The sequence below is a fragment of the Ascidiella aspersa genome, chromosome 5 (genome assembly GCF_963924565.1).
Source record: "Ascidiella aspersa chromosome 5, kaAscAspe10.2, whole genome shotgun sequence".
Taxonomy (NCBI): Eukaryota; Metazoa; Chordata; class Ascidiacea; order Phlebobranchia; family Ascidiidae; genus Ascidiella; species Ascidiella aspersa.
In genome coordinates, this window is record NC_139451.1 from 22,061,623 (window position 1) to 22,133,711 (window position 72,089).

The following is a 72,089-nucleotide window of genomic DNA, read 5'->3' on the forward strand; positions in this document are numbered from 1 at the left end:
ATTTATTTTGGAGCAATAATTTTAAACTATATAATTTGTTTTCTATAACTTCTTAATTTTGTTTTTAAAACTATAAAGTCGAGGTCTCTCTTTTTTAGTTCAAGTTTCAGTCAAGTCATTGCTTTTACAAGTGAATTACAAGTCTTTACTCATTATCAGTTAATTAAATGCTATAAGCTAAAACCAGAATTTTCTATTTAACGTGTCTGCAAAAGGCAATTATAAACAAACTCTTGAAATTGCGGTAATAACAACGCAACCTATCAGAATATCGGAATCAGGTGGTACCGTATAAAGACGTACTTAACTTGACAAGCTTTCTCACAAGTGACTTCACAAGTACGGTTTTGCGAAAGCTTGTCGAGAAATAAATACAATTTGTCTTTATACAGTGCCGCCTGATTCCTCTTTTTAGAATTAGACAAATACGACCATAATTATACAAAGATAGCAAAATACCGTTGCGTTTGGGGCAAGAAGGGTCGCGGTCATGGCGGAGAGAATGTGCAGAGTCTTGTTTGTGTCTGTGGTGCTGAGTGAGCCTGACGATGTGTACAGCTGAAGCGTGGCGGCCGCAGCGCTGACGTTTTTCACCTGCGCAAACAAATAAAGTAAGTAAAAAAACAGCTACTCTGGAAAACATATTTCTTCTTTAACGTTTGGATAACCTAATCACGCTACAAACACCTAATTAAAGACTATAGAGCAGCGATTCTTAAACTGGGGTCCATGGACTCTTTGGGGGTCCGTGAACTAGTTTTATAGGCGATCCGTTAAGCCCGAATTGAAATATTAGTGTATATTTAAGAAGTAATCAATTTCTTCAAGGAAAGAGTTTAATTAAAAATAAAACGTTTTTCACTGAATGTATTTAGACTCTATTTTCCTTTCACATTTTGTTGACCGAAACTGCTGATTTCTAAAGTCTATTTGCGTTGTGACGTCAATTTATGACGTCATTTTTGAAAATTTCTTGATTACCGTGGTCCACGCGAAGCAAAAAATATTTAAAGGTCCGCGGTAGAAAAAGTTTAGGAACCCCTGCGGCTACAGCTATTTTTAATCGCAATTGTTTGTATAGCGTTGTTGCTTGCGTTTTCCCCTTATTTGCTTTTCCTATGTATTTGACATAAATTGTACTATATGTTACCCTAAAGAAAGCGATTTAAATAAGTTGCCGAAACCTTAGATAAGAAATAGGCGACAATTATCATATTATCTGTTTTGATTAATATTATGCCTGCCAACTACATAAACAACTTTAGTATGAAGTTCACGTTTTAAGCATGTGGTTTATGTTGGTTCGCGTCATACGCTTACCGCTGGTGGTGCGCTAGGAAAACAACTTTTGTACGGGTGGAAAAAAACTTTTGAAAAATATTGGTACTGTTGCTGACGTTGGTTATATATCATTTTCTGCCATGGTAAATCAACCTATAATAAAAGGTCTGCCGCTAGAGCTGGAAAGAGTGTTTAACCTTTGTGAAAACACAAGTTTGATTTAAGCCAAATTGTTTTACTTTGAATCGACTTTTTTGATCATTGAAAGGGACATTTTTCATTTCGCTTTTGTTAAACTCCAGTTAAGCAAAATATTTTTGAACCTATAGTAGTACAATAAAAGCAAAAAGCCATTGTGTTTCGTAGCTACAAAAGTTTGATAACTACTGGGTTAAATGAAATCTGTGTAGTTCCGCATGTTGTTTTTGCGTGTGGTTGGTTTATTCACTGTTCTTCGTTTTAAACGGTTTGTATTGTCCGGGTTGCGTAACTAAGTGAAACCAAGCGAATCAGTCATGTTTATCTACTGTATGAATAACTGGTTCGATGGACTTATATGCCAAGGGTGCACTTAAAGCCATGAACCATTACTTTAACTAAAATTATGGAAAATCTGTTTGAAATTTTGACTCAAATGACAACCTCGGCTGATTTGCTTATTTTTTTGGTAAATTCAAATTCAGCGTAATTTTGGTCACGACAATTTTATTCACTTACCGGTATATCGTCCAGCAACAAACTGCAGTTTGCCGTTTGAAGAGAGTTGATATCAAACTTGACTTTTAAAACGTTTCCGTAGTCGACCGATTTCTCTTCCTGCGTTACGCACCTTATCGACCCTCTCGAATAACCTGAAGCATTTTTCGAATTATTTGTACGCAATGTAAAAAGTTTTTTAGCTTTGTGGTATAATATTATAAAGCAGACCTATGGGCAAACTATTGCTCCGGTCCGCCAAGCAATATAATCCGGCCAGCGGCTCATTTTCAATAAAACTATTTTAGGAAAAAATAAGCCTTAACATTTTTTTTTATAGATTTTAGAATATTTTATTGAATACGTTCCTCCTGTAAGGCACCCTCACATATTCCTATACACCTACCAGCTTGTCAACACACGGTTATATAAAGGGTCTTTTAAAATTAAACACACGTTGTATTAAGTGTATTTCCGACCCCTTTTGACCGACCCCGGTTGACCCCTTTTGATCAAAAATATTTGCCCACCCCTGTTTTAAAGGCTACTTTGAAAGTATCTTGTTTTAAATACAGTCTTTCTTTATGAGTATTCGCAATAAAATGGCTTATACGTAAAAGGCTTTCATTTTAGTTTGTAAATTCGCATTTTGTAAGCTATACGTGTTTACCAAAAGGTCCTAAAAATATAATCATATTTTGTGAATTGTTAATCATCTTTTTTAACACAAATTACCTTTTTGGCACTTCTCGTTGGAGTAGGCCGTCTCATCAGGCTCTGTTGCGTTGAATGTAAGGTTTCCAAACGTCATTAGAGAGCATACGGCTGTGGAAAATCAATTAAATTCACCGTCAGCAAATGGGTCTTTTTCAACCAGCTTTGTTTTGTATCGTTAATTATTTTTGCGTCGTGTTTTTTTTTTCTTTAACAGACGCTTTCCAACACTTTAAACCAGGACTGCGGACTCGGACTCGTGACTCAAAGGAGTCGGTTTGCTTTTGCTGGACTCGGGTCTCCAGAGTAGGACTATACCCGAGTCCTGAGTCCGACGTGAGAATGCGTATAGTAACAAATTTCGAAACTAATAGGGCCGAAAACTGTAAATCGTAAAGACGGAATGGCACGTAGTAAAATATTTGCCATCTTCGTATTGTGGATGAATGAAATACCCCGATGAGTGTACTGCTTAATATCCACCTTATTTTAGTTACGTAAATATGGCTGAATACAGGCTGTAGAGTTGGGGCCAGACTCGGGACTCGTGGGTCGGACTCGGGTTCTTTTTTTTGGCCGGATTCGGACTCGGCAGTCGGACTCGGGTTGTTTTTAACCGAATCCGTAGCCCTGATTTAAATTGTCATTTTATTAAAGCTAAAAATGTTTTAATGATAGAACGCTTTAAGGGTAAGGGGTGTTTTTTACACTTGAGTAAAATACGAAAAACGGAATAAAGCTAGTTAAAAAAAGTAACCCAAACTTGTTGCTAAGAAAACAAGAAAAAACGGCCTCTTACGGCTTGCTACTGTGAGAACTCACGCATTTTCGGCAGGCCAGATAATTGCGTTAGATTTCCCTGCTTGCTGAAGGCGACGTAGCTGGACAAGAGCTGATAACCGTTGACCTGCTTATCACTGACCGACACATAATACCTTGAAAACAGCAACAATCATAGAAAAACAGTTATGTGAGAAGAGCGAGTCGGCTTCTAAATGTTATTCATTAAATTGAAGGTAAAGCTTGAGTGCAAGCCAGTTGTGAACCAGGCGAATGTACAAGTCTGTGTTTAGCCCACTGCTCCTCAGATCCACTTTCATCTTTTTTCCCTAACAGCGGTAAAAATGGCTATTTTCCATTTCCCTATTGCGTAACATATAGAGCTAACCGTGTTTTGATTAAAACCTTTTCTGTTATACAGGTGTAGCATTTATCAAGCATTGTTAAACTCTGTTGCTTAATTTAACGTCACGATACACGTAACCGGTATCCACTGAGGTGTGACCAGCACCCGAACCGAGCGTTATCGGCGTTTCGCCATAGATTCTACTTTATGCTATTCGATGAGATGCAGCCTGATATAAGGCTTTAAATTTATCGTGTGTACTAGGATTTGTAAATATATACTCAACGAGAAATATCAACTGAGTGAAGTGACCTTGCCTAGAGTTCAAGAAGTTAAGGACAGCTATTCTAGCGGCCTGCTATTTGGAGTCAGTCTTGACGGGAAACGTGTAAAATAATTTGGCAGCCGGCTAGCACTGATATACCCGTTCTGATGCCGTATTATCGATAGCGACGCCATTATTAAAGCATACCAGTGACTTTTGGCAGATTTAACAAACAGTTTGAATTTTTACTGATATTTTATCTTTGGCTTTTTCGCAAGGAAATCATGAATATTCTGAAGCATGATGTCGTTTATAGTCCTTTGTATCTAATACTTTGACTTACCTTATGGTCGGATTACTGCCCGTGTATGTAACGCCGAGAATAACAACATCGCGAACCGACGAAGCGCTGTACCGAAACGCCTCTGTCAGTGTCGCGACTGCGGCTTCCAGTGTCGCGTTGTCGACCGGGCGAAGCGCCGCACGCGACACGCGACTGGCCGTCGCGGTGGCTACAATTTGTTGCTGAAACTCGTGCAGGTAGACTGGTGGAACTGAAAAAAAGAGTATTTTAATTAACTCGATATCTCATTTACATCATTTCGAGCTTTTAATGACTTTAGCAATTCCAGCTACAGGAGTTTACAAAGATATTTGGAGTGGTGGTGCGATAATGTCAAAGGGTGGAAACGGCTCAAAATGTCCAAGAATCCCTGATATACCGTGACCTAACTTGGTATATATTGATCGCAATAAATTTTTAAAATAACTTGGTCTAGCTGAATGAAAAGTTAGGAAATTTTGGAACTATTGGCTTGGTCCCTAAAGCTAACGATTTATTAAAATTTGTTACTAAGCTATCGCAAAGTAATTACCTTGTCAACGTACTGCTTTTCTGAATTACCTTCACATGTTGGAATAGGCCAGTTTGTGAAAAACTCTTCGAGGTATTTTATACTGTCAAGAAACTCGACCGACTCAAAAGCTTTGCCAGAAGCTGCCAATGTCGCGATAAGAAGGGTAGAGTTGCATTTTTGCTTCCACAGAACTAACCATACTTTCCGAACCCCGTCGGCAATTCTGAAAAATATTTTTCGCAATTATATATTTCGAACCTATTCTAAATGCAAGGTTATTTTAGCTTCGCAAATCCCAGAAATACCCTGGTGATATCAATATATAAGTATGTATATTTTCAGATACCGAATGGGCAAATGTATATAGTAAAAACTGTTGCCCATATTGATTGTGAATGGAAAATACATTTGGTGTTCTGCCGATAATCTTAAGTGCTTATCTTTTTATGAAATAAAATAGTGTGTGACAATATGTTGTATTATGAAATGCAAAACAATTTTCTCTGAAGAAATATATTGTCCGCTAAAAGAAGATCTGTTGTGGCTACCTGTATATAGGCATACATTTGTAAAGAAAAGAAACTATTAGCTATTATTGCTGGTTATTGAGAGACAACTACATTAATCGGCTTTCGCTTATGTCACTCCTTATAAAAAAGAATATGGCATATAAAACCTTTTCATTGTTATGGAACCCGAAACCCGGTTTGACAGAAGGTTTCTATAGTTTCTATAGAAGAACTGCTTCATAAACGCAAACATTCAGATTAAAAAAAATACGAGTTAATACAAAAGCGGGCGTTTGATTACATTGTATCCGAACTTAATTGCTACTATCATCGCTTTAATTTTCATCATAGTTTATTTTTGGTCTTTTTTTATTTTTTTAACAACTAAAAGACCTATACCCGGCAAAATAAAAGCGGTTGTGTGTACCTACCGGCAGAACGTATTGTGGTCGCTTGCCAAAATCAATTTCCTGTAGTGCTCCAGTAGCATAACGGCAACGGTGGTCGAATTTAGATCGCCACAAATAGCCGTCAGGTTCTGAATGTTCTCTCCTGGGTATTGGTATTCAGGGACATTGGTCGTGTTGTGGATGGTGATCGAAATGAGTTCCGAGAAACGCTCTTTACTTGCCGGACACGCCCAGTCGTAAGTGGCACTGCTGTTGCCCGGCACCAATCCAACACTTTCAAGGCCAAACGGTTCGACGGCTAAACTCTAAATAATATAAACGAATGAAAGATAATACACACATAGGCTATACGTGGACAAAAACTATAATCTAGCCCTTCTGAAGTTGCTGTTTTATATACTGTGTATTTTACACATTCACAAAGGATTACATTTTTATTTCGGATTCAGGTGCCGCTATATAAAGACATATTTTATTAAATGCTTGTCAAAAATTCAATACAATTTGTCTTCATAGTGTCACCTGATTGCCCTATTTAGAATTAGTCAAATACTGCAATTTACATAGATTTTTATTTCAGAAATAGATTTTTTTTGTGTTGCTCTTCTGTTTTTCGTGGTTGCATAACCTCAATTTAAATAAAAAAATGTCGTTGGGAAGTACCCGTTTAGCATAATATGCGACTGAATACTGCTAGTATAGCGTAGAACTTTCCAATAACTTATATATATCCAATTACCTACTCACGAACCTTATGGCGTACTTTTAAATTGTGACGTCAAACGCTTTCATAAGCGTTGCTAGTAAAACAATACCTATATACCTTGCCTGAGCTTAACGCCATCCTTCATAGAAAAACACTATAGCGGTATTGTGAAAAACCTAATTAAAATACCTGTAGAATTAGGCGTATCGATGTGCCAAACGCGGGTATTTTGTCCCAGAACATTGGACAGCCGCCTTTTGCTGTGCACGCCGAAATATAATCCCGAAAGCAATAGAGGCTTTCATTGAAGCTGGACCTAAACGTTAAACAATCGCTGACCCTTGTTAGTCGTTTCAGCCTTATTATACCAAATATTTCTACAAGGTGGTACCAAGAAATAGTTACTATAAATAGAACGTTTGTTAAATGATGCCACTGAGCCCACGAAGCTCAATCAGTAAAGCGACGGATTTTGTTTTGCATGAGGTCGCGAATTCAAACCTCACCACAGGCTAATTGTTTTTTAGCCTGGTCTGACTTGCGCGTAAATCCTATTTAGGCCGACTGGTTTCTGCAAGCATTCCGAAGGGATTATGTGTGTTAAACAAGTGTTAAACGTTTCGAGGAAATGTATTTAATATTTCGGGAAAACTGCATGCACATTATTGCACATACACTGCATTTTAGTTTTCTTTGCCTAAACTTAAAATGTATATTTTATGCGACCCTAAAAAAAGTAAACTCCTTTTACCTTGTGGCGTAACGAGCAAAATGTTGAATTTGTGTAAACCTGTTGTTTTTATTTCTTAATTTTAGTTTTAGGGGAAATTACTTAAAAAAGTGATGTGTATATACACTTATCCTCAATTTGATATACGAAAAGGGTTTGAAGTGGAACAGGATGTTGAAAATTTTAACAAGTTCTACACCGGGTTTAAAGGAAGAAAAAAGTAATCAGAACTAAGGTTCATGGCATGTCCTAACTTACCTGCATTGCGTTACGTCAGAGTACGGTAAACCTTTTAGAAAGGGATCCAAACACTTCAGACCCGACGTAAGATTTTTCTTTAAGGTACAGTCCGGCAATACTTGCAAATCTGACGAAAAACGAATTTTTTAACTCATTAAAATGGGTAAGACGGATATATAGGAACGCGAGGCAATTTTTTCTAAAGCAAAAAACAAGTTAATTAGTGTGTCAGTAGAATAAAATGAATTTGATCTGGTATGGTTACTGCTATTTGTCATTTGGTTTCAAACTTTGGGAAAAAATGCCATTATGTCATACCTGCTATAAAATTGAAGTGCGCAATAATAAAAGTGTTTTCTGTTGAACAACATGCTGTAGTTTGAAATTGTTTAGTGATCTATGTAATATTTTCTGATCCGAATGATATAATCTATATACCACAACCCAGATTAGAATAGTTAGAATTTTATGGATGAAATCTTCACACCTAATGTGACCAACGCCTATCTATAATGTGACCAACGCCTATCTATTATATATACGCGTTGATGTGACGGTTTTATAATCGTTATGCTTAGCGAATAGTAAGAATTGTCCTTTTTTGTGTTTCGTTGTTTATTGAGAGCTATAAGCATAACACATTTAAACAGACTACTCCCTAAATAAAATCAGTTAATAACATGTGACAAAGAAGCGTGGTTTGATTAATTATAAATGTGTGTTTTAGAAAAGTTCCTGTGAGCGGATGGACTTGGGCGTGAGTGCAGATAAACTAGCCACAGACCACAATAGAGTAATTCGGCTCTGTAATGAATGGCTATGACTGGTAAATGTAAGTACAATTTATTGGAGCCAACGAAACACTTTTTCGCAACACTCCGTAATACCTTTTAATTTTTCTGTGCAGATCTCCAAAAAGTTGCGGCGAACCCGCAATTTTTGTAATATAGAAAAGCCAAGATGGCTATGTCAAGATTTACAAGCTTGATGTCTAAAACTGAATCTTATAGTCTTAAAACTCGTTCAAACTAAGAAACAGACACACATTGTAAACAACGTATTATGTTCAGCATAATTTTATTCGTCGAGCAAAAAGCTCTAGTAAAATTTACATAAAATAGTAGGCTTATAATATTCATCCTGTTAAAACCCGCTTTGTAATAGTTTAAGCAACCAGCCCAAATGGAAAATTACGTGATTTCATTAATTTAGCCAACTTGATCAGCTTGGATGATTTACCTGGTTTTACTTGTTTCCCTGTAATAAATACACAGCGCAATATCTCGACTGGCAACAACAAGCTTTTGCAAGTTTTATGTTTTATGGTGTCTGCATCCCCAACCCTTCAAATATCCAACATTCACTGACGGAGCATATACCGGTTTGATGCTCTTAAAATATGGTAGGTATATAGGGCCAACTGGGCACTTATAATTGAACAAGAAATATTGTCTTACCGCCCTTTGTTTCTGTTGGGCACCCAGGTGCAACCACAGTGGGTGCGTTACACCCGTCAGATGAACAGATGGTTTTCACACAAGTTAGGTTGCCTGACACTGGAAATGGAAATAACCGTTGCGTCGTATTGTCGCAGGTCCGATTGATCGACGGGTACTCGCATTGTGCGGTTTCTGCCACAACTGCACAGAAAAAAGAAGGGTGTTAGCAGTTTTAAAAACAAGTCGTTTTAAAATAACAAGTCTAAGTCAAGTCACTTGCAAAACTCAATTCCAAGTCATTGTCGAAGCAAGTCGAGCCTTTTAAAACAGGTTTATCAACAACAAAAAGACATTTACAGATCAAACTATTTTACATGCCGATATTTCGTGAAAAACTATCCAAATGTTTAATTTAACTATAAAACACATACCTTTAAGTTAATTCGTGAGCTTCAATGTTTTAATTTCCCGAAAACGAACGTCATTTCTCAGAAAAAGTCAAGTTAAGTACAGTGACTTGGGTGCACTTAAGTCAAGTCTTTAAAGACACTTAAGTCGAGTCATTGAGTTATATTTTAAGAGATCAATGGAGGAAATTTCGGAACCTTTTCTGTCCCTCAAAACACATTAAAACACTATAATACACAAATTTCACATACAACCACACGCAAGACGGAAACGCACATAAGCGTTTTACCCTAAAGCAGTGTTCTTAACCTTTGGTAACCTGTCGAACCCCTATATTATTCTGCAAGCTTTTGCCGAACCCCAAATTTTCTCTCAGTATTCGTTTCTTCCTCCTAGCAGCTGAAACTTGGCATAATCAAATTATAAACTTACATTTATATAGGTGAAATTGGCCAAACTTTCAATTTATAACGTTGCGTGACAACTTGGAAAATAAAAGAGATTCGAATTTAGCTTGAAATTACGGTATTTATGTTTCAGAGGACGTTCTCGTCGAACCCTTGAAACAGCTGCGTCGAACCCCAAGGGTTTGCGCTAAACCATTGCGCTAAAGGATGTCATGAAATGTTTTTTAAACCTGAGTAAAGTACAGAATCAGTCATTAAAACCATGTTTTTAACCATGTATAGCTTTATCCATTTCTTAATTTTACTAAATCAACCTATTTTCTATGTTTCGTTAATAAAAATTGACAATATATTACGCATTCCCTGGGCAAATTACTTCCTCAATAGGGTGATTGGCCAACGTTTGTAACCCGACGCTTAATAACGAAATATTTTATTAAACTTTAAGCTTGTAGACGTGTTGCTTATAGAAACGCTTTCTCGATACAATTATTAAGGGATCATTATAAAATTTAAATGTAGAATTCATAAAAATGTCGACCTTTTTTTAAAGAATAAATATTAATCGAAAAATAACGCTTTGGTGCCTTCTTTTCGACGATGTTCTGATTTTCTTGAGGTTACATATTTGTGCATGATTTCGACCTAAAACGGAAAATTTCTTCAAGGCGTAAAATTGTTACATCTTTTCCGACTAATTTTATTTTGACCCTGGTCAACGCGAACTCAAACTTTTCTTAGGGTTCTAAGTTAAGAAACCCTTATTTGGACATTATTTTGCCATTGGCGACCGCTTTTAAGTTTTAATATGATCCGCGTAAAATACGCCCTCTAGTCCAGCGGTTATCAACCATTGGGCCATGGCTCACCGGAGGGCCATAAGAACATTTTTATGTGGGCCACAGACCAATTTAAAAAGCTAGATTTTGTTTCACTTTTGTCATTATATTTAATTTTACAGGAATAATGGCTTGGGGAGGAATTAAAAAGGAATGTAAATTTATTTTTCAGCCGCAAGTATCTCACTTATGCACGGTTGAATAAATAATCGATTTTGAAATATGTTCTGCTGTGTTTTGTTCTAAACCTATTTTAAAGCTGTTTCTTTCATAAAAATTCTATTTGGCCACAGAATGTTTTTGCAAGGTAAATGGGCCACGAAAGAAAAAAGGTTGAGAACCACTGCTCTAGACATTCGAAGTGGTTCTAGCCTCTTTCGCCAGATCCGTGTTGATGAAAAGGTTTACTATTTTTTTCTACTCGTTTACGACATTTTAAGAGCCCAACGGCAGTCAGTTGTAGTCCGGAACCCGCATCTTTTTAAACCCCTGTTTACCTTTGTTCCAACCATATAGCAACTTCTTTGCAATTAATTTTTACTCGTAGTTCAGGGCGATCAAAGCATAACATTAGTAGTCCTAACAATTGCTTACAAACCAACGCGTTTGATCTGACCAGTTTGCTTACCTGCTTGCGACTTGGCGTCGGTCAAAGTGTAACGTACGCAGGTTGCCTTGCTTTCGTAAAAGGAGCAGTAGTTCAACGCGTAGGTGTACGCCGTTAAGTTGTTCGTTTCCAAATGGTTCGTCCCTTGGTAACATTTCAGGATGGACTGAATGGAAACTAAAAAATGTGTTTTTTAAGACGACAGAGTGCGGTGTAAATCTGAATCTGATTTTGTTTTTTTCGGGACATGCTTCCATAACCTATAGGCATGTATGAAGGGTTAATGTTTTCAGTGGATGTATTTGGGTGTTGGATTGTAGATCGCTTCGTAGCGGTAACAAACATAATGCCAAACCTTGCATAACACTTAACTAACGAAAACACTTAACTAACGAAATATAACACTCAACTAACAAAGTACTGTGGCGATACAACTTAATCCCCATTACTTCCTGATAAATTGAGTTGATTCTAAAATAGTATTTTCAAACGACACTTTTTCATTTGGATTTTTTTGGATGTTTTTTTTTATCTTGTGCGCGTTTAACTTTAACGTTTGATTAAGGAAGGGCCTTTTTGCCGTTCGCAGTTTTAATTATTATGTCATCGCTAAGGTTTTGTCGCACCAGCAAGAAACAATGTTATAAAGGTAACTGTGCAGTTTAATTCCATCACCTTAAGTGTTATGGCAAGTAAGATTTAATCTCTGCTCCGGAAATGGATTAAGACGACAATGTTTATACGTATATACGTATCGAATTGCGTCATGGGGTATTATTTCATTGCCTGTGTTACGCATAATAACATGACAACATACTGGTTAGTGGGACCTACACTTAACAATTTTAGGTTCTGTATTCAAGAACTAATAAAAGACATAGGATTAATACACACATTAAGTTTCCCTGTGCCACTATATCGAATTCGGTTAATCGGCATGTTTTTTTCCTTAATTGCAAGTAAACTGTCTGTGTATCACGACATGCTTTACTGTTGCTATTCGTATTTCAACTTAAAATATCAAGAAAACCCTGACAAGTAAACATTACCAACATAATCTTTCCCTATCTAGATCTAGAGTAGGCATATTATTACGACATAAATTATATCAATCTATTAGTTTGGTGTTGGATTTTTTCTAAATAATAATTGAGTTGATAAAATGGCCGTGTAGATTAATTGCCACAATTACTTAGAAAATACGCCCATCGAGCCATATTATTGCGGTACTCACTTGGTTGCTCACCGTTTGCCTCGGCTGCACTTATCCAGGCAAGAATAATAATAACTGACATTCCACATTTCCAACAGCCAACTTGTGCGTTGAAAAAGTCCATGCTTAGCTCGAACCAAACACAAAAGTTCGCGAATTTGACTATTATTTTTTTAAGTTAAGGTAATAATAAACTAGGCTGTACATTGGACATTTAAATCTTCTGTGCTGGGTTACAGGTTTTATTTCAATATATTTTTTTAAATGTGTCATAAAAGTTGTATTACTATTTACAAACAAACTATATCCAATTCAATATAATTCGAGTAAATGCTTTCTAATTAAAAAGTTTTAACTATTAAAATCGGTAGAAATATTCGATTTCCAATAATATTTAAAATTGCAGACACCCAAAAATATTATGCTTGGGCTATGGTTGCCATACGTGTTGAAATCGGATCAGCCAGAATGCGCCATGCGTGTCATAACACCATCGACAATAAAAATTTGGGCAACTTAAACTGTTTACGAAGGCATTTTTCACGCAGCACGTCATTCTTTTCCATCTTTTAATATTCTTTTACATATTTTTTTAGACATAGTCACGGTTTAACATAACTTTTTTACGTTATTTCTGAGTTGTTTTCTAAGGTCCCTGATTTGGAATTGGCCAATGCAACCGCGTAAATGTGTCAGGGATTTCGTTTGATAATAATGCAATCCTAACTATAGTCTATATTACTTAAAATAATCGGCGTAACCGATGACAAATTATAACAATTTGCCTAGAACAAAATTGTTTGAATCGTTGGTATGTATTTATTCTGAAGTTCGTGTTATTTTTATAGGCATCTTATTAAGACACTAAATCTCAAGCTAGTTAGACTCTTCTACCTTTAAACAAAACTGAACTGGTATAATTAATAGAATCAAATGTTCTATACCTGCGCTTCACGGATCTAATAAAGCTTCGTTATAATATCTTGCTTTTAAAGCTTTCTAAATCAAGACCATTCCCGTACATCAAGAGTTAATTCTATATTTATAGGTAATGTTTGTGGGGTCTGTTGTAAGATCTAACGCAGAACGCTGTCGATGAATAAGTGTTTACTTCCAATAGCCGTTCCACAGTCGTAATGCCATTATTAATCATTTAAATAGAATGAGTTGGCTTGTGAGTAAAACGGACTTGTCGCATAACGCCAGAAGAAACTAAATAGGGTATGTGGTACATTTCATCATTGAGTATCTCTGTGATGCAACTATTTATTCTGCAGGGTTACTGTCACCGTGCAGTTCTTCTGAATGCTTTCAGAATTGTCAAAACGTCTAAGAAGTTTAAAAAATTATGTTTTAAACTTAAATTGTTGGTTAGTGCGGATGTGGCAAATGCTTTGCGTTATTAATTGTGCATATTGCGGTTCAACAATGCAGTCTGTCACGGGTCGTTGTGTTAAGCGTAAACAATGTCTGCCACTTTAAAATGTAAACAACCGAACCTTTACCAACAGATTTTGGTTCAAGCAATAAAATACTGCTAATACTTTCCATTCCCAAATAAATTATTTTGGCTAAAAGGTAAAATTAATATTTCTTGTTATTAATCAAAATAATATATATTTTTAGCATTTGTTTAACTTCTTGAAGTACAGAAACGGCCAAGTAAGATTTTGACCCCCAAAAATTTCCTTTTGTCTGGAGGGTAAAGTTCCAATCTACTTTTAACTGTTACAAGCGCTCAAACTAAAATCAATAGAATTTAACCCGCCCCTCCTCAAAAACACACCTTAGTAAAGGGGCGGATGATCCACCAAATAGAAAACAAAAAATATACGCGTTGTGCCGTTGTTGTTGTAGATTTTGCCATTGGGGAATAGTTTGGTGAAGTTATATTTCTGGTATTTTACGACGCTACTATATTCTGCGAAGGGGTCGTGTAATTATTTTAAATGCTTGCGGGGTCTTATGGTGTAAAGGTTCTTTTACAGTTAGTATTATATACTGTCTTTTGATGCTTTAGCAGGATAAAGTGGATGTGACTCGAAGTTGCGTGTTATCAATTGGGAGTGGTGCGATTTGAAACTATACCAGATTATAACAGTTATTTTGACAAAACAAAAATCCTTCAGAATAGAATCAAACCTAAATGGTCAAAATCAAGTGTAGCCTATACCACTTTTTACCTAAACTACGAACCCCACCCAAATTAAGTACATCACTAACTCCCCTAATAATCTTGACCCTAACCCAATTTTTAATCCCTACCATTTCTATGGTCTTAATCCTATGATATTATACATTATTCTGATTTAGATATTGATGCCTTGTTGGTCTTATTGTGTGTTCCCGTTAAAACCGATGTTCGTCGGAGGCAGTTAGCTCTGGTAGAGAGAGTTTATTCCTGACCTGAAGCGAGTTCGACTAGTTCCAGACTTTCAGTAGGCCTCGTCGGTGACGTATGGGTTATTATAACCAGGGCTGGGGAGCCACCGTAAAATAGCATTAGCTCCGGCTCCAGCTCCGGAGCCATCAGGCAATTATTAAATGGCTCCGGCTCCAGCTCCGGAGTAGTAAAACTCATATCCTTTGGCTCCGGCTCCAGCTCCGGAGCCATCAAACACACACCCAATGACTCCGGCTCCAGCTCCGGTGCCACCAGTCACTTATTCAATGGCAAGTTTTAAAAATTGCTTTTGTCTCACTAACGTTGGAGATGGAACAAAATATAATTTCTTAGCTTTAACACCACAAATTGAAAAATGGCTCCAGCTACACAAAAATAATAAAAAGGGCTCCAGCTCCGGCTCCAGCTCCGGCTCCAGCTCCACAAAAATAATAAAAATGGCTCCGGCTCCGGCTCCAGCTCCACAAAAATAATAACAATGGCTCCGGCTCCGGCTCCGGCTCCAGAGAAAATGCTTAGCTCCGGGCTCCGGGCTCCAGCTCCGGCTCCGGCTCCCCAGCCCTGGTTATAACACGGATGGAAAATGTGGAGAATGTTTAAGGGTTGGTGCAGCCTTCGAGACGAGCGTGGAATAAGGGCTAGTACCAATGATAGATAGATAGATTTCAATTTATTTCGAAACAATGATATATAGGCTACATGCAAAAAAGCAGGAGGCAAAGGACTGTTACGTCATCTAGTCAGCTGCTCCCTGGCTATTTTTTTAAGTAGGCTAATTTTACAAGAAAAAATGTGAAACAAAATACATTAGAAAAGTAATTAATCGTAAATACAGGACAAACAAAAATACAAAACAAAATGCGTTTATACGATATACAAAATGCGTTTATACGATATAAACAAAATTAACGTTGCATTTGAAACATTTTTAACATTTTGCTGCTAAGCCGGCGACCCCATTGTGGATAAATTGTATGATTTGTAATAATCATTAATGTGGAACTGATTGCACTCAGTGTTTTTTTCTTATCTAAAATACTCTATTGTAGATTAACTAGATTTCGCTAACTTTGCAGTTTTGAATTAGGGTTTGTTTTGATTTTGTGCTAACGGTAGGCAGGGTGCCAGTTGGGATTTTTTAAAGCCAAATTTGAAAATTTAGGCTTTTTTTAACCTCTTCGGATTTTATTCAAAATAAATTTGGCTTTTTTACCTTTTTTTGTTTTATTGAAAAAAGAACATCAGTGTTATGTTAAGAAAATATCAAACTAACGCAAAAAGAGAAAAATTGCCAAAAAAAAATTTACAAACAGAAAACATTACCAAGAAAATTTTACAAAAAGCGACAAAAAAATTGAGAAAAGTTGCCACAAAAAGAGAAGTTCAAATATACCAGCATGACCATTTATTGCATTTTTTATTAATTTAAGGAAAAACTTTTTTTCAGGTAAGTTTGGCTTTTTTATTTTTGCCATCTGGCAACTCTGGTTTATCAGATCAAAGAAACTTTAACAATAAATCTCTTTGATCAGATAAAGTTACCGCAAGCTTGATGTAAAGAGTCGCTACAGAGCCATGTTTGTTTTACCATAGAAGGCTCACTGTAGAGATGTCAACCGCGCAGCGTATGCGACCGCTTGCGCGGTTTGGCCAAATTACTGCACAGCGCCGCGTAAATAAGTCTAAAGATTTTGCCGCGCCGTGCAGCATGACAAGGTTGTGTTTTTAGTTAATTGAAGTGAAATAGTAAGCAGTTTAAACATGGATGTTTCATCACTAAAAAGTAGCTGTTATCCGTAATAATTTGCGGTGCAGCGCAGCTTGCGAACAACTTATCAAATTGCGGTGCGGGCATTAAACACAAATTTTATATTTTCACAATCTCTAGCTCACTGCCTCAGCCGAACGTTTCGCGGTTTTTTTTTCGCGGGTTTTGTTTTGTAAGACTGCTTGAGCGATTTTGCTCATTTACTGGACAGCGCCGCGTAAATTAATTTGAATATTTCTCTGCGCCCCGTTGGATGCCACTTACTTTAAATAGTTATTGAAAGTGAAGTAGCAAGTGGTTTGAACAATAATTTCCCGCATGTTTGTATAGCTTAAATTTAAGTATTTTCAAACAATACTTTTGACTTTTGAGACCTTTTAAGTTTTTGTGGAGTTATTTCTCGGAATGTTGTATTTGTTAGATTCTAAATATAGTTTTCTTTTATTGTTTTACACCAAGCCTTACAACCTATAGTCTGCATTGTTCCTGATGCAGGCGTGCTAGTTGTGTAAATTTAAAAAAAGAGAATTTTTAAAGACTGTAGAGTGCACACTGGAATTACTAAAAAATGTTTTCTGAACCTTTCATGTGCTTAAACGAAACCTTGACTGCACACACCTATACCTCAAAGTTTGTCGTTGCACACTTACAGTTTTGGCTAAATATGAAATGCAGACTGACATCTAACTATACTACTAAGATTTCCACATTTGGCGTTTTATTCCAATGCCTTTCTGCAAGTATCTTTGGTGTGGAATTCTTGTCTAAAACCATGCAATGAAGTTATTTGGCGTAAAGTATCCACTGCCTAGGGAATTTACAACATAGGTGTGATCCAAAAATTTCAAAGCTTTGTTTTGATAGGATTTTCAGCCGAAGGTGTGAAAAAAAGATAAAACAAGGTTTCTGTCCAGGCACCATTTCTAGAAAAACGTTTTTTTTTTCAAGTTTATTTATTAGTAAAGATTTTCTAGCTTGGCTTAACTTTTGTTCAAAGCAAAAAATTCTAAAATGTGTACTTTTACTCTCTTGATCAGATGTGTGTATTTACTGCATTTATGTGACACATCCTACATTAAAGTTTTAGATTGAATAAGAAATCTTTCAGCAGTGTTTTACCATGATTGAACTGGTAGAGCTTTTAAATTGTTTAATCAAATGTGTTTAATTGGCAATTTTCTTCTATTGGCTGCACCAAATAACAAAATGTGTACAAAGGTTTACAACCACTTCTTTAATTCCTAACACAATTTTTTTTTTCATAATTCTAACACTGATAGCCTAATAGGATGTTTAACATATTAATTAACGTGTGCACACTAAGTCCATGTTTATCACCTGTCACAGGATGCAGATTTGGGACATTTGCTTTAACTTAATGATGTGGTGTGTTTTTTAAGAAGGTTGAACAATTACTTCTAAAGAAAACAATTTTAAACTTTACTGACTGTTGTCATTTCAATTTTGAATTGATTTAAATTTTTGTGTGTTACTTTTGTCTAGCAAACTTTGTCATAGCAAATAAAATTATATTTCAATTTTTTTTAATATTTGTAGTATAATATTTTTTTTTCATGCAAAACACATTAATGCCAATATTATTTTGGAATAATGCTAAAATAGTCACAAATAGATTGATAACATTTATTCAAAGATACCAAACTATTTATACCTCTTAATATTTTAAAATAAAGTTATGAATTAATATTGTTTAAACTTTCAATTTTTTCATTTGACGAAAGTCTGCAAGACACAAGTAGCATGTGAAACTTTTTCTAATTTTAATTCAAATTAGGCAGACTACAAATATTTATGCTACGATCATAAATATTTTTTTTTATTAAAACTGCAAACAGTTTGATAAACCATTGGTTATGATTTAAGCCCTACCAGCCTGAAACTTTTTAGCAAGTTTATAATTTGTTGTCCACGTTGAACTTGTTTGTTTGTTCGCTTTTGGAATAAGCTTTTGTTCTTTTTTGGTAAATTATATTGCTTAATTTTTTTACAATAAATATTAGGTTTAACATTCAAAGCATAACTACAGGTCTTAGTATTGTGTCTTTCAGGCTTACTTTGGTGTTTGAATATTAGGAGAGAGCCTTTGGGATTTAAACTGTTTTTATACGTGTTAGGCTGTGTTTTGGGGGATCTAAAATGTTGTTTCAATCAACTTTAATGATCCATTGATTTATTTTGCCTTAACATGAGGTAGATATGGTCATAAAATGTAAGATAATACTTGTTCATTTACATAGTATGTCAGCATTTAGGATTTTCCATATCAATCATAAATGCTAGGAATAAATATCCACCTTCATAATTTTTTACAAGTAGCAAAGAAAATATAAGGAAAATGTTTTTACATAGAGCAAAATCAGAAAAAAAAAACGAAATTGTTTTTATTATGAAGGCATTGTTGTTTTAATTTTTTGTATATAAAAATATATTCAATATAATTTACCAACAACACTGGACAAAACTATACCACATTTAAATGTGCCAGCCCGCCCCTTTTGTCAAAAAATATTTTGACGACCTAGTGTCCCTAGCAGTATCAGAACTTGCATTTTTCAATCACTGATCCATGTCTTTATTTTGCCTTTTTTCCTCGCTAACCAATGGACTGATATTCATGTTACCAACAGACTAGTCACTAGTGTGGTGCTTGCTTTGTAAGCCAATGTACAAACTCTGTGTGTTGTTCAACATTTCAGATAGGGTCTAAAATAAACCCATGCAAATCGAAACAATAGAATTGCTTGACATCACACACTTGAATTATTTAAAATTGCACACAATTCAAAAAGAAGAAAATGTCGTCTCAGCCACAGTCACCCATACCAGAAGAAAATGAAATAGAAACTGAAACATTGTCCACGTAAGTTATACATTACTTATGTATTCTGTTAAAGCCTAACTTATGATTTTAAAAGGTGGGTAAAATTTACTGCATTGTCAAATTAAGGGTAGTGTTTAGGTAGAGTAGTAAGAACCTATTTTACTTTTAGTGTTGAAGTTTTTAATACGGGTATTTTGTTTAGTTTGGTAATATTATAGGACATTATTAGCAAGTGATAACTTTGGCGAAAAGAAATACACAATGTTAACTGTTTTAATAACGAAAAGAAAAATTTGATGACAAAAAAATACTAATTGCCGATCAGATGTCATACTCATTTTTTCAGTAACAAATACAACAAACAATCACTACATTTCCAAAGCATTTGCATTTGTTTAACTGTTGTTTTAGGGCAATAAAGGTGAATAAATGTTGTTGTAATTTTATAGAATCATACAGAGTTATAAATATACTGTTGCTGCCAGGCATTGTTTCAATTGTAAAACAGTTCTTCCAGCAAAATGTTATTAAAGTACCAACGTTTCAACTACTTATTATTCAGGCAATCTTCTTCAGGGCTGAACAATAAGCAAAACACTTTTTTGCACCTTTGTATTATTTTTTATGCAGTGGCAGGCATCAGAAAGCTGCAGCTTGTTTTTTTCGCACAGTCCGGTTATCAGGTTTTTATCGTGTTTTTCTCGCCTCGTAGTTTAGATTTTAGAATATGGTCTGTTGTGTTTTTTTCCTTTAATGTATTCCTGTTATAAATATAAATTATTAGCCTGTAGTTACCATCAAACACAGTTATTTTTCTTGTAAGATTTTGCCTGATGTTTTTAATTGACTTGTGTTAAATTTAGATCATCGACTATAAATGAGTTGGAGCCAAGAACTGTGGTACTAGGGAGCCAGACAGGTGATGCACAGCAGTCTGAGCCGGACCAGGTAAATCTCTTTACTATATTTACTAAAAAGGAAATAAATGGTTTAATTACTCAGTGACCAATATCAGTTTACCTCTAATATTGGCCAATATTCCACTTCTAATAATAAATTGGGGTGCGTAAGCTTGGATAAATTTTATTCATATTCATCTGTTTGGCCAACTTTAAATGTTTTTTCGATTTACCCTCTATAAACGTGCAATGAAATGTTTATAACTTGTTTAGTATGTCACTTGTAAATTTGTTTGCAGATCACTACATACAGAATTTTAATTTTTTAATTGTTGTAATTTTATTTGTTCAAAAATTGTAATTGTTGTAATTTTATTTGTTCAAACATTACCATGTAGCTGATTTACTCTTAAACGTTATTTGCTAATAGTTGAAACTTCCTGTCTTAAAGTAAATCTGTTTTACAACACTAACATTTATTTTTTGAAAGTTTGCTATCAGTTTCTGTTTAGCTGTTGTGGTTAAAATTTTAAACCAATATAATGTTTAGCAGCCTTCATTTTAATTTTAGATGCCAACAGAAGAAAGAAAAGGCAGATCCACTACTGAATTAATACACAGGTTAATTTAATTTCATAGACCTGAGAAGTGTCAAACTGTTTTTAACTAAATAGTATTACTAATCATTTTTTTAGTATTCTAAATGGTTTTACTTTCTATTCTTACCTCTTTATTTGAATTACATTCTCTAAAAACAGCAAACAAAAAATGGTAACACATTTATTTATTGTAAATTTTATTTTAATACAGTGATAAGGAAAGCCTTAGGAAAGCCACTATGGATAGCAGCTCGTCAGTTAAGGTAACTAACACTAACAAGTATTTTAAATTAACAATGTTAAATTTTAATAATTTTAAATCAGGTAACATACTATCTCTTTGCAAAGGCTAATTGGGTAGACTAATGTAATTTGTCTGTTGGTAGCTTAATACAAGCACATTTGCAATTGTTAGTTTGTTGGGATATTTGATATTATTTCTGAGGTTTTCTGATCCAAACATCATTACTACTGGCACATCTTTTGAAATTGAAATGTGCAAGGCGTTGATTTTAAAGATTTGTTTTATTGGTAAAAAGTGTGGGTACTTTTTGTTGTCAAATTACTTGTTCTGGAATTAAGGTTTGTAAAATTATGCTGTATTAGATTTCATTGCCCATGGTTGAAATGTCTATATCAGTATTGTAATGGATTAGCATCAACACAGCTTACTGTTGAAAAATTTGAAAAAACGATATAACATCCTAATTTATCAACAAACCTGCGAACTAAGAAGATTGCTTGCCATATGTGGGGTCTTGTATATCAGCCAACTTCACCATCAACTTTTTTCCATTCGGCACATTTAAGTACCCATTTGGGACTTGTTTCTCTACATTATTAAGTTAAATGTAAGCTTTAGTTACTGATTAGGTAAATAAAAATAAAACTGTGTAACAACCTGTTGATATATTAGTTTAAAAGAATATTGTGATACGCAGTTAGGTCATACTACAGTAAGAAATATGAGGCAGATAGTTTGAAGATTATAGCATGTCTAAATGTAATTTGCGGTTTTCGGTAATTTAAATATTTTATTTGTTGCACTATTTGGCGGCGATTTGAAAGAAAAGTCCTGTAGGCAGTTGAATATATATTTTGTAATATTGTCGTATTGGAAAGCTTTGTTAAGAAGTAAGAGTCACTGCCTATAAATACAATCACAATAAATTCCCCCACATAGAATCGTTGGTCTGTGTTTTGGCTTAATAGGTAGCATACCAGTTAACCAGTTTTAAACAAGCGCTCCTGTGCGGCCGTCTGTCGCACTCAATGCTTTGTATCGTCGACTTTTCTCAACACTGAAACCTATTGGATCATGGATGTGCTTTGAAGTATCTGCCTATAAAGCACATCGACGCTTGTTCTAATACTGATAGCAAATCACTTATAATCTAACTCTCGGGCCGCAAATAAGTATTAGTGTTGCCTGCTAAAATTTTCTAATGTAACAAGCTATTTCGTCCCTTGAATACCGACAAGGTATACTGTGGAGCACGAGTTATGCCCTCTACAATACTCTTACGTCCAGCTTTGTTTTTGCTACAAACTTAACAGTCGACACAGTGTGAGTCCACAAGAATTGTCACACAAGGTGTCACAAAATTACGTCAAAACCCGTCGTCATAATACAATTAGCCTACTGTGCCTGATCGGTGTGTTTCACTCCAAGTATGCCAAACAAATTTTCGCTTAATCCAATTTTTTTATGCGTCTTATAGTATGTTTGCGTGTTTATTTATTTTTTATAGTCAAAAGGCGCGTGCATACCCGTAACTGTTAACAAATTGTAATGAAAGATTCGCCAACCTGGTATTTCTGATTGTTTATCATAAATTAGATTAGGCCTAATGATTTAACTTATCGCCTTTTCATAAAGTATTTTTTTTTTGTACTTATAATTGTGATAACGCCGTGTGAACATTTAGACTACTTGATATTGCAAAAACTCCTAGATACACGCCTAAATAAAACTTGTTGTAATTAATTGCTTAAAGATGACATTTTGACCCAAAAGTTGCTAGTAAAAAATTGTTTCATTCCGCCGAGACCTCTCTTTGAGCTTCGCTTTAACCCGCGATGAGAAAAATGTTGCCGACCGCTGGTTTTAAATGTACTCATTGATCATGACGGACACAGTTGCGCAAAATGTTTAATTAATTACTTTTCCTGACTAGTCGAAAAGTTGAACACCTGTGCTAAGCGCCGCAACGTTGTTTATTGTCCACTTGCGAAAGCTTACTGCTGTGGCGTGGTTCCCAGCAATTTCTCATTTCATCAAGCATTTTTGTCCCTAACTTGGAAAAGTTTATCAGCAGTTTTGCATTTACATTAATACGACATGCTAAATGTTAAAAAATCGATGCTCTGTTAAGATACCGACCGTATAGACCGGCGAAAGTCGTCTGTCCGTTTGCCACTTTAACCGAAAGTTATCCAAATAATTGAATTGGCCAAGGATAATTTAATATTAAGGCCGAATCGTGCGTCGTTTTTGTCGACAACCTCGCCCCTTTCTGTACAAAGTTATTAAACTGGGCGCCATTAACTTCCCGTATCGCGTCGTTGGTCAAAAAAAAAATCAGTTGACAGGTCGGGGTTAATCTTTCGGCGAGAAACGGTGCGTCTGGACAAACAGACAGTCACGTACTTCACTTGCGACTCTATCCATTGTCAGGTTTTTTCGACGCTTGTACCACTGCGCATTACGAAAATAACATTAAAAAAACCGGGGCCATCGAAATCCCCTTATAAGGCTACGGAGCATTTTTTGCGGGGGCGGGGGTCCGTAAGCGTATAGTATTTCATTGGTTGTCAGCTAGTGGAGCCAAGAGCTTAAATATTATTTTAATTGTTCTCAATAACGACTTTCTCCTTGTGACCTTCTTTGCTAGTTTGTATGGCCTAGAAGTTATTAAGACCCTATGTGAGTAGTGCTCAAGCCATGAAATGCTGAGAACTCTTAGTCTAGTGTAGCATATTGAACGTTCAAACTTTGACATTCTACGCCCCAATTATTGACCGATTCAGTAGTAGACCTTTTGTACGGCGCTCGGTCGCCCTGTTTTTTTTCCTTTGCGGCGACGTGACGCTCGCTGTCTTTAGTCTAGACTTGACCAGAGCAGTGGTCACGTACTTAGGCGTTGGAGGCCTATGTTTTTAGATTTATGGGGCTTACGAATAGTTTTGGCGTTGGAGGCCGATGTTTAAATGTGTGGGGCTTACGAGTAGTTTGTCGTCGAAATATTGTTTTGTAGGCGCATAAAATCCAAAGGACTACCACGGAAAAGTGCTTTTCCAGAAACTTGACATGATTTGTGTCATAAACTAAAACTTCAATGACCGTATATTCCAAGTTCGCGGAATATGTCTACGTTCACTAAGATAAGTTATTCCACAAACAAAACTCCAAACTTCAACCGTATCCTAATTCGAGTGTGTTGTGCAACCCTGGCTAACCTGATGTCTCACTTGTATGGTAACCCATATATTTTTGTCAGTTTTCTGATATTAGTGACGTAACAGTAACAGGTATCTTCGCGCACTTGTCAAATATAATTCAACTCTTTTGAAGTTGCTTTCGGATTTCATCTATTTTTCTGATGGTCGCCACCCTTGTGGAAAAGCATTACTGAAACGATGTGTTATAGATTTTTTGTTGTAATAGTAACGTTGTATATTACAGTTGTTTGATCTCTAGGTTTGCGTGTTTTGAAAACCGACGGCCAATCGTAAAGTGTGTTTTAAAGACTATAAGCTTATCTTTTTGCAAATTACTTCATTTTGGGAAGCATACGTTTTTTTAATTGTTTCTTTGTGTATCAGGCGCTTTATATTCCATTTCAAACAAATGGTTTGCATGATGTGTTTTGTTTGGAAATTTAGGCGCCTATCTACTTACATTTTAATAAGTTTCTTCATTTTGAAGGTTTAGTTAAGGTAGCTAAATCGACCGTTGTTAAAATTTTCCCGTTTCTTTTCTTTAGCCAATTTGATTTTCAAATTTACCCATTTTTCTTGAAATTGCCCTTAAATCTACAAACGTAGTGACCAACCCGCTTTTTCATTTAAAAATATCAGAAACCAACGTTAAGCGTTATGAAGCCGAATTGTAACCAGGCCAGCAAGAAGCTTCTTTGCATTGGGTGCTGCGTGTTTTCACAAGCAGTCAATCCTGGCTTAGGTTGATCATTATGTGAAAAACCCCAAGCTGGTGTGTCTTGTCGCTAACCCAGACGGTCGCGTGCGCCCATTGTCAGGTTTCTAATTTTACGGGCAACGTCTGGGCTGCACGCTAGAATCGCAAATTCCTTATTTCGTGAGAATAGTATTCAGCCGCGACTCACCACATTGTCACCCTTGTACGAAAGTATTAAAACAACGGTTACGCATTCATATGTTGTAATAGTAACGTAGTAGATTATAGTTATTTGATGTATAGGTTTGCGTGTTTTGAAAACCGACGGCCAATCGTAAAATGTGTTTTAAAGACAATCAGCTTAACGTTTTGCGAATTACCTCATTTCGGGAAATTGTTGTTTTTTTCCACTGTTTCTATGTGTAGCAGACACTTTGTTGAGTTTATAACAAGTGGCTCGCCTATGTATATTTTTGGAATTTAGGCGCCTATTTACTTACATTTTAATAAGTTTCGTCATTCTGAAGGTTTAGTTAATGCAGTTAAATGGAACGTGGAACCGTTGTGAAAACCAATTGTTTTTCAAATTGCCCTCCAATCTCCCAAACCTATTGGTCACCCTCTTTAGAGGGTCTTTTTATTTTTAAAATATCAGAATCCAACATTTATGAAGCCGTATTGTAAGCAGGTCAGCAGCCAGCTTATTTGCGTTTGTATTGGGCGCTGTGTGTTTTCACAAGCAGTCAATCCTGGCTTCGGTTGATCAATGCGCGAAATACACCACGCTGGTGTGTCTGGTCGCAAAGCCAGACGGTCGTGCGCCCATTGCCAGACTTTACACAAGCTTGGACGACGATTACCTTTTTAATTTTACGGGCCGCGTGTGGGTTGCACGCTAGAATCGGAGATTCCCTATTCGGTAAGAATAATTTTCAGCCACAAGCCCACAACTCACCACAACTCACCACAACCTATACGTTCATATCATAAGAGTGTTGTAATGCATAGCTCTTTTGTATAACTGTGCTACTTCAATTTACGTTGTGGTAAATCAAAAAACTACAGATTAGTTTAGTTTTTTTTTATATTTCATCAAAACTCCCTTTAGTTCGGCCACGTTTTTTTATGACTATGGGGCTTCAAGCAAATTCCCGTTCCATTTGGCTGTAAACATGTTGCGCTGAATATTTCGGTTTACTTTTAAACTGGTTACCAGCTCTGTCCGTATGCATTTTTTTACACGAGCCGTCCTTGATTACTGTTGTGCTTACAATTGGATAGATACTACGGTAAATTCAGGACCGTGTTTATGACGCGCAGTACATGAAAAAGGGGTTAGTATGAACGACTTAGGTTGTTTGCGCCGCTGACTTAAATCATTCCTAGTTTGTTTTTAGACTTTTTGACTTTTTTTCATATTTTAGAGATCGTTTTGTTTGTCGTTCAACGCTCGTCCTAATTAACCTTCGCTTTAGGTTTATGCATTAAAGCACTCGCTTAACAGTCTTGTAGATTAATTGTTCGTTAAACACACACAGGCCCAGTCGGAAATTCGACTCGTCAAATTTCGATTGTCGTTCGCGCTTTTGTTTCGCCGACTCGACACGCGTGTCTGTGAAATATGCGCAATAATGCGACGTGCCACGTCTTCCGTCTACGCTAGACCGGTCAAAGCTTTGGTCACGTACAGGCTTCACCGTTTACTAAATCAGGGCACCAAAAGAAATTCGATTTTACAAATTGTGTGAGAGTTTGTTAAAATTGTCAGCCTCTTCCGTTTCTTGCTTATACTGTTTTTTCAGAGCCCTGTTTTGGATTAATTGCGCTTCTTGACACCTTATGAATCTCCGTCGTTTGGTTAGTGCTTGGCGTTATGTTCTTGTCAGTACATTGCATGACGTTGTGAAAGTTTGGTTGGAAAACCATATGTTTATAAAATCACTGCTATCTATCCATGGTAGGATTTGTAAAATACCAAAATTATTCTTGTGTGGAAGCTTTTTATTCTTATGTGATTCCAAGAAATTCACTAATTGGCAGGTGACGTGGCCCTATCATGCTGGCAATGAGGTAGACTACTTTCTGATGTTCATTTAGCATTCGCGACGACAGCCTTGTTTTTCCTATTTGCGTAGGTCATATTTTAATGGGTTGCGTATTTAGATTTTTTTTAATCTTGGAAGCTTCCCAAAGTTTTCTACCATAATACCAAGTTGCTTTTTTATTTTTATTTCACGCATGAGGGGTGCTTAACGACTACCTCTAGTCCGATAAGCTGTTGACTTTACCAGAGTTCTCCGTAAGCGAACAGATCCGATAAGGCTCAAGCCTGTCTTGAACTTTAATCGGCTATTAGCGGAGTTGGTGTGGCGCGAATTTCGAGGCGGTTTCTGTTTGCGGGCTGCAAGTACAAGCTATTAACTTGTTATGTGTAAAGTGACATATTTATTGGCACTTCACTAATGAGCTAATATTAGTCTTTGTTCTTTTTTGTCGTATTAACGTTTGCTTTATCATATTTGAAAAGTTAACCAAACAACATTTCGGTTTCATTCAAATTTTGTAATTTTTAGAGATTTTATCTTGAACAGTAACCCACCAGCACAGTTTTCAACCAGCAAGTACAATGAGCCATTTACTCATATTATAACCAGCTTTACTTATATTCAATATAGCAAATCGATATCGGTAATGGCCCAAGTTGAACGTGAGACCTTGTGTGATTTGACATGTCTGCGCTCCAAAGGATCTCTACATTTTAACGAGTGACACAATATACTTGTTGCTCGGGCTCAAACTGCGATTAATCCTCTTGTGTTGTGCGGCTCCGGTGCGCCTAAAAAGCTATCCCCAATTACTTTTATTGTGTGCGATAAAAGGCGTTTCTGCCGAACATGAAAACCCTTATCCACCAAAAAAGAACATCAAAAAGTTTATTAATAATAAATAACCGGTAACAACGCAAAAAACCTTGTTTATTTGTTTGGCCTGAAGTAAACGATTCAACAAGCGTAATTTTGGATTTCTAATACTGTTCACCTTTGATTTCATAAAAAAAAAGTGTCGCTTGCAATGTAAAATCAAACTGCGTCCCCCTCTCAATGTTGTTAAAATTACAGTATGTTAAGTTTTAAAGAAATACGGTGGTTTACTAGTGATAAACTACTTTAGGGCAGTTACCTGTTCTCTTGCCATGTCACATGCGCTAATATCTTTATTGGTGTTTAGTTAAGCACTGTTACTTAAGTCTCGCTGCCAAGTCAATCAAAACGAATTTACTTTAACGACTTTCTCATTTTCGACAGTCATTTAGTTCTAATTTGTATTTGGTGTTTTACGTTGTAATATCCGTTCTTTGTTTATGACATGCACCCCTATGTTTGGCATCTTATAGTTCTGGTTTACCTAAATACACATTTAAAAGTGATTAAATGCCTACTACATAAAACCAGTATGACAACAGGAGCGGGTGAAGGATTTTTGTTTTTTGGGAATGAACATTTTTTAGAATGACGTTCCAAAGTTACAAACAATTCATCTTAAAAATTTATCTTTTATTGCTCAAATATGCAGCATAAATGTCACCTAATCGCGCGAATCCGAAACAAGTTGCATTTATCCGTTTTAACAATTAAATTGACGCGCGAGGCACATAAAAGAGATTCTAATATTGCTCCAAATGACGGCATTGTTTTTTTAATTTAACATTTGGGTAGAATAGCTTTGTTTTTTATTTTACATAGTTAAACATCGCTAAAACTACAGTTTAGGGAGGCATGTTCCGTTGGCCCTGTAATGCAACAAAAACTAACTTCTAAAATACGGTACAATGAATATACGGTATAAAAAAAGCGAGCCACCACTACATTATATACTAATATAATAATACCTCAGCTGCTAAAAATTCCTACAAGGTCCACATTTTGGCCGTGGCTCACAGTTTGTGTGAGCAGAGTCAAACGTTTATCAAGCAAATACACATCATGGCATGCCACCGAAAGGCCGACCCTAAATCCGCTCACAATACAGCTTCCCACGGCCGATTAGGTTTCACCTCACGCGCCATTATATTTGTTTTGCCAACTTGCCGCCAGTGCCTGCTAATTTTCTACATTAATGAGCGACGGGCTGCTGTCTTTTGCTTAGTCTAGACCGGGTGTGGTCACGTACGACAAGTGCTACTGCCGAAGTTTCGCCGAGGAATAGGTTGAACGAAGTGGTAACAGAACCTAAGAACACCCCTATGGTACACTGAAAGCCATCGTATCAGACCAACCGAATCTGTCGATCAATATATACAAGCAGGGCAGCCTAAAATAACTAGCTTGCAGTGGTGTTCGTCTCCGCTCTACCAAATTAGCTACGGGCTCAGATGGGAGCGAGTCGAGAAACTTCACATTGAACCAGTTCCCCGGTGGTATGTGAACATCGCGCAACATTTATGCAGTGATTCCCAAAATGTGTGCCGCGAAACTTTTTGTTATTTTGGAATATATGTTATTTGTATTACCCAGGCATACGCGCAGGCATTTTAGACTTAAATACGTCCTACTCATAACAAATTAATAATTTTTAAACAATTGTATAGATTGTCGTCTGTTAAGGGCGATTGTAAAATTACTCTATTGTTATTTGGTTAAAAGTGTGCCGCAAAACAGTTAAGATTTTTTTAGTGTGCCGCGAGCCAAAAAAGTTTTGGAACTACTGGCCTAAAGGAAGAGCTTTTGTTTTGAGAAATACATTTTTGATATACAGGTGTTTTTTTGAAGCTATGTTTTTGCTTTGATGCCCTACACTCTTACTCATATGCGACTGACATTGTTGTCTGAAAACGAAACGTTTAATATGTCTTGTTTATGTAAAAAAAAAAAAGAAAAAACTGTGAAACGATTAGCAAAGAAAAATAAGTTTGATGGGAATCAATTGCTGTAGAATGTTTCCTATCGTAACACTGTTGCGTCATATCTTGGTCACTGCTTTTACGGCCTGTCCCTGACCGGATGTCGCACTCAAGTTGAACATAAGTATTTATTAGTATGAGAATGGCCGTGTGTAAAAAGGCTACTTCAGGTTACAGGCGATCGCATGACGGTACGGTCACGCATGAGGTGCTTCACGACGACCGGAAAGTCGCATAAGCTGTTGAATACGCCGCTGATCTTCGTGCTTAGCAAACAAACCCAATTAGCCGTCAGTCTGGCTCTGATTGTAGTCCGCCACTTGGAAACAGTTTATGTAACGCCACTGGAAATAGTTTATGTAAAAGTTGTTGTGTTTACGGGTTGCAAGTGAGCCATTGAATCGTGGATCCACCACCCATACAACACAAACACCATCATTTATGGTCAGGACTAAACTGTGCGACTGATTTTTCGTGTGTGTGAAGTAATTCGTGGGTACGAGAAATTAATTTCGGCGTTTTTTATAATATTTTACATTGGTTTATTTTAATGATTATGAGACAGTTGTAAAACGCCAGACACACTCCGTATTTGTAAACAAATACTTTTTTTGTGCGTTGTCTGACTTTGTTCATGTCAGAAGTCATTTACAGAGACAACTTGAAGGCTAAAGTTCCACCTTATTTTACCTGCTTAAAGTCAAAATCGCAAATATCGAATCCTAGTACATTTTTATTAATCATTTAATTTATATTTTGTTTAGAGGGGGGAGGGGGGTGTTGAAATGTGTATATTGCAATAAAAAATACTTTTTTAAATGATAACCATTCTAAAAAACAGTTGTGTACACTGTAATGCATATAAAAAAAGACATGAAGTCGTGTGTCTGTTCTTTTAACTACCAACGTGATACAGTAAAATAATTAAATGAGCTGCAAAGAATACAAAGTTACTATTGCCAGTAATGTGTAAACAGTGCCTAACAATTACACGATGCATAACCTTGTTGAATATTGGCCGTAAGTAACCCCATAGCGCATTTTTAGTAAATTGTGCACTCTGCACATGGCATATCGCAAGACGAGAAAATATATTGCCAGGCCGTGTAAAAACGGGATCTAGAATACACACAAAACAACGTGTGATTCATTTTAAAAGATTTTTTAAATAACTTTGTTTTGACAAGATGGTATGAGTAGAAATAGGTGAAGACGCTTTACAAAAGTAATGTATTCAATAAAATATTCTGAAAAAGAATATTATTTTTAGAACACAATACATGGGTTTAAAAAAAATGGCGTAATTATTATAATGAAATATTGTTTGAAATATTGAAAATGTGACGCGGGCCGGATTTTATTACTTGGCGGGCCGTTTTCCCAGGTCACGTCTAAACTGTCACTCGTGTTTATACAATTAGACGCGAGCATCGAAACGAATAAATTATATCGGCTCCGATTACCCGAAATAAATGGCAGAATAGGTTGAATACGATACGAATCCAATTTGGATTCGAATCTAAGGATCCGATATTCTACTTTGAACATCGTTAGCCAAAAGCCCCACATTTTGCCGACCACCGCTATATAGGAGAATGCCTTGATGTTTTATCTTGAATGTGTTATGTACGTAAACTTTATATTTCGAACGCATAACATTGTCTAATTATTTTATCCTTGCCTGTTTGAAACCTCCGTGGGTTGAACGCCGTTTGTCCAAAACGCGAACGGCTGTACGTTGTCGTTGGTTAGGTGTTTATTTGGATATGTGACCTCACAGGTACCACAGACACAGTTTTAAAAACGTTTCCAGTAAATGACTCCATTGCGAAAAGAGCGCGAAAACCGGCCGCGTGCTTTGCTTATAAAAAAGGTAACTCCAGGTCATTGGGCGATCGCACCACAGTCAGGTCACGCATGTGGTCTTGTACGTCGACCCGAAGACCCCCACTCCCACTGGTCCGTTAGGCGTTAGGCTGACTGTAATACTGTAATAATCCGCCATTGATACAGTTTACGTTGCGTCAAGACGATGCGATCGATTTTATGTCTGACGGAATTAGCATTGTTTGCCTCTCAAAAGCTATCGGCCATTACTTCCATTTTGAAGTTGCCAATACCGATTTTCGTTTTTGAATTGTGAATACCTTTTTAGGTTTAATGTGTCGCTTATGCTTGCTGGTGTTAATTGTTAAAAATTACATTTTGGCAGACTTCTTTTGCTGTTTTTCCCCACCGACGCTCATTTTGCGTTGGAGACGTTTCTAGTCTAAAAAGTGTGACGTGATCCTTTTTAAATGGAGTATTTGTCCCAGCTGTCAAAACGTTAACCTTTGTCGGGTATATATACATATTGCAACAGCGAAACCAGCTATTCCACTGGCGACGTTTTACAAGGCCAGACAGATTTCTCGCACTATCAGCGATGCTGTTTTGACTCTAGTTTAGTTTTAACCAGCCGTTGCCTCCCTGCTATAATAGCGGATCAAGGCTAATTATAAATTTTAGAGCGTTGTTAACCCTTCGGAAAACAATACATTTGCGTTCGCGATGTCGGCCAGGCTAGAGTAAAGCTTTAAACTTTAATTTATTATTCACAGTGATGGACAGTGGAAGGCGTTAACATTTGCAAACGTTTTTCTTAAGTACGATTTTTACAAACTGCATCTTAATGATCCTCAGTATTGACCTAGGTATTATTATGGCCCAATAGTAGCACATTCATATCAAATAAAGTCGTTATTTATTTTACCCAAATTAGTTCACATTAGACGTTGCCTGCAATGCTAAGCTGTGTCTTTCGCAATGTTGTTGGAATGCAGACAGTTCGTCTAGTTTTGAAATACTACTCTGTCTGGGATTGTGCGTCATCCTCAGAGGTTGACTAGGTATAGGTTACTTCAGGTCAAATCCTGGCTTTTTCTTTGTGGTCTCTTCTTAGTCCTTGTTTGTCTCACACGAATATGGTTTTCCAAACACATGTCAAATAGAATGTTTTTCTAACAATCTGGTAGGCCTACACTGATAGCTGCACAACCAATTTAAAACAAAATAAGAAATTTGTACCATTTAATTACACAATGGCTATTTAAACCAATCCTTAGCTTGCTAGAAACATAAAGTTCAAGGTTGTCCACTGCAATGTCTAGGTTTGGTTTGGAAATTAAGCACTGTTTGAAAGAATCTCAAATATCCATCAACATATTGTGGTTGACTGGCAAAAAAAATACTTCAAATTATTCACCTTTAATGTTGCAGCATGTTATGCGACATAAGCTAAGATTTCCCCTTTTTTTTATACGTTGGTTAGTCAATCCTTATTGGTTTATAAACGCTTACATATAACTGTTAATGGATTAACACTTTTGTATATATTGAAACAGATTGCTGATTTAATATGCAATATATCACAATGCATGTTGTCAAAGTAGCATATATTTCACACATTCCAAACAAATGGCTTCATATATTCTTACAGGCAGTCTGTGTTTAAACTTGCATCAAGTTATGTCTCATCTAAAATGCAATTTGAGGTTAAATACAGGGGTTAACTTGTGGTAGCATATCAGTAAAATGAAGTGTATGATTCTTAAACACCCTTTTGTTCCAACCTTTTTTAGGGACAAGAATCGTTGGATTGAACATATGGCTAAATTATAAATAATTATTAAGTAGTTGGTTTTGTATTTATATACCAACTAAAGAAAAATTATTTGGCAAAATTCTATTTAAATTCTTGTAATCCTTTGTAGGATTCTTCTCAAACAGCAAAAGGCAATGCAGACACACACAGGTATTAATTTGTTTTTGTTTTTCTACTTTGCTTTTAAAAATCATGAACTCATTCACAATATTGTATTATTTTTATTTTTGCCCAATACATTATTTGCAGGATTTAAACAAATCGACAAAAAAGTATGCAAATTAGTTTTGTTTTGTTATAGTTCACATCTAGCAGCATGAATATATATAGTAGATGTTGCACTATGTATTTGTGTGGTAAAAGTTTTAATGCAATTATATAGTTTTTTCCAAAACATTTTAATCTTTTTTTGCAAACCTTAGTTTAGGCAACATGTCCACAAAGGTTTTGAAAGACGTATTCTATTCAAATTAATTTCTGTGTAAATTGCGTAAAAAATAGTTTTAGGTTATTGGGTTAACTGCATGTACTAGTTTTAGGTCAGTGCTTCGAAATTAGGTTCCCTGTTTTTTTAAAACTTATCAGTGTACTCTAGTTCATTTTAACAATGTTTTGTTTGCATCTTAATTTTTAACATTCTTTTTTTCTCCTATTTTAAAATGAAAAACTAAATAGTAATCACCTTTTCTTAATCTTTAGCGTTAAGCATGGATTTGATGGAAGTGAGCCAGGCACTTCACATTCTGGTCAACCACCAACAGTAAAAGGTTTTAAACTGGTTTTAACTTATTTTTTTATGCAAAGAAATCGAAAGGTAGCCTTTAACTAAATTTTGTTATTGCCCCGGAAGTCACAAATGGATTTATTTTCTGTGTTTAAGTGTTTACCTTTTCATATTAAATAGACTTTTTTGCATGTAATTTTGGTTCATCTGTCCTTTAAAATACAAAAGTTGCGCATTGTTAACAACATTAGTCTTTTCAGTGCTAATGAATTAATTACACTTCCATCCTTGATATCCACTGATAGTTTTTTTGTAGTACTATGGGTATATGGTGCATTTTAGTTTAGATGCATTTAAAAAATAGTTGATTTTTTTTTCAGAAGTGTTGCCTGATAAACTTCCATCCTTCCCACCTGTCCCCCGGTGAGATTTCAATATTATAATAAAGTACTTTTTTTAAGGTTATTTAAACAATAATTGTTTGATTCCTTCTACTGGCTAACTAATTTGGCATATTTTAAACACTTAAAATAAAAATAATGAAAGGGCTGGTTATATTGTATAAATATATATATATATATATTTATATATTTATAGACCTGCTAGTACAAAAGCTGATGAGGAAAATCTGAATCCTGCCACAACTTCAGTATGTACCTTTGCCATATATTTTAGTTCTTTTTTACTTGAACATTTTAACTGTACTCATCAACTAACAGTGCATTGTGTTTTTTAATACAGTTATACATTATACAGTGTTGTATTGACTTCAGTTCACCTAAGTCATTGCTTTTAAATAACTTGACTTGACTTTAAGTTGTTTCGGTAAAATGACTTGACTTGACTTAATTCTATCGGACAAAAAACATGCCTTGGACTTAAATAATTGAGTCAAACGACTTTGGTTTAAATTAAGTGTTTACATTTAGAACTTTTATATTTAATTTCGCTATTTATCTTGAGTTCTGCATTTAAAACGATTAGATTGCCGCATGTTGTTTCTACATTGAATTATTGTTCAGAAGCATTCACCACATTTTTTAAGGTTCAACGTTTAATTATTAATTTTATATCAGTAATTTGACTTGGGAATGACTTGCATATTTGCACAATAATGACTTGTCTTGGGCAACTGATGACTTGGACTTGACTGCAAGTGATTTGAAATTTACTCTTTATTACAACACTGCTTATAATATTCTTTCTGAATTTTGCTTTTTGTTTGGTGTCAAAGCTGGACCTGATATTCCTTTATATTATAATCAGGGGCTTGTAACTGGACCTTTTAACCATAATCTTCCTAATTCATTTTCATATGTCAAGTTTAATTTATTGTTTTTTGTATACTTTTTTGTACTCTTTCAGATGCTTGAAGGAACAACCACTGGAGAAACTAACAGGTAAGCCAAAATTTGGTAAACCAAATATTTTCTTGCTAGTGATTTTATTTTAAATTGCAATGTCTCACATTTCCTCCTTTGCTTAAAGCCTGTTCTTCTGGGAATTGGGTAAATTGGTTTGAGAAATCATTGTTGTACTTTTACATTTTCGTAAAATTGTGCATGCTATAAAGTGTAGTACAACTTAGTGTCTGTCTGTTATCGGTTTGTCATATTGAAGTATAATAATTTGTGAAATAAACAACCTTGAAGGCACAGACGGCTCCTTAAATTTATTTATTCTTGTTTTTTTCGTAAAGCTCATCTCATCCACGGCGAACTGATGATCTGAGTGATCAACCACAAGGACCTTTGTTGGTATGTCTTTTATCAATTGTTTATGTTCGCTCTACTATTCTAATCATGTTAACCATACGTGATACCATTTAACTCCTAAAAACACTCTTCAATGTTCTTGAAAAAATGAAAAAAAATTCAATTTAAATAACTATAATCTTTTTCTGTCAATAGGCAGCCGATCTTATCCTTCAGGCTACAATTCTCTCGACCACTTTCTGTAAAGCACTCATTCGCATTCTTGTTTGGCTTAATACAACAATTGAAGGTATTGATTTAAAAAAAGTTTTTTAATACCATTATTAAAACTTATTTAGTTTGCTTAACATTTCAGTTGCATAATTCCTATTTTCAGTTGCAAGGCTGCAAACCTCTCTCTCCAGCTTCTTTGAGAAAATTTATGTTAATTGGTACTTAAGGGTCGCAAAAATTTGTACTTATTTAAACGGCCTAGCAAACTAAAAAGTTTGAAAATCCCTGTTGTTGATACAACAGCTTTGCGTTTTCGGATCGCTCACTTTTTAACCGTTTTTTTTAAGGCTTGAATCGCCAGCCTGGTATTCCGGAAGCAGACGAAGCCATTGTATGCCAACCTTCGGATGACGTCGAATTAGACCCCGAGCAATGCTCCGACGACGGTAAGTTCGTTGTGAAATATTTCAGCAATGTAAACATTTTACATATCACAGGGGTCCCGAACCTAAAAAGAGCCGCAAAATAGGTAAAGTACCCAACGGCCCGTCATTACTGCAACATCAAATATTTATCTCAATTTTAACATGAAAATCCTCTATTAGGGCACTTATCTTTGTTTTATTTATTTATTTATTTATTGTTTTGATCGTTCATAGCTAAGAGTGTTACTCAATTCAATACAGTGAATGTATAAAAGCTCTGAATACGCTGGGATATTTCATTTTTTAAAAGAATGAAATCAGCTAGTTTTTCTCGTCTGTTCAGGTCAAATTTGCCACTTGCATGGTTTTGGCTGTCACAAAGGAAACGAATCAAAGACAGATTTCGGTTTCGGCAATGTTCGCGTCTGCCTTGTGTATCTAAGCGAATGTGTTTGGTAAACTTTTTTTGGTTGTTTTTTAATTTATTTGATAAAAGTTTCGAAACTAGTACAAACACTTCTCTGTTTCTCGAAATGACAGGTTTTGTTGTTTAATTCAGATAAAATAAGACTTTATTTACTGATTTATGTTGTTGAAAAGCTCATTCACTTGTTTTTGTTTTCATAGTTGACGACGATGGACAGGACTGTGCCCAACAACGTGAGTTAATTTTGTCATTTGATTTAAAAAAATATAAAAGACTGATCAAATATCGACTTCTCCGAGTTGACAGTTTTACCCCAATCTAATACTATCCGCACCACCACGACATCTACTTAATATTTTAACACCTAGCTTAGTTCTTAATAAAAAAAATTCCATGTAAAAATGGCCTTTATTATTTTTTCTATTTTATTTGAAACAATTTCTTGTTCGGTGGTTTTAAACCGATTTTATGCTCGACGTTAAATATTCCCATTACAGAATGTAAAAAAATGTTGTTTATATTTAACATTTATGTTATTATTAAAATTTCCTTGTGTATGTTCCTAAGTTATTTTTAATGAATGACATTTTTTCTAATTAAAGGTGTTATACTACTACTGGTCATTAGGAAAACAAAACTTTTTTTAGCTTTAAATAACACGGAGAAGCGGCCATCAGGACAACGCTTAATTGTGCTGTAATGCTGTTGTACATGCGGTGAAACAGCTGCGGCTGTAATCAACCATGCCAAAAACGTTGAGCCTTTGCTTAAGAACGTATTTTGTTGTTTAGCTCCGACACGTTCTATCTACGACTTTCTGGATGACGTCAGGGAGTACATCCGCGACTCAATCAGACACCAAGTCTTTGATCCTGACCCTTACAGGTACGGTATAGTTACAAGTAGCAGAAATCATTTTTCCCCGACAGTGTCACCTCTTCTCAAATCGTACTTATTTTTCAATGAATTTCACCAAATTAGGACACACATAAACATTGATTTATATATCGGACAGAGATATCTTATACACATACGCATATGGACTTGGGCGTCACCAGATACACTCAAGCTATTTATTTTTTTTAATAAAAACCGCTCTGTATGAAACTATTTTTTTACAGGGAAGCTCAACTTCAACGAACGATAGCACCAGTGCGTGAACGAGGTGCACTGGTAAGTTAATCTCGTTTTATATTTTTTATTTTTTGTAAATATAGAAGCGGAAGCTTACATATTAGTCGCATCTTTGTTGTTGCACGAGGCTTGCAAATATTGCATATACTATGTTTATGCTTTACGATAGATAAAAAAACAGTATCAGCGAAAAAGGTGTATTTTCACTATGTGTACATATAATTTTACCAGATAAATGTGATAGACAGTTTTCGGTCGCACCATTTTGCACCGCAAAGCAAAGACTGTTCCAAAAAAAGCAAACACTTAACCGTAAAACTTCTGATGGTGTGTTTTCGATGCGTGCGTTTTGAATTTTTCGCCCCTATTTACTGCCTTAAACCGTGCCGGACAGCAACATTTCCCCATGACCCAAAATCGGATTTTCGTCGAGTTTGCCGTGTAAAGTTGTGCGTACAATGGTTGTAAAGCTAGATCGCAACTTTTACACATACGGCCCGTGATTAAAATTCCTTTACCGCGACAAAAATTCTTAAAAGCGGATTTTGCGGCCTTTAAAAGCACGACAGTTTCAGCCGAAGGATCGCAACCTTTACCTCACCAGGATTCGATTCAGGACCGATGCCCGAACGAACACCACATTTTACTCACTTGGTGGATCCTTAACGAACGAACGACCGAGGCTCGAATGAACTTGTGGTCGACAAACATTGGCTGGAAATCGCACACAAATAAATCGGATCAGATTTTGCACTTTAAAGTTTAAACCGCAACCTTTACCTCTCCAGGTACCCCAAGCACCAGTGACCATACCGATCGCGCACCACAGCCAACAAAACCAGTCGCGAGCGGCGGCTGCAAACATGTGTGTCAACTGCTTGGAGACGATACACGCCACGCCGCCTTCCCGCCTGGACACATGCCTGCGATGCGACGGAACGGTGTGCAGCAACTGTCTCGAGCGTCCTCATTTCTGCCTGTTCTTTCGTTGCGTCGACTGTCTGCGCAACCAGCACAGCTCCCTGTATGTTCGTCGATGTCCCAACTGCCGCGGACGCATTTGCCTTGATTGTGTCCGCTACTGGTCGCACCGCTGCACTCCTGGTTAATTGACCGGAGCTGGTTTGTGAATGCTAGATAAAAAGATACGCCAGTGCTATACGCGGTTTCTTCTTACTCTTGCCTTTGGATGTAATCATGTAAAGCAGTGGTTCTTAAACGTTTTCACCGGGCAGACTCCTTCTGTTTCCTTTAAAATTTGAGAGGACCCTATTCATTTTTTAAACAAATCCAAAACGCGCACAGTAACTTATGCACGTTATAGAAATTACTAAAACTCAATGAGAAACATTACATGTGCTCCAGAGAACCACTGCTGTAAAATTTTCCGTCGTCTTATCCCTTCAGAGAGTAATCAGGTGGCTATAAAGATAAATACAGCCATTTACAAAGATTATCCCTTTAGGTTCTCGTCACCACCTAGTGCTTTGCTAAGCGCAGGGGTGACTAAAATAATTTAAAATTCAGAATCCTGTTCATTTTTTTACATTAACATGCATCTGATGCATGAGTAAAATGCATGTGATGCATGGTTGCTATTTTCATGAAATTATCGTGGGAATGTGGTTCGTTGCCTTTGACTGAACCTTCATTAAAAACCCCGATAAAACCTAATTTATTGTTGGGTATACCGAATGTTTCAAACGTTTCCTAGGCAATGTTTAAAACTTCAATCTACCATGAAAACATTAGTAACGTTAAATAGTTTGCACGCTAACGGCTAGACGAAATACCTGACCTAGCTAAGGTTAAACAGGGTATTTTAAGTTAACACTTAATGTTTGACTTTTTCCCACGAAAGAAATACAAATTAGCCTATTGGTGTTGTCATGCGTATTTTACGTATTGATAACCGCGTTAATTTGGAAAAATTAAAGTTTACAGTGCCTAAACAAACTGTAAGAAACCATCAAATTATTAAATCACTTATAAATATGATTTAATAAGCAGTTAATCGCTGCAAAAAAACACCCTACTTTTCCAAGTAATGGGTTACTATTGCCTGACTGTCAGGCCTATTGGCTAAATGTTGTCCTGAACGAAAACCTGTGGTACCTGGCATTATACGCCAGGACGCCAGATATACTCGCCCAGTAACATTTGGTTGACATGTTATAATGCTCTTTCGAAAGATATCGCAAACGACTATTCGAAAAAAACGCCCTCTCCTTACTGATTGACCGATTGTGGAGAAGGTACAATCAATGTTTTGCCATTGTACCAAACGCTTATCCAAACGTATTAATGGCGTACCATCAAATTATTAAATCACTTATAAATATGATTTAATAAGCAGTTAATCGCTGCAAAAAAACACCCTACTTTTCCAAGTAATGGGTTACTATTGCCTGACTGTCAGGCCTATTGGCTAAATGTTGTCCTGAACGAAAACCTGTGGTACCTGGCATTATACGCCAGGACGCCAGGTATACTCGCCCAGTAATATTTGGTTGACATGTTATAATGCTCTTTCGAAAGATATCGCAAACGACTATTCGAAAAAAACGCCCACTCCTTACTGATTGACCGATTGTGGAGAAGGTACAATCAATGTTTTGCCATTGTACCAAACGCTTATCCAAACGTATTAATGGCGTACCATCAAATTATTAAATCACTTATAAATATGATTTAATAAGCAGTTAATCGCTGCAAAAAAACACCCTACTTTTCCAAGTAATGGGTTACTATTGCCTGACTGTCAGGCCTATTGGCTAAATGCTGTCCTGAACGAAAACCTGTGGTACCTGGCATTACACGCCAGGACGCCAGGTATACTCGCCCAGTAACATTTGGTTGACATGTTATAATGCTCTTTCGAAAGATATCGCAAACGACTATTCGAAAAAAACGCACACTCCTTACTGATTGACCGATTGTGGAGAAGGTACAATCAATGTTTTGCCATTGTACCAGACGCTTATCCAAACGTATTAATGGCGTACCGTTAAATTACGGAGCCAATCTTAACGGTAAACCGTCTCTCTTTAGAAGAAAATATAGCGGTCCAATTACCGATATAATCTAAATATATAGATCGAATTCTTGTACGATATTCTACTGTTAATGTCCCAAGTTATAACCCAGAATACCAAAATAAATTATTATGGTGAGAATTCAACATGCGTTAAATAAGATATTATACAGCTGTCTGGCTTGGTATTAAAAGCCATTGGCTGTACTACACAATAACAAAGCTATGGTTTAAAATAGCTTAACCTTTGTCATCCGTCTTAACGTTGCATAACGTGACGCTACGTGTTTGCCCTGACAGAAATCGCAGTGTTGTAAGCACGTCATTTTGAAATGACGTAATTTAGCCCAGTAAAATCATTTGTAAAATACGTCCAAGTCAAATATTTTTGAATAAATAACAAGCCAAGTCGTATCAGAGCAAGTCATTTCTAGCTCAACTCCTTGCATAAAAATTAAACGCTAAATAATTAGTATTTAAATTGACTAATAACACGTCCGATAGGGTTGTTCAGATTTTGAAAATTTTTGAAAAGTTTAGCTAATCGAAGTTTTTTCCATGTTTTGGACCTTAAAAATAGAATTGACAAAAAAAAATTAAGTTTGGGTCATGATTTCGCCCTCCTCAAAGCCCCAAAAGTTTAGCAGTTAAATCATCAAAATATGGGAATTACCCTATTGCGAAAATATGCTAGGCTAGCGTTCTGCTGTGCATCATCAGTGATGTTTGCTGAGTAATCAGTGTTTAACTTGACCATTCTCTCAGTAACATCATTAACAACTTGAAGGTATTTACAAAGTTTTCCGCAACTTGGCAGTCTTTATCTTGCGTCCAGTTACAAACTTGATGCCTCAGCAAGTTGCAATAAACGCCCAGAAAAGAAACAAGAAACCAGGACTCCTAGCCGACTAATTTTTTTTTGTCTGGTGCGTCCTGTTTCTTTTGAACGCATCACTGGCAACCCCAGGCGAAATTTACTTGGCTTGGGTGTATCCAAAGTTTTTCTTGCCAATGCCGCTTTCCTATCTTCGTCCATATTGGGGTGTTAACTGAACGTAGTGATAATTTTCAGACTTTAAAAAATCAATCATCGCAAAAAAAATGTTTTTATTTAGCTAATTTGCAATGCTTTATTGTTTTGTATATGCACATTTGTTATTAATATAGCACAAATAACATTTTACAACACTATTTGTCATCGTTTGGTTACAATAGAGCCAATTTAGCAAATTTTCGCAATAGGGAAATTCCCATATTTTGATGATTTAACTGCTAAACTTTGGGGCCTTTGAGGAGGGCGAAGTCATGACCCAAACTTAATTTTTTTTTTGTAAATTCTATTTTTAAGGTCTAAACCATGGGAAAAACTTTGATTAGCTAAACTTTTCAAAAATTTTAAAAATCTGAACAACCCTTACGTCCGATTATGGGCAATACCTCTTATAAAACATAACAAAATCGCAACATATAGCAAACAAATTTGTTTTTTTTAAACTAATATAAAAATTCTAATTTTATAAAAAACTACTTAATGAAAACACTTGATTTCAACTCAAATTATTTGTTCGAAAGACTGAAGTGAAGTCAAGACATTTGTCAAAAAAGACTTATTTCGACTCAAGTCATTTTACCCAAACTACTCAAGTCATCTGTGACTTAAGTGCACTTAATTCAAGTCATTGAGTTAGGTCATTACAACACTGAGATATCGCATTCTATCGAGGCTCACAAATCTGACGACTGACGCCGGTCCACGTGACTCGCGACAGTAACATGACAACCCAACTTACTCCCAAGCTTTCGAGCTGCGTCTCAACAAACTCCGAACGGAGACTATCGGCCAACAGCCATGTTGGCAGGCCGATTGTTCGTATCTAAACGAACAAATACTCTTCTAACTATATAATATAGACTTGGGTTGGCCAGTGCGACTTCTAAAGTTGCTTATCCCGATGGCATATCCCCGCTTTTATTTGTTGCTCAAGTTATATTCGTTATAACTTGTAACGTTATGTGCTCCACTTGTAACAGAACAATTCTCAATTGACGGTCTGACAGTTCTCTTGAGTTTGCACAAAATATTTCTCAGAAGCATATGGTCATTAGACTTAGGGCTTTTTTGTGGTTGGTGCTTGAAATTGTTTCAAGCACAAATAGCCACTGTATTGATAATAATGCACTTCCACTAAAGGTCTGTTTTCCAGACTTTTATAATGCCCAATATGTAACAAATTTATGCTGTAAATTAATTCTGACGAACTAATTTTAAATTAAATTGGTGCTAGTAAACGTTGGTAAACTCCAAGTCCTACAAGATATCCGTCCTATTTAACTGACTGATTGTGCATCTATCAGATGCAAAATATTTGCAATTGAAAAGCATGGCGCTAAAAAAGTTCAGCACTGCTATAGACTTCAATTTTTGCTATTTCAAGTTCCGGTGCTAAAAATTCTTCACCTCGTTTCACTTTTTAGGTTACTAAGAATGCACTATGCAACCACCACCTTAACAACGCCAGTTTGAAATTCACCAAAAAATTCTAATGTGTGCACTTTGCAACCACCACCTTAGCAAGCCAAATTCACCAAAATTAAATAATACCTTTAATTTATTGAATGTTTCCTTACAACTTTTGGATTTCACGTAATACCATTTTAAAATTCAACATTTTTTATAATTAGTTTTATAAAAGCTATATAAAATACCTTTAAATTAGTGTTTAAATATCTTAAATAACGCAAACAAATCTTTTGATCCTTTTACCGTTTGGTTGGTTGAATTTTAGTTGCTTTTACATTTTTAGATGAGCTATAAATGGGTATATGCCATTTTTTGCTCTTTTTGTTAAATTCATTGTGTCCATTAAATAAATTGTTACTGCACACACAGGAAAACCGATTTATTTTATTTTTTTTGTTTAATTTACTGAACGCAATCAGCTTGTTAAAAATCTTTTTATCAAAAATACGTTTGGTAATAAAAATTGTTGGGAAAATTTTTATATATTGTTTTTGCTTTTATTCTTTCTTTTTTCTGGTCGTAGTTTATCGGCAAACAAACACTTGAAATTATTATTTCGAGTGGTTGAAGTAACGCATGTGTCCTTCTTGTGCTTTGTTCACTGTATATAAATCACAAAGTATACAATTTTTAAAACATAAAATTTTCATATGGTGTGATTTTGAACGTTTTATTATCACTTGCTGGGTTTCATCGTATGTTTGTTAACATAAAAGTTCCAATATTGTTCTGTATACAATGTCTGTCTTTCTTTCTGACTGATTTTTTTGTTGTCTTGGTGTTCCAGTGCGTGCCATGCAACCCTAGCTTGATATTAAATTGCACTTCAAGTATAAAATAGTATATACCTAAGATCAAATAGAGTTTGTATGCAAGAACCTATTTGTATTTACTCGACGTTTTGTGACATAACTGTTGTTTGACGTTGTAAAACATTAAATTGTAAATATGCTGAGAAGTTGTGTGAATTATTTGTTTTCTGAATAGCCTACTTTAGCGAGACGCAAATTTATTTTCCATAAAACTGTTATTGTATAGAGAGCTTTAGGCCTGAGTAACAAAATAGAATATGTTGAACTTTTAAAAGCAACAGTTTAAAATTTTCTGTGCGAATGCACAGCCAAATACTTTTTAGATTTTTTTGCATATGACTAACATATTTCTCATGGGACTATTTGTTTGAATGAACTAACAAAATGGTTTAGAATCGATGGAATGGCCGTAAGTAAAATTTAAAAGTTGTTTTATTCCAGCCAGAGCCAATATTTTGAAGCTACAAAATATATGCACGAGGGCGTTTACTGAAAACTATGTGTTTATTTGCCAACTTGCTTAAACGTACGTCAATAAATCAAGCAAATATTTTATAGTTATCTTTTCACACCTAAAATTAATTTTCGTCAACCCATGTTTGATCGAAAATATAAACACAATCAAAATGCGAATAGCAAAAGTATTTTATAACCAACTGTAATATTACTGGTGACATCATAGAAAACCTAACTTATTAGCATTATTTACCATCGGCTTGTAGTGATTCTCTAGATCCGTTTATAGCGGTAGCAATCATAAATCTGTTGTATTCACTGATCTCTATTTCATAGAGAGATCAGTGGTTGTATTCTATCAAGCGTCCCTTTTTTCGCATAATCTCTCGGCTCTAAAACTAGTTTATTACTAGACGAAATACCCGGAGTTGCCAAGGTTAAATAGTGTATTTACCAGTTATTTTAACTGGTCTAAAATTAATTACACCATAATAATCTCCATAATGTACGAAGTCCAGCCGAATTTTGTCTGGCTAAACAAAATAAAACAATCCAACATACTGTGGGATCTTTATAACTATTGCACATTACGTTGTTACAATTAAACTGCTCGCCTCAAGTAAAAGCCCATGATTATGGAAGATAAATGTGGTAATCAGAATATACCCAAAAAGTAATGTTACGGATAGCGTAAGAATTTCGTAAGAGGCATAAATAATGCAAACATATTTGTGTAATGTCATAACAAATTTGCTTATGCCTAAATGTTTGCACTGCGTGTCACTAAATAGAAATTTCAAATCATGTCATTTCGTGGGTTTAAAAAAAAGATTAACCTAATGCTCACAATCAGAGTAAAACGCCACAACCTGTGTATAAAAGCGGCATTAAAGGAATGGCGTGTTTAATTATGTGACTTATCTGCGTGACTCTAAGATATAATTCTTGGTCTCCGTAAATTTCCATTAATTTTTGCATTTGATTAAAACAGTGTAAAAATGAAAAATTAACGTATAAAGATCAGTTTTGTGTCTGAAATAGGTCACTCAGGGAAAGGGGCGAACGCGCTCTGACCATTTAATCACTAATCACGTGTACCAGCTTTGTATAACCTTCTTCCTGAAGCCGCACGTTATAGCCGATAATTTAAAAAAAATATATTCAACATCAAACCAAATTGCAACATTGTGTGTTTTTGAAATGGAGCTACTGAACACACAACCTTGGCTAAACACGTCTCGCATATTTTACGTCATAAAAACCCGTGACATATGTCCATCAAAAATGACTAACAAACGTAAAAAAGTCTTAGCACCAATTGTTCAAATTGCGCGAAATTCCAGCAAATACGTAATCCCGGTATAGGTACCGTACAGCATTCACCGAAAAAAAAAACGTAGAAAAGTAACTTTGCTTAGTGTTTAAACCGCTGCAATAAACGCGATAGTTTGCCAACTCAGTCCAAATGTTGCGTAGTTTATATTCCTAAAGGGTTGATGTACGTTGTCTGCGTAAATGTTCCAATGCCTCATGAAAGAATGTTAAGGAAAACGCTGCAATAAACGCAATATTATGCGAACTTAGTCTCCATTTACGTGATTAAACAAACTGGTTCGTTAACATGAATTATAACAAGCTATGTGCTTTTTACGTAATCCCGGTACCATACTTCTTCGAACGTAAGGAAATTCTTGTTTTAAACTGGAAATTGGTTACTGTTAAAACCGCTGCAAGGACTAACTGCCAACGGCTGAGCACGTCAAACATCGTTGAAGTTGAAAACATTAAAATTTATTTTTAATTAGGACAATATACCTAATTTGATTTTTTATCTCAAAGCAGGTAATTGCGCTTGAAAAAAGGTTTTGCGCGGTTACGTTTAGACGTTTACGATTGTCGCGCGCGCGCGCCCGTGGAGAAGCGTGCACACGACGGGGAGTCGCCGGTCCTTTTGTTAGTCGACGAAGACGTTGTAATGTCAGCGACGGACCTGGCGAACATGCTGACGACTGACCAACAAACAATCCATTATATGATTATATATATATATAACTATAAGAAGACAAATGTAAGGCTTTTGTGGCTTTACGCCCCCCGATTGTCAAAGACATTATTACATCTGCATTGATATGTAGTAGTTCTTGATTACCCGGGTTATGTAGCGAAAAAAACGTATTACGAATCACGAAACTGATGCTGGACCAATCGATCCGAGTTTGTAGAATAACTCAGCCATATGAAAGTAGAGTCTATAAACCAAGCCGAGTTTATAAAATCTACCATAAATATGTCATCATAGAATACTAATTACATTAGGTTTTCTATCACATCACTGGTCATTTACTCATCCTTGACCAACTGACCACCAACTTTTGACCAACAATTAGCCAAAGAAAACGACAAAGAAAACAACCGCCAAATCGGTACCTACAAGTTGCAACGAAATTTAAAGAAAAAACACTTACTATAAGCAGTAGTTGAACACTGAAAAAGCGTAGTAATGTAAGGAGAAGCGCGGGTAACGTTTATTTACTAAAAACAGTGCAATCATCACCACATTTTGTGCTTTTTCGTAAGGTTTCCTATTCTATTGTGCTTTCCGATTGCATTTAGTGGCTTCCCGCCAGATATCTTTGGCGTAAAATGGTTTGCACAAAACCACGCTACTCATGTCATTCGGTGGTAAATATTGCAGGCGTGGGGAATTCACAACAAAAATAGCCCTTCTGGTATATATACATATCGCTTAATTTTGGCCTAGGTTCTGGGCAAAAACTTTTTGGCACAAATCTTTTTTTGTTACAAATTATGGAATGCAGTCGGGATTGTGCATTCTTTGGCTGGTTGCACACCTACTCACCCAAATTTTCAATAACTGATTCAGTTGTTAAATCTCTCATGTGCATAAACCTTAATTGCATACCTGCACAACGCACATTTTTAGGTTTTTGGTCGCCTGTTAATCATTTTTTTGTTCCGATGCAAGCTGGGTAAATAGGCCCTTTCTTAGGCTATTTACATGCAAAATAATTTGGTGGGTCTAGAAACCTACCTATTTTTTACACTTATAAAACAAGCTTTCAAAATAGAAATTGCAAGGAAGAAACAAATATGGGAGAATAAATAATAATAATATCATACCCAAGCGCTAACTCTCACCCTTACCCAAATTATTTCAACATTATAAATACCTGAACGAAAATCTGGTAGAATTCCAGACCTGCGCCAGTTAATTTTAATGGTGTAGAAAATGAATCATGGAAATACAACAAAAGCAATCAATATTCAATATATTTGACACATCTAAATTCTGTGTTTTGTTGCCTAAAGTTCTTTGACATTCAACCTTTAAAATAATTATTAATTTTGTCCATTATGTTTGAAATAAAGCAAATGAAATTAACTACCCTTGTCATAACTCCAAAGTAGAATTTAATTATTTTAGTATATTAGGTTTATGGTGATAAAGGTTGCACTTAGTGAGTCTTAATTATAGTATTTTAAAATGATTTATTCTAAAGACTTTTGCAAAGAGAAAAAAGCGAAGATTTTATTTCAACTTTACTTGTTAATATGGAAAATACCTGCCTTGGAAAAACAAAATTAACTTATTATTACACAAGTTAAAGGTGATATCTTAAGGATTTTTTTATTAAAATGTTAAAGATTATTGCTTGTAATTGTAAGCTGTAAATGGTACATTCTGTAAGCTACCCTCATTAATGTATGATTAGTTTTGATTATTGGTAAACTGAATTTTCCAACAACTTGGCCTGTGTTGTGTGTTTATTTTGCCAAGTACATGTAAAAAATATAAACTTAACTTTGCCTATATATATATAAATAATATTACTACAACATAATTCATGTTAAACTATAGACTTTTAAAATAAAAATGTTATAAGTGATTTAAATATGATTAGGAAAAAAATTGTTTTCTGATGTTTTTTTAACCATCTGGTGCTTTTTCAACAAATGGGATCAATCTGTGCCAGGTATCCTTTATGATAAAGAATTCCTAATTAAATGTTAAATATATCTCAGTTATGGTAAATCAGCAAAAGCAAGTTAAACGTGACTTTGCATACAGAGAAAAATTATATATTTTGCACATTGAAAGTTATTAAATCTAATTAATCCTATTTATCCTATTTAGGTTCAAGCATTGGTAACTCGAGTAATTGGACAAACAACCCCTTACCTGAACAAGATGGTAACTTGGTAAATATATATATAAGTTCATCAGTTTGCTTTATTAATACTGTTTTACTGAGACAGTTTTATTCTAGGGTCAACCACTAGTACCTACTTTCACACGTTTATATAACTTTATGAAACAATCTGTCTAGAAATGTAAAAAAAATTTCTGAATTGCATATCCCTAAATGGTAAACAAAATTGTTTGAAGCTATGAAAGATACTGTGTTCTAGCCCTTCTAAAGTCTCTTTTTGATCAACGATAACGGCAGATGTATTATAGTACACCGGAAGCCATCGTAGACTAACCGTCTTGGCTATTAATGATGCAAACAAGGCAGGCTGTATTCTAGAACAACATACTGCAGTTAGATTCGAAGGCACGACTACACAAGCTTAGAAATAGAGGGAGCGAGTCGATAAACATTCAACAACCATGACGCCATTGCTTGTTACATTTTGTGTCATTTGAAACAAAGTTTTTTATTCGTTTTAACATTAGTGTTGAAATAATACCGTTTCAATTTAGCCATCGTTTTAGTTAATAGTTAATTTTTTGTGCGCTATTTATACCGCCTGAAAACTATCTAATTCGGGTAGAACATAATTAGGCCTAAAAAACATTTACAATGACGGCAAAGCAGAATAATGTTGAAATATTGTGTTAGATGTAGAGATAGACCGATAATATCGGCCGATATTTGGCTTCGGTAAATGTGAGCCGATACTTTTGCCGATATTTTAGTATGAAAATATGATAAAAATTTCCTGTAGAGCAAACAAATTACCCATTTTTTAACAAAAAAAATTGGGTTTTAGCATCACACCAAGTTAAAATGCAAAATATTAGTTTAATAATTAATAAAGGTATATAATCTAAAACGTTATTTGGATTTTATTTTTAATTAAATCAAATTTTGAGCATTTCTTAAGGTATATAAAAAAATTGTAAAAAATCGGGTATCGGTCAAAAAAAGTGATATCGGTTGACTCCTAGTTAGATGTCTTTTTTATTGTAATGCACCTATACTGTCACCGTAACATTCTTACACAAATGTGTACAACTGCGATATAGCTCTTCAGAAGTCGTACTGACCAACGATATCATAATACAGCGGAGGCCTTCAGGGTGGCTAACCGACATGAGTTTATTAAAAAATCTTTAACAAAAACCCCTAATTGGCCAACCGAATTCAGTTAGGCTCTATGAAGGCTCCCGGCGTAGCATCAACTGTGTTTTTTTATTTTCTAAACATAAAGTTTCCTTATAAATCAATTGTTAAATTAAAATCTTGAGAGTCACAACTGCATTAAGGTAACACCAGCCAGGTGATCAAGTATTGCGGCTCTGAGATTCCTTCAGATTTCTTCAGCTTGCAACAAGTTGTCCAGGTACTCTTTTTGAATTATTTCAAAGATGTGTCAGTTTCTTTGTATTAGCATTAACACGCTGTTAAATTATTTGAGGACAAAAAACAAGATTTTTTTTGGCTAGGACTTTTTTATCGTGGTTAGATCACGTGGGCTTTTAAGTAAAATTGTGTTTGTTATTTATTAGTTATGCCTAATATTTTTTAAACGAAAAACAATTATTCACAGTTAAAGAGCCAGAGTATAGTTTAGTTTTAAAGCAATAAATTTAGGGTCGAAAACTGAAAAAAAACTTTAATATATTTTCATGAGCAATACATTCTGCAAAAAGATTTATTTCTACAAAAACTAAAGAACTAATAATTATGACGTAGGTGAAACTGAGGTCTGATTTAGGAGCAGATCGGTTGCACCAGATACCTAGACCAACCATGGACAGCTCTTCAGGTAGAACACATCCTATTGGCTTTGCACATTTGCGTATAGCTGAGTTGAATCAAAGATCGCATTTGTTTAAACGTAGATGTCCGATACTTGACATTTTGTTCCGATACCGATATCAAATGACTTTTTTCTCAAACAAGCAAAATAAATGATTTTAAAGAATTTTTTGTAGATTATTAGGCCGAAATTTGCTTTAAGAGTTAAAAAGATTAGCCACATCCAGTTGTTAGCGTACATTATTTTTCGATAAATTTGCAATTCGGGATAGAAGCGCTGTGTTGGATCTTAAATCAAGGCTGGAATTCTCATATTAATTTGTGGCATCGGATCGGCACAGACACCACCTTACCTAGTATCTGACGAGTGCCGATACTACGCCCAATTTTTTTTTACCTTTATATTACAATCTTCTACATTTTGTTTCGCAGTGCCGACTTTCCCGACCTGTACCCCCACAACTCAGAGTGCGAAATCACAATCCAAGTGGAGCCGGGCTCCGAGATTCAGCTCTTCTTCAATATGTTCGACGTCAAGTTTAAAGGAATCTGTGACCTCGACCACCTTGAAATTAGGTAAAGTATGTTTTTAGTACTGAATCGTTTTTATACTGAAAGCGATCAGTCCTGTGTTCTGCAAAAAAAGCCGCGGATACTGTTTTGTTTAAATTTTTTGTTTCACGAGTTAAATCGCACCGGTAAAATGGAGTGTCCTAAAGGGAACAATTTTGGGAGAACTTTAACGATATAGAAGCGTTTTGCAGTTTGCGCGAACCGATAACATCGTTGTAGCTTTTGTATTGAAAGTAACACCTGCTCAACCTAATGACATAACTTTGTGACAAAATTGTCATATCCCCCAAAACAAAATTACTAGACCCGTTTTTTTACAGATATTTTTGTTGCAGAAGGTATAAATTAAAAGTTAAAAATGCAATGCGAAATTCCAGTAACGAAAAAAGTCCAAGATGATTTCATTTTTAAACAGAGGTGAAAGTTGTATGCTGCGAATGTTTTGGTAACATTTTAAAGCAGTAGATAAAAATAGTAAGAGAAACTGTTTAATGTTTTAGTGTCCTCAAAATACAGCTTGTGTCAAAAAGTCGTGTAGTGCCAAATGTCTGATATTATCGGGTCAAGGCCGTTTTTCAAGGCATTTTAAACTTAGTATTTATGTGTAATTTTGCACAACGATTAGGTTTACCAAACTATAAACAGTTGGTCTACCCGTATTTCCGTTTATCTAACTGAACATTAATAAACGTTAAGTATTTGATGGGATGTAACAATATCGATACTTATACATCATTTCGACTCAATTATCGACTTTTTCCATACACGTTTGGGCAGAGTAATTGAAAGTTATTCTTTTTAAATGAGTCACTGGCATCGAGCAACATTTTCGTTTGAAATAAGACTTTATTACAACAGTTAATCTGATTCACTCGGCGACTAACTAACTATAAAATACTTGACCTTTTCGCTTATCGAAAGAACTTTTTTCATTCTTGATTTGCGTTGTCGGTAAACAATCCTTACTGTGGTTGTACATTTGCAAATCAAAACGCTATTTATTTTTCAATTCTTTGATGTTCGTACATTTTGCAGGCGTATCAGCCAAACACCGACTGTGGCTTCGACATAAAAACACCGGCCGGCCGTCCTGTTACCATCCATGTCACGTACATCGATGTATACTACGAGGTATTAAAAAAACGTTCAAACAAAAGAAATATTTTTGCTGCGAAATTTTGTTTCCTTTTTGTACAATTTAAATTACCGCATCTTCGTAAAATTGCTGTATGCAAATTAAGGAATCTTGAAATCTATTTACATCACTTTAAACTGATTTTACCTGATTTTGAGCAAAGTAGAAGCAAAACAATGGCTCAAGGTTTTAAAAGTTTGATATTTTGCTTTGTATATTTAACTATTGAATTGTGTTTTTTCTGAGGGTGATTTAAGGCGCGTACTCTTTCTGCAAGAATTTAAGCCTAGAAAGTCTTTTGTAACCTTAAAAATTATGTCAAGACGCTGATGTTTATTGCACTGTGCATAAAACTTTAATGCTTTAGTGCGGAGAAAGCGGATGCTACTGCGTGGACGATCTGCTTTACATTTACGGGGACCTGACAAGAGCTCTTCCCTGACTAGCGCTTACTGTGGTAACGGAAGGCTCAGTCGATCTACAAATTCATACCAATCCAGCGTTTGTAAGGTAAGGATCGATTGCACAATGCTTCATACATTTGCCAAGTAATATTGGCTACCTTGGCGTTGGTGGTATACTATATCGTGTTATTGGGCAAACATTTTTTGATTATAAGTGTGAAACATTTATTTGAGCTTGTGGATATAGTTAAATTAATGAAGGCGTTGCTCTTGTGTGAAACAAAAAAGCAATTTAATATCCCAAATAAAAAGCACCTTTTGTTTGGCGCTTTTAGGATATATTCCATTTCGTAATGATTAACTCTACATTAGTTTTCACCAATATTGTATTATTATATTACAACCCTAATCCCATTTTTTTATTATTTAGATTGAAGACGAACGATTTTCCAGTCGGTCACCGAACCAACATTGGTTTCAGGATAGACTGGGAATCGTAGTTCAAACTGCATTCTATTTTCATTTTTTTCCTCGCCCTAATTTACAACCATTTCACTGTTAAACCTTCCAATACTATAAAAAATGGGAAATAGTAAGTTTACTTTCCTATAACGTTCGATATGTTTTTGCACAACTGTTTTTACAAAATGACCATCAAAATTATTTTTGGTATAAAGCTTTATCATAGTTCCTAACATCATCTATTTTGTTACCACGACTTAGTGCAATAAAAGTGCAATAGCCCACGTTAACGTCATATTTTGTTATTTTTGTTTTGATTTATCGTTTTATTTTGCCGCGTCTTGATTTTTCGCTCATCTTGTTCTTCTTTTTTTCCAAACCTTCGAATATTGTTTTCTATGTTCTAGTAATTCCGCGTTTCACAGGATGAGAAATAAAAGCCAATTTGTGCCACTGCACCACCCGCTTATCCGATTTGTTAGCACTGGTTTATAGTTGTTCTTATTTAACGCCAGTGTCGCAATACCGTTTTAATTGACAGGGCAACGTAAAAAATGCCTATTTTCCTGTCCACATTGCTAAATCTGCGTAAGAAAAAGGCTTCCAAGATTTTTAATTGATTTTTGTATTTGTACACTAGCAAACAATGGTGTTTTCACAAGTGCTAAACATGGCAAACAAAATAAAATTGCAATATTTAGTTAGATATAAAAGCGAATGCAAATATGATACAATTCAAAACCCTGCAAATGGCAGTGACAATTGGCGTGCATTAAAAATGAACATTTTAAATTAAACTATAACTGGACTTCACTGGGCAAGGTTACTCGAGGTCGCAGAATTTCTGCTACATTTGTTTCAAACCTTGTTTTTGAAACGAGTAAGATAAAAGCGGTCCCTTCGTTTTGCTCCACATGCTGTAATTCTATTTCGGCGACTCTTAATTAGTTTAAAAAAAAATTAATTATTATTTATGAAACATTCCAATTTAAGCAGATAAGTTATTAAGAATTTGCGGTTAATTTATCGGATTCGAATCCATGGAATGCTGTCGTCCACCAGGGAAAAACTATCTGACATTACATTGTAGTTTAATGACCATCTATACATCTATTGCTAGTAAGCGTTCAGCCAAATGGCAAGATTGTTTTTATAATTTTCGTTTTGGATGGTCAATCAACCCGGTTTAGAGAAACTTATTAAGTTATTAGATGCTACCCTTGGTCACTTACTAAACGGTACCCGTACTTTTATCAGGATTGTAATTGTAACGCCCTCCAACATCATAAAGGTCCATTCTTGAGTTGAAAAATTGCGTGGCTTAATGGTAGGTTTCTAACATGATGGATCATCGGTTTATGGTTCGATTCCCTTCGATTGCTAATTCAATGCCTGCATAATCATACCTGATGTAGGCTACTAAACCATAGAAGGACTGTATATGCCTATAAAAATCCTTATAATGCAATCTTAAGCTAACTTTACTCCATAGCTCACCTGTTGTAAACCCATCGCCCTTAATTGGAAATCACGTTAACCCACCTTAACCTTCCTTTGATCTTAACTGTAGTAAGCTTATGTGGCCAGGTGAAAATTTTAAATGTTTAGGGTCATTTAAATTGCTATTAACCAAACATATTCGACTCAGTTCCTCAGCTCCTTGTTGTGGCGTAGCGGAAACGCACTTTGGTTAGAAACCGCTATGCCCGAGTTCGAACCCGGTTAAAGGTAAAATCTTTCCCCGGTAGCCGATAGAATTCTATGGGTTCGAACCTGATAACTTAACTGTAATTTCTCAATCTCTGTTAATGATAGAATTAACCATAAATAACCTCACAATGAACAAGAGTCGCCGAATCCTGTCCCAGCCTGTGGCGGGATTCGGTTAGCCCGGTAAAGTTTCTTGTATGTCACCTTAAACCCCCAATGCACACAGGTCAGAACACTGGTTAGGTAGCCGCAAGGTTTCCTAGGTCAGCTTAGTCAGGCAAGAAGTCGCTGCTTCGGGCTGGCAACAGTGTTCGAAAAACTTAGGCCCTCAGAGGGCGTGGCTCAGAGCCACACAATAGGGAACCAGCCCGAAGCAGCGCACGAGGAGTATAGGCAGCGACTTTTTTTGCATTTTATTTTTGAAAAAAGTTTACGAAGTTCACTTTATTTTCCGCCTTTTTGTGAATTAATTTTGTATTGGGGTTTTGGGGGGTTGGCTTTATACGCACTATTTTTATTGGGGCTATGGTGAGGTTACAGACAGTTTATTAGGGCTACGGTAAGGTTTCACAGTTAAGCCCGAGGGTTTTAACACGCAATGGACGAACGGTTAAGGTGGGTTTAACGTGATTTACACTTATAGCGACGAAGGTACATACAACAGGTGAGCTATGGAGTTACAGTTGTGTTAGCTGTGGTTTAGGTTATAATATTGCCTTTTGAACTGTTAAGGTGGGTTAACGTGATTTACATTTAATGGCGACGAATTTACAGCAGGTGAGCTATGGAGTTACAATTAAGTTGGGTGTGGTTAAGAGGTTTAAGGTAGGTTAACGTGATTTACATTTATATGCGACGAATTAACAGCAGGAGAGCTATGGAGTTACAGATAAGTTTGCTGTGGTTAAGGTTATATTTGCGATGTGAATTACCACCAATTCTACAATCAAGTTTGAAGTTAACCATCTTTCGAACGTGGGAATGTAACATCTACAGCAGTACGTTATGATAGATTTACCATGCAACGAACGAGCAATTGAAGGGAATCGAACCACAGACCAAGGGAATATCATGTTGGAAACCTACCATTAGGCCATACCACAGATGTCAGAAGACAATGCAAAATGGGTTAGAATCAGTAAACAATCTCCAATGTGACCCGCAATTTTTAAGAACCTGATATTGCAATTATAAACTATAGCAGGGGTGGCGAACCACTAGATTTTGAAAATTTTCATAGATTTTGAAATTTTCATTCAGGTAAAATACGATCAAAGTTTAGTTGTGAGAACATTTTCGGTATAATATCTTAATTAGAGCAAGTGTAAGAACAAGAGGCGTGTTAACGGAATGTGGTACTTGACGGCTACATGGTGTACGCGAGCTGGTAGAATTACCCACGCAGCTACGCCTTGAACAGGGGTCAGAAACCTTTTCAGTTAAGCCATAAAGGCCAAATATTTTTGGATATGTTTCCATGAGAGCCATATTATATTTTCAACACCGAATTATAGAGTAAGCGCAAAAAATACTGTGGCCAAGTTCGCAACTGCGGAAAATTTTGCTGTTGTACTTGTTTAAAAAAAAGTTTGAAAGGTTTATGGCCGCGGGGAGTTTATTCAAGTCATGATAAGAAACAATGGCTTAGATTTATTTGCGAGCAAGATTACATTATCAAAAGAGCATATGGCGTCCTCAAAGTAGCAATAAATGGGTTGCGAGCCATAGGTTCTGGACCCCTGGCCCATATTATCGCATGAAGTTCAGCCCAAAGCTTCGTTATTTGCTTCATATGGTTGTGTATCTGTGATTAGGGTAATACAATTGAACTACATTTGTGGTATATTTTTTTCGGTGGTGATTTAGAATCGTCATTTCCTATGTCAATGATATGCTAGGATGTTGTTAATTCTTTGATTGTATTTTAACTATTCATCAATTCCTTATAATAGGCAGCGTTTTTCCATATTATGCTTTTCTGTAGTTATCGTTTTGATGCCTAAAACAGGGTGGTCCAAGGTTGACAGCATCGCGCCACAATATTTCTTACATATTCTTCGCGGGCCACATAAAGTAGGCTACATGCGTACCAGGAGCGGATCAACGTTTTTCGTTTGGTCGGGACATGAAATGTTTAAAGATGGCGTCACAAAATAACATCGAAAGACATCTAAGCTCCAGAAACTTGCTTCTATCGTCGGACTTGTGCGTAAATAAATTCGAATGGTATGAGACTGGGGAAAATTGTGTGCGCGAAGCGCGAAAAACTTGCGCATTTGACAAAATTTTAATTTAGAAGACTGCGTTTTTAAAGCGTAGTGTTCGCATAAGAGAGATGTTGCGTACTGCACAATCACTAAGTTACAAAGACGTTATCAATTCGCTCAAAAAGGTTTTATTAACCAGATCAATTTGGCTGAATTGCATTTTGGAAAGGGTCAGGGCGTTTAGCCTACAGTCACAGTGAAAACCTGTAGAACAATATTTTCTAGCATGGCGATATATTTTTGCGTGCATTTGCTTTAAAACGCAAATATAACTTAATAAGTTGGCAAAACAGCCATTTTAGAAGGAAAGTTCCATATACGACGCAATGTGGCTTCTCACAAACCGGTCAAATAAATTACAAAAATTAGGCGTTTTTGCCACCCATGGATCCGAATTTGGTGAGCTGTAGGAAACTGGTTTATTTGTTGGTATAACCGGAAAAGTGTGATCATAACCAAACAATTTCAGTATGCTTGCTGTTCGTTAGTCACTTAGATTTCTTTGAATAAACCCTCAAGGGTACGCATTGTAATAATTCAATAGTGCTTCGCGGGCCACGAATAATGATGCCGCGGGCCACATGTGACCCGCGGGCCTGGGTTTGGACCACCCTGGCCTAAAATATCAACGCTAGTTTTACATAAAAAACTGATTTACCTTCCCGCGATCTTCAGTAAAACAATAAAAAAACAAGTGAAAAAAACGACGCCAAGACATTAATGCAGTACTGTATACAACAATGCTTTTTTTAAATCAATGTATTTCGAATAGGTCAAAAACCGAATGCGAGAATGATTTACTTATCTTTCAATCGGTTTTCTTTTTTTTTTCTTTAATGCCAATTAATGGTTCCTAAAATTTTTCTTGACAGAGGTTCACAAAATCTTTATTTAATAAATATACCTTAGGTGTGAGGGCAGACCTAAACTTATTTTCAAATTTTAACATTTTTTAGGGCTAGCGAACGAAATAAAGGAATAAATGTCAAGAAGAAGAAGAAGAAGTAAGCACTATAAAACAGAAAATCAGAAGTGCATAGCTGTATACAACAAAAGGTTTTGCTTAGTAAAATGTAGAAGAGATGTCGGGTTTTGTTAAACAGGGTTGACGAAAAAACTAATTACAACCAGGGGTTTTGATTAGTCAAATTTAGGAGATGAAAGCAAATATCAAAAAACTGGATAGACACATGCATATAATAAATAAGTACAGTGATACAAACTTATTTTTCAAGTAAAGCTGCAACGTTGTTAATCTTAAAAAGCCAATTATAAAATATTTTGAACAAACTGCCGACAACTATTGTTTTAAAATAAAAAGTACATTGTAAAATCATATTAATTTCGAAAAAAATGCATAAAAACAAAAAATAAAGCTATTACAAAAAACTGCGCATGGGAAGCTTGAAAGTATATTTTATAACTGACTTTATTGGGCAGACACGAGCAAATCGCAACCAAAGAGGCAATAAAAGATCAATTTATGTGTGATGCACCATCTCATGTAAAATGGCAAATTTAAAAACACAATCCTAAGAGACTTGTGTTGTAGGATTAGTGAAGTCGGTAATTCCCCGTTTGCTTGTTGATTCAATAGGTAGTGCAAACTAAGTGCTTCGTATGAATTCATGGAAAGTATGCTGTGTAACAAAGATGCAATGCAAATATAAAATATAGCAAACAAGTGGAGTGAGTAATAACTCCATAATTAGGTTTACTGTTAAAAAAATTAAAAAATGTATGATTTAATAATTCGCTGTCTTATGAAGCCAGAAAACAACCAACTATCGAAATTTAATTTGACTAAATTATAAAATTAATGTATAACAGAAATGCGAATTCCTTATGGTTCAAATCAGTGATAGTAAGCTTTCTTAATTTACATATTTAAATAGGTTTTTGTTTAACAATACATCGGCGAGAAATGTGAGCAGCTTACCTTGTTTGAGTAAAAAGCTCGCCAACGAAACTTCTTTCCTCATCTGTCCGTATTGCGTTCCATTGACAAGGTGCTCTTGAATCCCGTCTGTAAAACTTTACTGAAATCTGTAAAAAATAACTTAATTCAAAATTCCCTTCGATACAATACGTGCCGCTTAAGGCGTTTTTTTTTTAATCCTTTTAAAATTGGTTTGACCGAAAACAGCAGGTTTATTAAGTTTACTTGTTTTCTGACGACTTCTATAAACACTTCATGTTGGCCTTGGTCCGCGCAACCGGAAACAACTTTACGAAAGAAACAACGAATCTTGCTCTTAGCATACTTGGTCCCAAAAAACACCCCGGCCTAGCCACTTCTCTAATTCTCGGGTAAGTTGTTCCCAACCAGCATCCAGAATATGAAACCCCTTAAGACTTTGCGTTGTTATTATTAGTTTCAAAATGAACGGAACTGAAACAATACACTCTTGGGCAGGGGTCCGCAAATAGGGGGTCACGACCCAAATTTGGGTTGCGGGACAATTCCGTTTGGGTCGCGATAATCTTATTATATTTTAATAACAGGCTAGGTTTGGTAAGTTTTTTAATTGTTTTCATTAGTACACTGATTTACCACACCAAACTGATCTGCTGAGCCGTAATCTGGGTTTGCTTCCTAGTACGTGGTTTCAAAAAACTCTCTTTTACAACTTTTTAGCCCGTTTTCTGTAACCAAAGCGTCGTGAGCACGTTGTTCTCTATTAAAGTATGCAAACTTAAATCAGATAAACCATTTTTTGCCTAACGTGATATTATTGTCTCTATTAATATTAAAATTTTGGACCAGGTTATGCAGTTGATCACGAACTTTAACGATATAAACAAGTTATCATAAGACGCTTTACGCGAACATTTATGTATGCGGAAATATATTTTTTTGTGGTCAAGCGTTGTTCAACTAAAATCAGATGCAGGCAATCATGGTTTCGCTTGGCGCATTGAGTTGGGCTGGACAAAACAGGGCGTTAAGGTGTCACACGTTCTGGTTTAATTTTGTTACATCATGCCTTAAATTAAAATGTATATTGCCCCCTAAAATATCCTTAGATCAGCGTCTAATAATGTTAAGCTTATTATATTGAGTTTCCTAAAACGATTGCGAAACTTTGGGCATTTTTAGTGAGTCGCGCAAAAATCATTACACGCCTTTTAATTGCCAGTAATTATTGCACTAGAAGCGAAGTAGCGGACGGGGGTTGTCGGGCTTATGGCGGGGAGTCGCTGGGGCTGCAACTCCAAAAACACATTGGTTGCTAAATCATATTTGTCCGAAATGATGTGAGGTATCCGAATGATACATCACAAGTACAACAAACTCTTAAGTATTTGGGTCGAACAACTCTTGTTAAAAACAATTCTTAAGTAGCCTATTTGGGTCGCGAGACCTCGGTACTAGTAATTTTGGGTCTCGCCAAAAAGTATTTGCAGATCCCTGCTGTAGGGTGCCGCGGCTCCTTTCAAAAAAGAAATTTTATTACATAAAACAAATTTAACTGACCGTGACTTAATCTTGTTCAGACCATTTCAGGATCTTTGAACAGAAATATGGAATTCGGCGGATATCATCGTAATTTCTCACAATCTGAAAAAGCATACAGGGTTAGGGACGTTTTATTTTAATCATAAACTTGATAAAAATAGTCGCACAGTCAGCATAACACTATAAAATTATCTTATAATTTCAAATCTACGGCCAAAATTAAACACATACCTAAGCTTTTCATGAAAGCTGGCCGTTTTCTCGTCGATCGACGTGACATGTACAAACACAAAAAAGTAGGTTAGTATTTAGTAATATGGGACTCATTTAAAAATGTTGTTTGAAAAGTTACTTGTGGGCTTTATAAGAAAAAGGGCTGGTTCGCATAAAAAAAGCGTTCTACCGTCGAACGTGGGACGTTGGATACAAGCAATACAGCAACGCGGGCAACGACTGTGGGGTAAATTTGCACAACAATATACCTGCTACAAACAACAGTCTAAGCAAGTCCCCAGTGAAAAAAAAAGCGAGCGCGTATGACTGGAACAAGTGCTCGGGCAGTTTAAGACAACTCATTGCGTCCCACGGGGAACGGAGTAAAGCTTACTCGGTGTTTTAAACAGTGGTACGAAGGCGCAGTTTTACACATTGTGATTTAACGCGACCGGGTCGAACTGGTTTCCGAGCGAAGTCTCTTTTTCCGGCATTTTCAGGACCTAGTGGGGCGGGGAGGTGGGAAAGTGAGAATGAAAATGCCAGAAAAAAGACCTTAAAGCTTGTCTTTTAGGCAAAAACTAAGCGAAACCTGCACTACCTTGAAAACAAGTGTCTACGGGGACCAGTCATACCGCTTTTTCATATCTTCGCATAAGTAGCAAGTTTCGTTTCTCAGGGCTGTTTCTCAGATTAGCTCTGATAGGCTCTGATAGGCTCTGATACTTACGGGGACGACCACGTGAAGGTAGTTGCTTTCATCCCCGAAAACACCTGGAGGGTTTTAGGAACAAGGTCTCATCCCGAGCAGCTCTAATTAGAAGACTCGCTGGCACAACATGGGGTTCCAGCAGCAATGTTTTGCGATCTACTGCACTCACGCTTGTATACGCGCCAGCAGAATACTGCGGCCGCATGGTCCAGGAGTGCACACACCAAACTACTGGACGTGCCAATAAATAACTGCTTGCGGACCATCACTGGCTGTCTAACAGCGACCCCAGTAAACAACCTCCCAGTGCTTGCAGGGATTGTGCCAACGAACATAAGGCGAGAGGGAGCAACCTTTGCTCAATCGCGCAAGGCACTCTTGTGGCCTGACCACCTACTGCACAGCAAAATCTCAGGCTGTGCGCAGGCAACGCGACTGAAGTCACGACACTCCTTTGTAACCGCAGCACAGTCATTCAAGAAAGCAATTCTTGATGGCAAAACTGCGTCAGAATGGAAGGAGGAAACCTGGGAAGAAGAATGGTCAACAAACAAGACAAAGCTACACGCATCCATCTCCGCGGCTCGCTACCACGCCCCAGAGCTGTCGAGAACAATGAATGTGAGACGCAACCGCTTGTTAACAGGAGTCGGCCGTTTTGCCTCCTCTATGTTTCAATGGGGCCTTGCCTCTTCCCCACTATGTTAGTGCGGGGCCACACAAACGGCAAACCACAACGTGGAAGAATGTCCAAACTTTTCCTGTCCCGGTGGTTGGGCAGCAATATTGGCAGCCAAACCCTCTACCACGCAGTGGCTCGCAAGCCACTGCCCAGATATCTAACCAACACGAAAGAAGAAGAAGTCATACCGTTCAAAAAGATACAAGCAATACCCTGTAGCTAACAATAATTGGACAAACACACAGCTACAACGATGTTTAAGGACGGCGCCTGTCTCGCTCAAGAGGACCTAACTAAACACGACACCATCCTTTACATAACCCAGGAGCGCAAAAACATTTCTTTTAACTAAAGGCAAACAGAAGGCGGTAAGCTCGCACGCAAAACCTTACGTTTTATGGGCGCCACACTCAACTATTCGACCTTGTGAACTATTCGACCTTGCGTTGACCTTGGACGTCGCCCAGTACCCACTGTAGGTTAAAATGTGTATCTAAATGCCAACCTATTTTAAAGGGTGTCACGCTAAAACTATGGAGACCGGCTGTCAATTGGCACCCAGCTTGTTGGACCGTCTCAAGTTCTCAAGTAAGCCAAAGTCCCCTGCCACGACCTTGGTTTACCGTCGACGGTTATCTGAAAAGCAAGTTGCGAGGTTAGCAATTTAGGCCCCACAGCCAAACGTCGGCGCGCGGGTTAGCTCTATATGTATACAGCACTTTTAATTGGCTTGATGTCGACGTCTTGTCGATGTCAACCGTCATACGAGTGAAGTCGATGTGGTTGCCTTGACTCTACGTGTACCCCCTTGGTAGTACGAAGCATCAAACAAGGGATACGACATGCTGTGTGTAAATTGACTGATTGTTTAGGTGTTGTTAATATTGTTCAACTAACGAGAATGTTTTTAGTGCATGCATTCAACAATAGGCTAAGTTATAAATACATAAGTTTATTTTTTATTATTACAGTTTTATTCTTCCGTCGAGCATTATAGAGAAAATTTCATTAAAGGGGTATGAGAAAATTTCATGAAAAGGGTACGAGCGACAAAATGGTTTAAAAAAACACTGGTCTATAATAAATTGGTTTAATACGTATTGTTATGTTTTGTTAATTAATAACAAGTATGGTGCGCGAAAAAAACATCTAACCTTGTTTTACGTAAAGCGGGTCTTTTTTGGGCAAGCGAATCTAGGATCCGGCCGACGGACAACTTCCATTTTCCAGGGCGAACTCATTGGTAGTTAAGTGACGTCATAACAACATACATCACAATTGTTTTACCGAATTGTTTAACGTCATTGTTCTAGGCTGCTAATGTTGCTCTTTATAGGGACTGCTAACAAACGAAAAGAATAATTAATAAGTTCAATATTAACGGAGTTTAAGTTTGAAAATTAACGGAGTTTGTTTATATGTAAATAATGAATATGTGTGATAAGAGAATCCTGAAGTATTTGTTTTTAATCTTAATCTTGACAAATAAATAATTATAAACGCATTAAACACACCGCTGTCTTCTAAAATGAATGTGGTTTCGGCGATTCCATCTTCTTTGTATACAGACTGGATTCCCCGAAAGCCTTTTTTGATTAAGTGTTAAAGCAAAAAATAAAATAAAAAACGTTAAATGGAAGTGAAAACGTTATTATTTACCATTATTGCGAAATGTCTTAGTTCATTGTGCGACTTTTTTCGGTTTGCGTTGATCGATTCGACTGGTATTCCTATAAAGTGCACGTCAGGGTAAATACAGAAAAACCAAACAAAAACTCTAACTAATGCGTCACTATGCCTTTATCTCTTTTTAGATTTACAACGCAGTTATTGCGTGTTTGGATATTACAACTCACATTGTTTCGTAGGAAGCGCGGCGTTTCTGGCGACAAATTAGGAATACAGCTTCTGTATCAGACGCTTCATCCCGGACGCTTGATGACGTATCTGTAACGGCTTAAAAATGCTTTACGTCATTAAGTTGCGTGTCCCAAAAATGTTTTAAACAGTTCTTAAGCTTTAAGAGTACATCGAAGGGCATTCTCAAAATGTACTTTGTTATTTCCAAATTAACGAGTTTTTCACTTAAAAGGTTATTAAGATGTATGTTCTGGATAACACTGATTGACCAACTAACGCAAGTTCACCAAATTAACACTTGGTGACCAATTGCTAAATGTAACCCAAAACACAATTACGGCGACGAATTTGTTAGATATCACAATAATGGACGACCAATTGCTAGATATCACATATCAGCCTAAAAACGGACCAATTGCTAGATATCACATATCAGCCTAAAAATGGACCAATTGCTAGATATCACCCAAAATGATTGTGGGTGACCAATTGCTAGATAACACCCCAAAACAATTATAGGTGACTAATTGCTAGATATCACCCTGAAAACAAACATGGGTGACCAATTTTTAGATATCACCCTAAAAACGAACATGGGCAACCAATTTATAGATATCACCCTCAAAACATATTGGGTGACCAATTTATAGATATCGCCCTAAAAATAAATATGGGTGACCAATTTCTAGATATCACCAAAAAAGCAAACATGGGTGACGAATTACTAGATATCACCACAAAAAAGAAAATGGGTGACCAATTTCTAGATATCACCAACACCATGATGGGTGGCATGATTTTAGACATTATTTAATTTGGCATTACGCTGAAAATGTTAATCTTTACTGGTAATTGACTTCTTGTAGATCCTCTGGAAATCAAACCTAAAACAAGAGAGTTTACCATCAATTGAGGAAGACGAAGATAAAAGTTAAACAACAATTTTCCATTTTGATGTTTCTATAGATGAAGTGTTACCGCAGTATAAACGAGCTTTTTGAACGATGTTTCTAAAAATATAGAAAATTAGCCTGCCTATCTAACTTTCTATTGCTACATTTTTCATTTGTAAACTTTTGCTTTACGCTTGATAAACGCTACTCGGATTGCCACTGACTGATCAAAATTGTATTTGCATCCTTTTTATTTAAATACAGGGTAAAGTCAACTCATTACTTCATTAGTTTTCTATTTTATGCATCAACTTCCTGTAGAATCAAGAGGACGATTTTTTTGTAAATCACTTACAATGCATCTAAACGTTGAGTTGACCTAAGACGAAACTGGAATTTCTAATGCGTGTCACAAACAAAATAGAATCACGCGTCCCATTCAAAAAGTGGGATCAGTCTATATGCCACCTGGATTTTTTCTCGCGAGCCCAATAACCACCCACGGAAAGTCCCTACCCAGCCCTTAACCCCACAAATGCACGAGACCAAATTACAAACTCCAAAATCACTTATACCCACCAAACGTGACTGAATGACTTGCAGCCTTGCATCTGCAACTCCTTACTAAACTTTTTTTGGCATACGTGACTACAGCAAAAATCGTCTTCGATCCAATACATTGGAAATAGATAACAGTTAACCTAAACCAGAGATTCAACCTTTTATGCTTCGTGACCCCCTTTAAAAGGCTTTCGACCCTCGAGGCACCCCTGCTTATAAAAAAACAAGCATTGTGTTTAACATATTTTCCCTTTTCCGAGCATTGTGTTTAACGCACGATGTCACTACATTCGTCGAGATGATTTCTCGATTTTCGTTTTCTTAATGCGTTACTATTACTTGACAAATAAGCTGTGCATAAACCGGTGAATTTTGGCCTAAAAATGACCTTGAATAACCCTATAGCGTACTTTACCCAATTTACGTTGGAGTGTTTCATTTGCAACTGAACGTCCTTCACGGAAATTGCGAAACCGTTGCATCTAGCATTGCTTACTAGTTGCTCGCCTAACAGCATTTGTCGAACACTAAAAATTGCGAAGGGTGTCGGCAAGTAATAATTGGCCGCACGAAAAACGCTGACGCCGCACTGCATGGCTATAGTGGCTACGTTTAAAGCAGCACAGTAATTGTTTCGCCACAGCGACAGGCCTTTAACAAACTTGCCACTCGCGAACGACCAGTTAGGTGTAACTTTCCGCAATGAAACGAATAAAAAGGATCCAATATACTACTTTAAATATCACCATACTGACTTATACTGCGCCTTCTAATACCTTGTTTCTCATCTATAAAAACTTCGCTCCTCAAAACTCAACCTGTTGTTTAAGTGTCAAACTTTTTTGGCAAAGACACCGTGCTTTTCAACAAGGCTGCGCCCGCAGCATTCCAGAACGAAAAATCAGGAATTTCGCGCGGCGCGTATTTCCTAATTGGATTGCGACATTTTTAGGTAAGCAGTGAAAAATAACATCTGTATTTTCCATTGTTTATTCTGCAGAAAAAAACGCCAAATTTATCCCTTATCACATCTTTTCAACAACGAAGAATTGGTTTGGATTGCACAGTCTTTTTGATTGTTAACTTATTTTGTTGGGCGAACTAATTTAGGATTTAACAAGTGATTTTTGCTGAATTAAGAAACGGCGGAAGAATTACCGGTTAACCGCCTAAACCAGGGATGTCCAACCTGTGGCCCACTACTTATTCTCAATTTCAGTAGCCCTTATTTAAAACAATTATTTGTAATACTATTAAAAGGTGTAAAACGCGCAGTATTGGATGTAGGCCTAATTTACTATATTCTCTGAGACTATAATCGAGTCTAATGTCGCATTTCAACATCCATCGAACACTTGAGCACGCATCATTGTTGAGAAAGATGTGTGTTTTTGCTGGCCGTTTTAAGGAAATAAATGATGTCGTACCATAGCATGATACCGCATGTACACTGCCGCGAATAGAACTTTGCTTTCCCGGGGTTAATTCTTGCGTATTTGCGCACAAGTTCTATCTGGAAGAGTGGGTGTTTATAAGTAAGTTGTTTTATGACGTCACGATATGACGTAACTTATGACGTCACCCCTTTAATTTAATGGGATTTGCGGCGCATCGAAATTTTTAAAGTGGCAATGCGGCCCATTCTGCTAAAAGGTTAGACATACCTGGCCTAAACGATCATGTGACCAGATTGGGAAATATGATTGGTTGGTTGACTTATGCAATGCGCTCTGCTTTTTGCCAGAAACAGCTAAAAATGGCAGACAAGCAACTGACGCCCTTCCTCAACAAAAAGTTTCCTAGACAAAAAACTAAATAAAATTTAACGGTATTGAATGTTGGATAAATGTTTCGTCGTCCTGGATGTCATTTTAATAGAGGTATATGTAATAATATATATTTTACGATAGAGAAGATGTTCTTTTTCGGATTTAAGGAAATACGCAGCTGTTGTAATTTGTTCATACAACGTGATCTTGGTAGCTTTTAGAATAATGTTAGTGGGCGCGAGTAAATTAAGCACATGGGCTTAAACGTATATTGTTGTACGAAAACAATTTTAAGGGCACTTACAATCAGGGAGTCGAACCGTTTAATTATTCCGGTTCAGGTTCGGTTCGGGTTCAAGGAATTTTTCGGAATTCGGTTCAGTTAAGTTTTCGGTTTTGAGCAATTTAAAAGTTCCGGTTCAGCTCCGGTTCGACTAGATTTATTTTCAAAACCGGTTCATAAAGTTCCGGTTCGGATGAAATTTGAGATGAAAATGTGGCATAATAATGTTGCACTGAATATGTTAAAAATGGAAATCACCTTGACCCTTGCAAGATAAATGTCGACCTTAATTCCTGATCAGTAACAGCAAAATAATCTAGCAAAGCTAGCAATTCAGGTGAGACACATATGTGTCTGTGTCTGAGCTGAATTGCTAGCTTTGCTAGATTATTTTGCTGTGGGGCATAATAAATGTAGAGTTACTTGACACAAACAAGCAGCTCATTATTGAAATATCTGAAAAATAAAAAAAATCAACGTTTTATTAATTAGTTTTCTTGTTTTTAATATAAAATTTCTAACATGGCATAACTTGACTCTGTAAAATAAAAGTTGTGACGTCATGCTGGAGTGAACCGCTTATATTTACACGTTCGGGTTCGGTTAAGGCAGTGGTCGGCAACCGCCGTTCCGCGGACCGGTGCTGTTCCGCGAGGAGGGTTGCCAGATTAAAATTTTGATTCAAACCCAAACCGTCCGTAAAAGCCGGAAAAAGGCTAGGCAAAGTCAAAAACAATCGAAAGTATTTTTATATCCAAATCACATTAACTTTCGTTTAAATATACTCCATGGTCGATTGGTATATCAAAAATCAAAAATAGTTTAAAGCACTCGTGAGGTGCAAAACAAACCAGTGTGTTGCGAGCATATAGAGCAGGGGTTCGCAAACAGGGGGTCGCGACCCAAATTGGGGCCGCGGGACCATCCAGTTTGGGTGGCGAAAGCCTTAATATTTTTGAATAGCGGCCTATAATGGTAAGTTTTTTTAATTGTGTCCATTAGTAGGCCTACACTGAATTACATACAAGAGGGCCGTCTTACTTTGAGTCACGCGAAATATACACACTGAGGCCGTTTAAAATGTCGTGAGACCTTACTTCATACCAGGTGATGGGATAGAGCGTTTGCAATCCAACACCATTTTGGCCTTTACTACATCAAACTTAACTGCTGGGCCGGAATCTGGGTTTACTTTCTAGTATGCGTTTTTGAAAAATCTCTTTTTTTCCCGTTTTCTTTAACCAAAGCGTCTTCAGCACGTGTTCTCTTAAAGTTAAAATATGCAAACTTATCAGATAACGAATTTTTTTTCTTAACGCGATATGCAATGAGCATTTTTGTCTCAATTAGTATTAAAATTTTGGCTAACATAAACTGCTTAACCAGGTTATGCAGTTTTTCACGAACTTTAACGATATAAACGAGCTAATATACACTGTTAGCAAAATTGGGTATTCAATACCCAAAATCATTGGGTACTTTTTTGTCAAACAGGGTACGCTCGTGGGGATTCCCAATAAATATTTTTGGGTAATTAATACCCAAAATACCTTGGGTACCACTGATATCTACCTAATCTAAATTATTGGGTATCACATTATTTTACCTAAATTACATGGGTAACATAAGCCTGTACCTAATTTAATTTCCTGGGTACGCTCGTGGGGATTCCCAATAAATATTTTTGGGTATCGCATTGTTCCACCCAAATGGTATTCTTAGGTAATATTAGGTTGTACCCACTTCACTTTTCTGGGTACGCTCGTGGGGATTCCCAATAAATATTTTTTGGTATCGCTTTGTTGCACCCAAATGCTATATTGGGTAATTTTAGTTCGTGCCATACATAATATTCAAGGTACATTTGTCGAGAAATTCAACATTGTTGGGTAGAAAAAGAATTCACCCAAATAATTTTGCGTTCACCACAATTTCTAAGAAGCAAATAAGAAAGTGTATTAGAAAGAACACTGTTGTAACAAATGGAACTTGACAAATAAAAATACAAAAGAAAAAACAACATAAGGAAAAATACTTTAAAATTACAATGAAAATAGCATCATTTTGCAAACAATAATTATAATCAACGTATCACTAACATTTAAGAACGCTTCACCAAAAAGACTATAAAAAATGAAGGGCTAAACGTACATGTGGGGACATCATTCATATTAAACACACAATGGTATATACATAAGTGGGGTTAGATTTTTACAACAGTAGTTTTTTTCTGCACTGACAAACACTGCTATAAATGGTTATTTGGGAGTCCTGGACAGCCCTCGTAACATGATATGTGGTTGTCTTTTTCTACAAAACCAAAATATGTCCTTCACTTAATGCAAACTAAGTTTTGTGATCCTTCTCAAAAGCCATTAGACAAATATATTCTACTAATCTAAACATATATGAATTATAAAATAAGTAATGTTAACAGTATCAATTTTAGGCAACATTAGTCTTTATTGTTTGGAGTTATTTTATTGTATATTATCACTTAACAGGAGCTATAAACATATTTCTTACCAGGAGAATAGTTCTTTGTTTTTCAATGGCGTTTGGTTAATTTGCTTCACCTGACCAGATACGGTCCGTTGTTAAGCATAGTGGACACTGCTGATAATAATCCTTGCTTGTCTGTAAAAAAACACATGAAGTTAAAAAGAAATTATAGTGCCGTAGTCTGTATGTGCCTATACTTTAAAATAATATCACTTACTACATGCATATTTGTGTTTTTATACTTAAAATTAGGAATGTCTAATACAAGAAAATTTAGGCAAAATGTACCGGGATCTGATCCAATACCAAATTACGTCATTACTATATTAAAATGAGCAAAACAAATTTATAAGTGCATTTACAGGAAAGACTCTTTAGTGATTTTTAATGTAAAATTTTCTCAGAAATTTAACTTCAAATTAGAAAACACTACAGTGGATCGAAAAACATGGCAAGGTGCATAAATTAATATGATGAGAAGTACCAAAACTAATGGAATTTGGTTTATCAGTAACCTATAGTTCCAATAAGTGCAATAATTAATGTTACAAAACTATTTAGGTAAACAAAATTGCCTCATGTAAAGCATTTTACTATATAAAGCACACTTGTACAAATAAAGGTAATATCTAAAAACAACATTGACAATTATTACCATATAGAATAGCAAAATACTGCAAATATTAATTTTGTACCTCTAATGGCTTTTTGTAACTCTTATCCACTGAGACAACTTCATTTTTTGCAGTTTGGGATTGCTGAAAGATGAAAATAAAAACTAAAATAAATGATTTAACAAAAGAGAAATTGTCTTTTTATTCGGATAAGGGTGGGTCAAATAGTATTATATTAATTATTTATTAACATTGCTTAACCTACAAGTTTTTGGTGTGAACTTGACTGGGTCCAACAATAAGATCACCAAAAAAGGTAAAGTAGTAAATATCAGTGGGGTATATTTTCTTGTTTCTTTTTCAAAAAAAGTGTTGACATAAAAATTAAATAAAAAACAGTAATGTTTTAACCTACCATAAAAGGCTTGGGCGCGCGTCTAGAATCCTACCACAACGAACATTATTAGGGTTAGGTTGCCGGTTAGCGTTTGGGTGAGTCCAGTAATAGTGTTAAACAATATTACTTGACCTACCCACACCCAAACACTAACCGACACCCTAACCCACATATTATGCATTGCTTAATAATCATTTCAACGTTGTGGTAGGATTCTAGACCAGCGCCAAGGCTTGACCTAGACATATTCACCTTCCTTTTCTTTTTTATCCTAATCTTTTTAAAGTTGAGAACACGATAACTGCAACTGGTTGATGTTTATCACACTTCTTACATACACATAACTTATGTGGTTCGCAAACTAACTTTTAGACGCGCGCTTGGCGAGACAAAGGCGTTTTTAGACGCGCGCTTGGCGAAAGAATGCCTCTCGCTTAACGGAGTGTGACGTCTCGCGCCGAATTTCAAAATTTAAATCGACGC

General features: G+C 36.1%; 2 protein-coding genes and 1 long non-coding RNA gene across 3 annotated transcripts; 2 read left to right on the top strand and 1 right to left on the bottom strand.

Moving 5' to 3' along the window:
• Positions 1-19,349: 19,349 nt before the first annotated feature.
• Positions 19,350-41,873, top strand: LOC146145409 (uncharacterized). The gene is made up of 16 exons (XM_083389697.1): positions 19,350-19,500; positions 20,325-20,409; positions 20,932-20,981; positions 21,171-21,222; positions 33,750-33,790; positions 34,340-34,407; positions 34,745-34,787; positions 34,962-35,013; positions 35,730-35,764; positions 36,064-36,121; positions 36,275-36,368; positions 36,640-36,738; positions 37,345-37,377; positions 37,936-38,029; positions 38,266-38,317; positions 39,067-41,873. The coding sequence occupies exons 1-16, from the start codon at positions 19,436-19,438 to the stop codon at positions 39,385-39,387; spliced, it is 1,242 nt and encodes a 413-aa protein (XP_083245823.1). The 5' UTR covers positions 19,350-19,435; the 3' UTR covers positions 39,388-41,873.
• A 7,118-nt stretch (positions 41,874-48,991) lies between these two features.
• On the top strand, positions 48,992-54,127 carry LOC146145410 (uncharacterized). Its single transcript, XM_083390346.1, has 8 exons — positions 48,992-49,096; positions 49,258-49,322; positions 50,614-50,690; positions 51,044-51,116; positions 51,542-51,685; positions 52,718-52,813; positions 53,185-53,327; positions 53,652-54,127. Exons 4-8 carry the CDS (start codon positions 51,101-51,103, stop codon positions 53,781-53,783), a joined length of 531 nt encoding a protein of 176 aa, XP_083246472.1. The 5' UTR covers positions 48,992-49,096; positions 49,258-49,322; positions 50,614-50,690; positions 51,044-51,100; the 3' UTR covers positions 53,784-54,127.
• Positions 54,128-69,542: 15,415 nt separating this feature from the next.
• LOC146145411 (uncharacterized) lies at positions 69,543-71,662 on the bottom strand. Its single transcript, XR_014498722.1, has 4 exons — positions 71,625-71,662; positions 71,291-71,353; positions 70,620-70,730; positions 69,543-70,403 (listed from the first exon to the last, which is right to left on the bottom strand). It is a non-coding gene; the product is annotated as an uncharacterized LOC146145411 (long non-coding RNA).
• Positions 71,663-72,089: the final 427 nt, after the last annotated feature.

Bases quoted from the DNA above. Each gene is read 5' to 3' on its own strand.
- LOC146145410 (XM_083390346.1), top strand. The intron at 51,686-52,717 runs GTAAAGTATGTT...TACATTTTGCAG, and splicing joins CTCGACCACCTTGAAATTAG to GCGTATCAGCCAAACACCGA. The intron at 53,328-53,651 runs GTAAGGATCGAT...TTTATTATTTAG, and splicing joins ACCAATCCAGCGTTTGTAAG to ATTGAAGACGAACGATTTTC.
- LOC146145409 (XM_083389697.1), top strand. From the start codon at position 19,436: ATGTCGTCTCAGCCACAGTCACCCATACCAGAAGAAAATGAAATAGAA. The intron at 35,765-36,063 runs GTAAGCCAAAAT...TTTTTCGTAAAG, and splicing joins ACCACTGGAGAAACTAACAG to CTCATCTCATCCACGGCGAA. The intron at 36,369-36,639 runs GTATTGATTTAA...GTTTTTTTTAAG, and splicing joins GCTTAATACAACAATTGAAG to GCTTGAATCGCCAGCCTGGT.